Source organism: Quercus suber, unplaced genomic scaffold, assembly GCF_002906115.3.
Source record: "Quercus suber isolate HL8 unplaced genomic scaffold, Cork oak 2.0 scaffold_580, whole genome shotgun sequence".
In the NCBI taxonomy this organism is placed as follows: domain Eukaryota; kingdom Viridiplantae; phylum Streptophyta; class Magnoliopsida; order Fagales; family Fagaceae; genus Quercus; species Quercus suber.
In genome coordinates, this window is record NW_027070025.1 from 32,936 (window position 1) to 105,024 (window position 72,089).

Sequence of the window (72,089 nt, forward strand, 5' to 3'; positions counted from 1 at the left end):
ATTTCACTAACATTATGTATTTTTGTTGTTATTATTTCTGTTATAAATGGTGATTTTATTTAAGTAAATATTATTAACTTTATGCATTATATAACATTTTTATTTCTTGGATTTTATATAATGGACGCAAATTTAAAATTCATGTCCATTTCTATGCGTCAAATTTAGGATTTTTTTGATAGGGCTAATTCCTACCTTTTCAATTGTCTTCGTTGAGACAGAATTGTGCGAGTTTTATTACTTAAGATAGAATTTTGCGTAAGATTTTTATAAGTTCACAAATGAAAATAATTCTATCTAGTTAAATAAACTAAGGGTAATTACATTCTTCTCTCTAGAGGTTTGAAGAAATGATATTTCATCCTAAATTTGAAGGGAAAAATACTTTCCCTCCTTGACATTTGATTAATCTTAAATATTAAGTTACATTTAAAAAATTAAATAAAATACTTCAAAAAAAAAGAAAAAAGAAAAAAGAAAAAAGAGTAAGGTTCTATTAGTATAGACCAAATTTTATTAAATTAATATGCTTAGACAAGTATCTAAATTTCTAACTACAAATTACGATTTGACTGTTTTGTCATAAAAACATCTTCTGCATTTTCTTTTATTGTTTTGGACAGCAAAAACACAAGTTAACTAAAACTAAAATAGCATGGGGGACAATGTTTTCCACCTTTTCAAAGTGGGAAAAAAAGTGAGACATTTTTCTAAATGTTCATACTAAAGTATAAAAAAGAATGAGTGAAAATGATATTTGAGAGAATGGAATTGAAGTAATGGAGTATAAAAAATGGTTCACCATTAGCATTTTTATTTTCCTTTTAGTGAGCTTGTATAGGATTTAAAATAAAATCACAAAAAATAAAATTAAAGACAAAACTTTGGTTTCTGTTACAAAATCGTCCAAAATTAAAAAAGAAAGAGTGTTGATTTGGGTCCAAGAGTTTTGCTTCGGCGGTCCCGCCCGCTGTGACATCGGTGGGGCTCACCCAATCTACGAACTACGTTCAAAATCTTAAATCCCATCTCTAATGTACCATTCAAACGCCGCCGTACCAGGTCCACTAGCGAATGAAAAATGTGGGGCCCTTCTCGACATAAATAAAACGCATCTGATCTGCATGATCTTGCCACGTGGCCACAGCGTCAAATCTAAAAAATCGGGGAAAATTTTTGAATCAAGAGAAAGTCAAGCTCAAGCGCGCAACGCCATGAAACATTAATAAAAGAGAGTAATAATAAATCAAGATTTTTATATTACAAATCGAGGGTCGTGGTGGTGGTGGTGGGCCCCACCATGTGGGACGGTGGTTGATGAACAAAGTAAACATGCTTACCGGACCCAACCCCAAGCCTACGTCCTTTTCTTCTCCTTCAACACTATTTATGGTTACAAAAAAAAATCTAGCACACAACCCAACTTGACACAATTTTGACTTAATAAATTGAAGTATTGGAGGGAAAACTAGTGACAAGTAGCCATTACAACCCGGGAAAAATGGTTGTAGAAAAAATTGTGCTTTTTTTTTTTTCCAATTTTTGAAAGCTTGATAAAGATTAATTCTAGTGTCCAATTGCACTAGATCTATTTTGATAATGCGTAGTATCGTTTCAACAAGTCTAGTATAATTGGACACAAGACTTAATCCAAGTCCTTAATTTTAAACACCACATTGCAAATATTAGTAGTAATTTTCAAATAATCCTAATAACCAACTTTCTATTATGAGTATTTTTTTAAAAAAAATGGTAAACTAATTTATTAATATACTATATTTTAGTTTTATCGAATTTTTATTATATATTTATTTAATTGTTAAAATCAAATATTAATTTCCATTTTTATTAATATACTATCGATATTTTTAATTAGATAGATTAAAAAAAAATGTAAGTAAAACTCATCAAATCTGCTGCATAATGGCTCAAATCAATATTCATGTTTTCATTTGTACACGCCAATGATTTTTTATATAAGAATAACAAATTTCATTTATTTATAATTTTAAAAAAATTAAGAAACATATTTTAAATTATTAAGTTAACTTTGTAAAAAGTTTTGGAAATCCTTGTGATTGGACATAATAACCTTTTATATAGATGTGTTATATCTAGCTAGTTTTTTATTTTTATTTTTATTTGATAATACAATAATTGTAGTGTTGGATTGGAAGCTAAATATTTTTGTTGAAAACAATAAAAGATATCAATTTAGTTACAAAACTCTTAGCACATCTAGCTAATTTATGATAGCACAATCCCCTTCTCTTACATATTTCACCATTTACACAATTTCAATCCTTTTAAATGGTTCTTAAACTTAGGGAAAAATAGACATTTGTCCGTAACTTACAAACTATTCAGTAAATTGCCTTTATTTTGAAACTATTTAGCAAACTGTCCCTAGTTTTGAAATTCGATATCTTCAAAATCAACTTCTATATATATTTTCAAGTTTAAATTGTCAAAAAAATTTAAGTGGCAAAATATGCATAGAACTCGATGTTGAATTCTACATGTAACTCAATTTTATTAAAATCGAGTTCAAAAAACAATGATATTTTGCTAATTAGTTTCAAAACATAAAAATTTTATTACATACTTTATAAATTAGGGACAATTGCCTAAACTTATCAATAATACATCCAGTTGTAAATGAGTTTAGGTTCCCAAAATTACATGGTCCTACAACGAAGAAAGTTGTTTTTAACGAAAATATCCTAATTCAAATCGTTTTAATTTTCAACTCTAACTATCAAATTACAGTAGAAATCAAAAGAAAAGAATGATTACTTGAACGGTTAGAAAGAAAACTGTTCAAAACTCGACCTTTTTTGTTTTATTTTGTTTTATTTTTTTATTTTTTTATTTTTTTTTGTTTTTCATTTCGAGGAGTAACATATTTTGAAAACTTTTTTTTTTATATATTTATTTTCCTTAAATAAGGGAATGATTAATGAAAGATTTTCAAATTTTAAATTACAAAATTTCACACATGTAAAGCCTCTCCCACACGTACCACGCTTGTCCCCCATAGTCCCACCTCACTGAGTCTCAGTCATTTCTTCAAAAATTCAAAAGTTCTCTCTCTCTCTCTCTCTCTCTCTCTCTCTCTCTCTATGCTATATTCTTGGCTTTTACTCTTCCTCACACACCAGCCTCCATTTCAGTTCTCACGTTAACTTCTTACAAAACGCAACAAACAAACCTCACACAACCCTTCTTCTTCTTCTTCTTCTTCTTCTTCTTCTTTTTCTCTCACATTTATCTCAGTAACAAAACTTGGATTTTTTCACACAAACACAAGCACTGACAGAGACAGTTTTTTTTTAGAGAGAGAAAGTAAAGCTCCGATTCAAACTACGATCGGAGGTCTGTTATAGTCAAAAGGGTCATCCCAGAAGTTCAAATCGGAGTTGGGATCGGAGAGATGAACGGAGTTGGGAGACAAGGGCAGAGATCTGGTGCGGCAGGGGTACACCATCAGCGTCAGTACTCAGATAACTTTCTTGAAAGCTCCTCCAATGGCCGCTGGCTCCAATCCACTGGTCTTCAACACCTCTACTCTTCTTCTTCTTCTTCCTCCACCAACCCTTCTCTCCCTCCTCTTCAGGTACTTCAACTTTTTCGCCTTTTTATTTTACTTTAAAGTTTTGTGCTTTGTGTCTTGGATTTGATGCCTGTAACTTTAGATCTCAGCCCTTTGATTGTTTGTGATGAAAAAGCAGGACTATGGATTCTATGGTGGCGGTGGTGGTGGAGGTGGGCAAGGGTCTAGGATGTATAGGAATGCGCAGAGGGGATTCAATGGTGGGAATGAGTTTTTGTTGGAGCCTTCTACGCCGCCTGGGCCGGGTAATTCTCGGTCCAGGAAGAACAATGGCGGCGGCGGTGGTGGTGGTGGTGGTGGCGAAGATTCGCCCGGTGGCGACTTCAGTCCTGGACTCTTGGATCTGCATTCTTTCGATACCGAGCTTCTGCCTGAGGTGTGGGGTCTCTTGACATTTCCACAATCTGCATTTTGATGAATTCGTGTTGTGATTATAGTATGGAATTTGTTTACTTGACTTGGGTGGTTGACCCTTTCCAAATGTCAATATAATAGTTGATTCATGTGAGAAGAGAAAAGGGTTTTCATTGATAACTGGAATTAGAGCTTAAATCTTGTATGAATCTTTGGCTGAGTTGGGTTTGCATTCCAATTGACTGTGAAATATTTTTGGATTGATTCGATCTATGGAATAATGAGAATATAGTAGTGGATATGGAAAAGTTAATGTACAATTTGTTTTTGCTAAATTCGGGCTATTTGAAGTTGATCATTTATGCCATTTGAATTTGGGACCTCATTGTAGAATAAGGAGAGTAGCTTGTGTTTTGAACAAGAATTGAAATAATCTTTGTATGCTTAATTTGGCTGACGCTGCTGTCTATCTCATTGGTAGATGCCAGTCTCTGGTCTGTATGATGGTGCTTCTCTGTATCGTCCTGTTCGTGGCAGAAGCTTTGATGATTCGGAGCCCTACATTAACAACAAACAAACCGGCAGAACTCGTGGCTTGCCGGAAAACAACCTCTTGAAAAGTTTTGCTGCAGATAAAGAGAAATCTAGTTCTGTAGCAAAGATAAAAGTCGTGGTATGTTCTTTTCGTTCTCTTTAACTTTATCTCTTATATGGATTTTTTTTAATGCTAGTTGAGAATTCCATTGTTTCCTCAAATGAAATGTGATGCCCAAACAATGAAATACTGCTCTGTGGACTGTGTCACATTATTGAAGTGGCTTGCTTTGCGCAAAGAGTTATCCTTTCCTTTCCTTTCAAGATTTGGCATGCTTAACTAACATGGCTTGAATATCTACCTTTTAATTTAAGACTTGCTTCCAATGTCTTCATGCAGGTACGCAAGAGACCACTTAATAAGAAGGAATTAGCAAAGAATGAGGAAGATATTATAGATACACATTCTAATTCTGTTACAGTTCATGAGACCAAACTTAAGGTAAGTCAGGATCTGCCTAGTAAAAACTTGATGCATCACACTTCCACACAACATACTCATCCAATCAAATCCACACAATCTGTGGTATCACAATCTTCCCCACTTATCACAAATGTCCTCTTTAGGGCATGCGTTCTTGTGATGCAGTGCCACATGAAGTTACAAAGTTGGCTCTAATACCATTCATCAAAACCCGAGGAAAGCGTTAGCCACATATGCACTATACTTGAAAAAAGATTAATAAAGTTATGCATTGTGCTTTTGAATCACTTATACAGTCAAGATCTACATTGTAAACACCCAATGTGGGTTTTAGCACACCCTCACAATACAAAATCATACAATCCAATCCAATTAAATCTACACAACATGAGGAGGTACCACAAATGCAGGCCTTTTTATTTTAAAAGGGTTCCATGATGTATATTTAAAAGAATAAGAATGAGAAAAATATGTATAAAAAATAAAATCTAATTTGCTCAGGTTTCTAAGTGGAATATGACACATCTGAATCATTTTATCAACTAGAAGGCTATGCTCCTTTTAAAATTCTTTTATTTTACTTGCTTCTTCTGATTTTCTGGTGTTTGGAACTTCTAATTATTTTAATATGTTTATCATTTTTTTTTTTTTGCTTAGGTTGTTGTTCTAGCTTAAAGCCTTGTAAGGCACTTGATATTATAATTTATGTTGTTGCTGTATATTCTTAAAATCTTCTGAATGTTCTGTAGGTTGACCTCACAGAATATGTAGAGAAGCATGAATTTTTTTTTGATGCAGTTCTGAATGAAGAGGTCTCAAATGATGAGGTGAGTGTATTACAATAAAATTGATAGAACAAAAAATAACTGCAGAAAATAGACAAAGCAAGTTATTGAGCATGTAGAAGAAAAATATACAAACATGGCTTCTGATGATTCAATCTGTGATTTTCATTTCATTTCTCTAGGTGTATCGTGAGACCGTTGAGCCCATAGTTCCCATCATTTTTCAACGCACAAAAGCAACTTGCTTTGCATATGGCCAAACAGGTGAATAGCTGTCTACCAAATCTCACTAGATGCTATTACAAAAATTTTGGACAACTCAGTCTCAGAATTATTCTTTGCTTATTTGATTAGTAAGCTAACTTTCTCAGTAGAGTAAATCATTCAATTGTTTTGAAGTTGTTTTGTAATTGTTTTTTCCATTATCATGTAAGTTGTTCATGAGGATACACATGCTTTATACCTCACCTTGAACAACTTTGCACCTTCTTGTGATTAACTGAATGTCAGTGCAAGATCATATTGTAGCCTCCATGATTAAGGCCATTCAAAACATAAACCAGTTTGCTTGGTCAAACAAGATGTACTTTCTAATTGTGTTTTTATTTCAGTCATGTGGTGACTAGTGAGTCACTATCTGCTTGCTTCACATCAAATTAAAAGGTCTTAAATTCTGTAAAATCAAAGGAAACTCATTTCTTTATGCCAATAGAATGATGATTTAATGCCCTCATGTTGGCTTGACCCATTTAAAATAAAAATGCCCTAAATAAGATGATGCTTCTTGTTTCTCTGCTTTTTCAGGGAGTGGAAAAACTTATACAATGAAGCCATTGCCCCTTAAGGCATCACGTGATATCTTGAGGTTGATGCACCATACTTACAGGAATCAAGGGTTTCAGTTGTTTGTCAGCTTCTTTGAAATTTATGGAGGAAAACTTTTTGATCTCCTCAATGATCGGAAGTAAGTTATAGCCTCCCCCATTTGGTTAAAGTTTGCCATCTCAAAATTTGTTCCAAAACTATAGCTATGATATTGCAGAAAACTTTGCATGAGAGAGGATGGGAAGCAGCAAGTTTGCATAGTCGGTTTGCAAGAGTACAGAGTATCAGATGTGGAAACCATTAAGGAACTCATTGAGAAAGGAAGTGCCACAAGAAGTACTGGAACAACAGGTGCAAATGAAGAATCCTCCCGTTCACATGCCATACTTCAGCTTGCTATCAAGAGGTCTGTTGATGGCAATGAATCAAAGCCACCTCGTGGTGTTGGAAAGCTCTCCTTTATAGATCTTGCTGGAAGTGAACGTGGTGCAGACACTACAGATAATGATAAACAGACAAGGTATGGTAATGGTTTGCTTCATTTTTAATCCATGAATAAAGCTAACCTTTCTGCTTTGTAGTCTAATAACATTTCTCACAGTAGGAAAAATATATGATGTGTATTAAGCTCATTGAGTCACTATTGGGTAGGTTAAACCTAGGATATCTTTCTAATTGTACTTTTCCATTGTCTTACTCATTGAGTCACTGCTGCACTCATAAGGATTTAAAAAATGAACGGGCAAACTTATTTGCATCAAAATAAAATAATTCAGTGGAAAATAATAATGTGAGTAGACTTATTAAAATTTTATAATCCAAAAAATGTTTCTAACTATACTACTCTAGGCCCATTATATTGTACATTCTGGTTGTTTATATTGACATAGGGAGATATGCTTGCCAAAGGAGGTTTAAATTTTCATATTTGACCTTTAGGTTTATAGTAGCTAAAGTCAACATCTCTCCATGTTTCTCTCTCTAGCGTTGTCTTGTATGATGGTGATGGTACTAATAAAGTAATTTTAAGTGATGAATGGTAAAATATGCTATTTATGTAATTTTTGCTCTTTCTTTTCTTGATTTGCTTGTTAATTAGCTGTTTCAAAATATGTTTATGCAGAATGGAAGGTGCTGAGATCAATAAGAGCTTACTTGCATTAAAGGAATGCATTAGAGCTCTTGACAATGACCAGGGTCATATTCCTTTCAGAGGCAGCAAATTAACCGAAGTTTTGAGGGATTCATTTGTTGGTGACTCACGCACTGTTATGATATCATGCATATCTCCCAGCTCGGGATCATGTGAACATACTCTGAACACATTAAGATACGCTGACAGGTGAAAATAAGTATTTTTATCAAAATAAATTTTCTAGTCTTGATTGTACTCATTTTTAAACAATCCCTGCCCCTTTCCAATAGAATATCCTAATATAAAAAGAAAAATTACATTTCAGAGTGAAGAGCCTTTCGAAAGGAAACAATCCTAAAAAGGATATGTTATCATCGACCTTCAACCTTAAGGAATCAACAACTGTACCATTGTCTTCAGTGCCTTCATCCAACTTTGAGGATGACATAATTGATTCATGGCCTGAACAAACTGAAAGAGATGACTTTGATGCAACTGAGGAGTCATATGAGCAAGGGAAACCTTTATGGAAGAAGAATGGGAAGCTAGAGCCATTCAATCTCTCTACTTCCGAAGACAAAATAAGGAAACCCAATGGTCAGACTAAATGGGGGGACCTGCCAAAAGTTGAACCCAAGAAGTCCCATTCAGATGATGATCTGAGTGCCCTCTTACAGGTAAAAACACTCAACAAATGATACATTGAATATATGCATAAACCAACATTATTTGACAGGTAAAGCTATTGTTGCTTGTTTTCAGGAGGAGGAAGATCTTGTAAATGCTCATCGGAAACAGGTGGAGGATACTATGAATATTGTTAAAGAGGTGTGCGATTTGGTGAATTCTTCCTTAGAGTTTGTTATTTAGTATCTTGACTGACCATTAAGACTTAACTTTGGAATGTAATCATATGCATGGTCTCTGCCAGAGGGGATAAAATGATATTCATGGCAATGTTTAGTATGCTGTATCCTACACCACGAGAGAGTTCCTTCGGGACTCTCAAATCAGAAATTCATCTAGCTTCTATTTATTGTGTAAACTTGATGTGAGGACTTCAATTGATGACTAGTTTGCATCCATTTTTACATGTTTCATTTGCATTTGCAGGAGATGAACCTACTGGTTGAGGCTGACCAACCTGGGAATCAACTGGATGATTATGTTTCTAGATTGAATACCATTCTATCTCAGAAGGCTGCAGGAATCATGCAACTACAAAATCGTTTGGCTCATTTCCAGAGGCGTTTGAAGGAGCATAATGTTTTAGTATCTGCTTCTGGTTACTGATTTCATTTGGAAGGGCAAATGCTAGTAAAATTCTACTGGGTAATGCTTTAGGAATATAATTGCAAGGTTAGTGGCTTGGTGATGGGTTATGTATTTTTCAAATTCAATTGGAGCATGATTTGACATGGCATCCCAAGTGGCAGTGCTGGATTATCCAATAGTCAATCTGTATCGTTTGTAATCTTTACTGGGTTTGAGGGGTTGGAGATTTCCTTTGATTAAGGTCCGGTTTCTCTTTCACAGTATATCATTGCTATAATTTTTTTCCCCATAAGCAATTTATAGACAAAGTATTGGATTCATGTGCCAACTGGGCATGCCTACTGTAAAGCTTTAAAGCATTGTAATTTGATTAATTGATTGAATATTCCTGTTGGATTCATTTACCGCTTGTTTTCTAGTGGTCGATTCTATAAGACAAACACTCCTTTATGTTGTGCAAGTTACTCATATTTATGAAGCCACGAGCCATATGGCATTCTTCAGCACTGTGATATCAGAAATTTTTAACTCTAAATAAAAGTCATGAAGGACGTCTTTGTCATCGCATTGAAGGAGCCAGCTAAACAATGGCCACCAATAATGTGAAAATATATGTGAAATTAATGAGCCTGATAATATGAGGGGACATTGATCCGTGCAAAAATGGTCATGAATCTTATCCAACGTAACCTGTCCAAAGCCAAAATCCGTGAACAACGAATGTGATACATTATGAAGCATGTGGTACAGCTAAATGTAATGGACCATGGATCTGTTTTTTCCACCTACGCCAAAATTTAACACTTGAGAATCTACCCCCCCCTGAAACATCCAAAGTCATCATCAACGATCTTGACAATGGGTTCTTTTCAATATTAGTTGATGAGTCACGTGATATCTCAGTGAAAGAACAAATGGCCCTCGTTCTTCGTTATGTGAACAAAGAAGGAATTATTATAGAGCGGTTCCTTGGTATTGTACATGTTGCAAGTACCACTGCTTTGTCACTCAAGCATGCTATTGAAGGTTTACTTTGTGAACATAATTTGAGTTTGTCGAACCTACGTGGGCAAGGTTATGACGGGGCTAGTAATATGCAAGGTGATATCAATGGACTCAAAACTTTAATTTTGATAGAGAACAAGTCAGCATTTTATGTCCATTGTTTTGCTCATCAACTTCAATTGACACTTGTTGCTGTTGCTAAAAATCACATTAACATTGCTGAATTTTTTTATGTGGTTAGTAATTTAGTAACTATTGTTGAAGGCTCTTGTAAGAGACGAGATGCTCTTCGAGATGCACAATTTGCCAAAATTAAAGAAGATTTAGAGAATGGTGTACGTAGAAGTGGGCAAGGTTTGAATCAAGAGACAAATCTTAAACGTCCTGGTGATACAAGTTGGGGATCATATTATGGGACTATTCTGAACTTGATTTTGATGTTCTCTGCTGTTGTTGATGTATTAGAGATTATTGAAGAAGATGGCCTCTCCGACCAAAAAGTTGAAGCTCGATCTATTATGAGGTCAATTCTAACTTTTGAATTTGTCTTTGCTCTACACTTGATGAAAAATATTTTAGGGATCACAAATGAGTTGTCAATAGCATTGCAAAAAAAAAAAAATCAAGATATAGTAAATGCTATGGATCTTGTTAAAGTGTCTAAGCAATGGTTGCAAGTGATGAGAGATGATGGATGGGCATCTTTATTGGTTGAAGTATCTTTATTTTGTAACTCACATGTTATTCCTATCTTAGACATGGAAGCAATGTTTGTAGTTAGTGGGAGGTCGAGACGCAACACCCAAAAAAATTCAAATTTACATCATTATCGTGTTGAGCTATTTTGCACAGTCATAGATATGCAACTTCAAGAGCTTAACAACCGCTTTTCTGAGGTGAATACCGATTTGCTACTTTGTATGGCTTGCTTGGATCCAAGTAATTCATTTGTGGCTTTCGATAAGGAAAAATTGATACGTCTAGCTAAGTTCTATCCCTCTAATTTTCTTGGGACAGATATTTTGGCACTTGACTCTCAATTGCAGAATTACATTTTTGATATGCGCAGCAATGACTTCTTTTTAGAGCTTCAAGGAGTTAGTAAACTTGATGAAAAGTTAGTGAGCACAAGGAAGCATGAGACTTATCCATTAGTCTATTTGCTTGTGAAGCTAGCTTTGACCCTTCCAGTTGCTACTGCAACGGTAGAAAGAAGTTTTTCAGCAATGAAATATATAAAGAATAAACTGCGCAATCGAATGGGAGATCAATTGATGAATGATTGCTTAGTTGTGTATATTGAAAAAGATATAGCTTGTAGCATTGATAATGAAACTATTATGCATCGATTTCAAATGATGAAAACTCGTAGAAGGCAATTGTAAATTTTATGTATTTATGTATTTTCTGATTGTTGTTGTTGTCAATATAAATTTTTTTTTTTTATTAGATTGTGTAATTTATACTTGTTGAGGAACACCCTGAAAATTTTTTCTGGAGTCGCCACTGAGTATATGTAGAGAAGAGAGTATGGTACCAGGATAATCAACTTACCATTGAAGCAGGCGAGGGTGTCAGAACACCCATGCCGATCCCAATGAGGCTGTTAAGTTGGAACTGTCAAGGACTTGGAAACCCTTGGATAGTTCGAAACCTTTGCAAACTTGTAAAAGGATCAAGCTCCATGATGTGCTTTCTAATGGAAACGCGGTTAGACAAAAAGGGTTATGCGAAGCATTATAGAGACATAACTTTTCCTAATAAATTTATTGTTAAAAAGCCTGACTCTGGTGGCGGATTAGCACTGTTATGGAAAGCGGGTGTGAAAGTGGAAGTTATTAAATTTACAGATAACCATATATTGGCAAGAGTGGGGGAAGAAGATGGTTCTCACTGGTACCTAACATGCTTTTATAGATGGCCAAAGCATACTCAAAAGTTTAAGTGTTGGGCTCTCCTAGCTCACTTGGCCACCTTTGTTGATGGGCCGTGGCTCTGTATAGGAGACTTTAAGGCCATCTTACACACTACGGAGAAGCTAAGTGCTCAACCTCCTTCATACGTTTAGATGGATGAGTTCACACTGCTTTGGAGAGGTGTAACTTGGCTGATTTGGGTTTCTTTGGCTACCCATTCACATGGAACAATAAGCGTCCTGGACATGCAAACATGAGGCAGCGACTTGACCGAGCTGTGGCGAATGCAGAGTGGCGATCGAAATTCCGAGGCACCATAGTCATGCATCTTTTTTCTCATTCCTTGGACCACCTGCTCATAATTCTTCAAGCCATGATTGATAGACATACGACCATAAGGAGTAAGAAGGGATTTAAGTTTGAAGAAGTCTGGCTAATGTGGGATGACTGTGAGGAGGTGGTGCGTGAGGCATGGAACTCATATGGAGGTGCGGCTTCAGCTTTTGATGATGTTAAAGGAAAAATCAAGAGGTGTGGGGCCGACTTGCAAGCATAGGGGGTTGTTAGAACAACCCGGATACGGAAAGGATCAAAGCACTTGAAAAACAGGTAGAGCTCATCACAAAAATTGAACTGACAGAAGCTATGAAAGCTGATTTGGCTGTGGTCAGTAAGGAGTTAGACGACCTCCCACTTAAACAAGAGATCTTTTAGGCATAACGATCCTGAGTGTCTTGGCTGAAATATAGGGATAGGAACACAAAGTTTTTTCATTCCAAAGCTTCACAAAGACGGTGAAGAAATTTTATTCATGGGATAAGAAACAGTGAAGATGATTGGCTAGAAGAGATAGATGACATAGCTGATGTGGTTGTCAGCTACTTTGAGAATATGTTCAAGTTAGGTGCTTGTGATAGATTGGAAGAATGCCTTGTTGCAGTACCACACAAGGTGACTAGTGATATGTAGACTTTTTTGATGGGGGAGTATAGTGCAGAAGAGATTAAAGTAGCGTTGTTCCAAATGGGACCAACAAAAACTCCTAGACCTGATGGTATGAATGCTCTCTTTTACCAAAAATTTTGGCATATTGTAGGTGATAATGTGGTTAATGCATTTTTGGAATTTTTGAATACTGGTCACATGGAACTTGATTTAAACTATACTCATATTGTGCTTATTCCTAAAATTAAATCACCGGAGAAAATGTTTGATTATAGACCTATAAGCCTATGTAATGTCATATACAAAATTATATCTAAAGTCCTCGCTAACAGGCTTAAACAAATTCTTCCACAGTTGATAGCTCCCTCCTAAAGTGCCTTTGTCCCAGATCGTCTTATTACAGATAATGTACTGGTTGCCTATGAAACTTTGCATGTCATGCATTGCTGAAAAAAAGGAAAAAAAGGAGCTCTAGCTTTGAAATTGGATATTAGTAAGGCATATGACAGAGTTGAGTGGGCTTTTCTAAAAGGTATTATGGTTAAGTTGGGCATTCTTGAAATTTGGATTGGCCGAGTGATGTGTCGTGTATCCTCCCCTTCCTTCTCGGTTTGTATTAATGGTAAAGCATATGGCAACATAAAACCTTCTAAGGGGCTCCGACAAGGAGACCCGTTGTCCCCTTATTTGTTTCTTTTATGTGCAGAAGGGTTCACATCTTTATTGGCTAGAGTGGAGATGGAGGAGTAGTTGCATGGAGTGTCTATTTGTAGAAGAGTACCCAAAGTCTCGCACCTTTTATTTGTAGATGATTCTTTACTCTTTTGCCAAGCAAGTAGAGAGGAAGTGCAAGTGATTAAGGATATCCTGTAGCTTTATGCTACGACATCAGGACAATGTATTAACTTCATGAAGTCATCCATCTACTTTAGTAGTAATACAGGGGCAGATCACAAGGAGTGGATAAAAGATTGTTTGGGAGTTAAGGAGGTGGACAAATTTGAGACTTATTTGGGACTGCCCACATTACTTGGTTGCTCTAAATATCAACCTTCTCTTTTCTCAAAGATAGGGTTTGGAAAAAGTTGCAAGGGTGGAAAGGATCAATGCTATCAAGAGCAGGGAAGGAGCTACTCATTAAAGCGGTGGCCCAATCAATCCCAACCTATAAAATGGGTGTGTTCCAATTACTAGTAAAGCTATGTGATGAACTAGATGAGCTAAATTCAATGTGTGCAAAATTTTGGTAGGGGAAGGTGAGAAATGAAACGAAAATACATTGGAAGAGTTGGAGTTTCTTGACTAGACCAAAGAAACAAGGAGGGATGGGCTTCTGAGATATCCGGAATTTTAATCTTGCAATGTTGGCTAAGCAAGGCTGGTGGTTACTGCAATATGAAGACTCTTTGGTTCACAAATGCCCCAAAGCCAAATATTTTCCAAGGTGTAATTTTTTGGATGCACAAGATGTACCTAATAGCTCATATGTGTGGAAAAGTATTTTGGCAGCTCAACCTATACTAAAACATGGCTGTTGTTAGAGGGTGGGTAATGGGTTAGCAATTTGGGTTTTGAAGGATAGGTGGATTCCCAACCATCCCACTACCAGAGTGCTTCATTCACCATTGGAGGAGGAGTGGGAATGGAGAGTCAATGAGTTGATAGATTGGACTTGTAAAGCTTGGGATCGCCAACTAATTGCTAGAAGTTTTCACAGTGAAGATGCGGAGGCCATTATGTGCATCCCTTTGAGTCATGGCCATTCGATGGATGCTCTGTTTTGGTTATACAGCAAAAATGGGGAGTACTCTGTTAAGCCAGGCTACCAGAAAAATCAGGAGAGTGGAGGAAGGGTGTGGGGAGTGTTCTATGGCAAGAATGTTAAGGAAAGTATTTCTATTCATGATAGAGCTAATCTTGTGGGCAAGACAGCCAACTCATTTCCTAATATAATCCCAACAGCTGTTGCAGAAACTAAGTCAACAAGCACCTCTGTTATGGAAAGCTGAAATAGAGGAAATCAATCAAAGGAGCGTGACCCACGTGCAGACAAACTCCACTAATTTGTCACTGCCTTTCCTGTGCTAATATATTCCTTAATATATGTATATTCCTTGTATATGGTCTATAGTATATATACTCTTCTGGTTGTATCTCATAAACTCAATATAAAGAAATAATTACCTCTTGTATCTTTGAGATTTTACATGGTATTAGAGCCCTCTGGTTCACACCAAACTTCTCCAATGGCCGTCTCAAACTCAAATTCCTCCGCCAATTTTTTCCAAACACCCAATATAACTCCCTTGATTTCCATAAAATTAGATGGAACAAATTACCTGCAATGGGTCTCTCAATTCTTGCCCATCTTGCGAAGCTATGACCTGTTGAGCATTGTTGATGGCTCAGAGGTGTGTCCTGACAAGCGCACAATTGCTGGGGAAAAACAAGTTAAGAACCCAGAATATGTGCTTTGGTACAAAAAGGACCAACTTGCCTTAAGTTGGATAATTGCAACTCTCACTCCTAATGTTCTTTCCACTGTTTATGGACTGAACACATCTTGCCAAGTCTGGAATTCTTTGGCAACTAGATATGCTTCCCAATCAAAATCTCGCATTGCTCACTTAAAACGCCAATTGCAGACTCTGCGACAAGAATCTCGATCTTGCTTGGAGTATCTCCAATTGGCTAAGTCATGGGCAGATCAACTTGCTGCTGCGAGTAAGCCAGTGGATGACGATGATCTGATTTCATACATAGTCAGTGGTCTAAATCCATCATTCAATGCCTTCGTCACAACATTTAGTCTTGCAACCCGAGAAGCCTCCTGGACATATGCTGACTTCGAAGCTGAGTTGTTGAATCATGAAACTCTTCTCAAAAATCAAGGTATCATGACTTCGACAGACTCAAATAGCTTTGCTTTATACTCAAATAAACAACACAACAGAGATCGCAAACCAAGGTTCAACGGAGCACAGAAAACCAATGGCCCATCCAAGTCCCAATTGCCATTTCAAAACCAGAAATTGCATCACACCAATCTTCCAAAGCAGAGGTCAAATCAGCCTTCATCCTCACCCTTCAACTCCTTTCGGTCACCTTGCCAAATATGTGGTAAATCAAATCACCAGGCCCTTGACTGTTATCATCGAATGGACTATTCTTACCAAGGTCGACATCCTCCAACCCAATTGGCTGCTATGGTTGCTCAAAGCAACTCTTTGTTTGCAGAAGAAGAAGAACAACCATGGTATGCAGATAGTGGAGCCAATCAACACATCACTGCAGATTTAGAGAACCTCAATCTATCACAAGAACCATATCAAGGCAGTGCCGACGTGGCTGTGGGCAATGGTTCTGGTCTTCTAATAGCTAATACTGGTTCTACCACTCTCACTGCTCAAAATTCTACCTTTCAATTAAAAACTGTACTTCATTGTCCTGATGTACCTGTTAACTTGCTATCCATACAAAAGTTTTGTGCAGAAAATGATTGCTTCTTTATACTAACAGCAACTCATTTTTTGGTGAAGGAAATTCGGACAGGTCAAGTTCTCTTGCACGGGCCCAGTAGGGATGGACTCTATCCCATTCCCTTGCTCCGCCTCTCCTTCCATAAATTTCGGGGCCTCACTGCCTTCCTTGGAGTTCAAACCTCTACCTTGGTATGGCACCAACAGCTAGGCCATCCCACCATGTATACAGTTCATCAAGTCATTCATAAAAATAAGCTTCCAATAAGTGACTCAAATAATAAACAAACTTTTTGTGACTCATGTCAACTAGCCAAATGCAAACGTCTCCCTTTTTTCAATTCAAATAGAGTGTCTAGTCTTCCCCTTCAATTAGTGCATTCAGATGTATGGCAGTCACCAGTTGTCTCTCTTAGTGGTTGTCGCTATTATGTAATTTTCATTGATGATTATTCAAGATTTTCTTGGTTATTTCCTTTGAAATCCAAATCTGATGTTTTCACTTGCTTCATTAAGTTTAAATGTATGGTGGAAAACTTATTTTCAACAAAAATTAAGAGCCTACAATCTGATGGTGGTGGAGAGTATTCCTCCACTCACTTTAAAATTTTTTTGGCTCAAAGTGGCATTTTACATCGGATTTCCTGCCCACACACCTCTCAACAAAACGGTGTCGCCGAAAGAAAACATAGACATGTAATGGACACAGGTTTGGCCTTACTTGCACATTCGGGACTCCAAACAAAATATTGGGTTGATGCCTTTCTCACTGCCATATATCTTATCAATCGCCTACCCACTCCCACTTTGTCTAATCAAACACCCTATTTTAAATTGTTTAACCATGCCCCTGATTACAATTTCTTGCGCACCTTTGGATGTGCATGCTTCCCTTTGATGAGACCATACAATCCTCACAAACTCACCTTTAGGAGCAAAAAATGTATTTTCTTGGGTTATAGTTCAAATCACCATGGCTATCGATGTCTAGACCCCTCCACAAATAGAGTCTATATCTCTCGTGATGTGGTGTTTAATGAACAAGATTTTCCTGCCAAGAATGCGCCATCTCTCCTTCCTCATGCAGAGAACTCTCGCCTTGATGAATTACCTCTTCTACCTATACCTCCACATCCAGGTATTTCTCCTTTTCCCCTAGACTCTCCTTCCTCCTCATCTCCTATGGACACCTCACCCTCCTCTCCATTACTATCTTCTCCATCTCCTTCTCCTCACCAACACTTGCCTCCACCTCAATCACCTTCTCCAAATTCCTTACTTTCCACATCTGACAACCTTCCCCACCCTAACCCACCTGAGACTTCTCAACCACCTATTCCCTCCACCCGAATGGTAACCCGTTCCATGATTGGTGCTTCCCGCCCTAAAAACTTCCCAGACCATAAGCTCTATTACTCCACATGCCATCCTCTTAAGGCCTTTCATGCCAACTCACTTCATATCGAACCCACCACCTTTAACCAAGCTTTTAAACTACCTGAATGGCGAGCAGCCATGGAGGTAGAATTTGGTGCCTTGTTAGCTAATGGAACCTGGTCCCTTTGCCCTCGACCGCCCAACAGAAAAATTATTCGGAATAAATGGGTTTTTCGTCTTAAACAAAAGGCTGATGGTTCAATTGATCGCTATAAGGCGAGACTTGTTGCTAAAGGGTTTGATCAAGAGGATGGAGTTGATTACACTGAGACATTTAGCCCTGTTATCAAACCCACCACAATTCGTGTTATCCTCGCACTAGCTGTGCATTTTAATTAGTCTATTCGCCAGTTGGATGTCTTAAATGCCTTTTTGCATGGCTCTCTTCTTGAAGAAGTATATATGGAACAGCCAAGGGGATTTGTTGATCCAAAGCTTCCTCATCATGTCTGTCAGTTACACAAAGCTTTATATGGGCTTAAGCAAGCCCCTCGTGCATGGTTCACTCGTCTTCGGCAATCTCTTATCAATTTGGGGTTCCTTGAATCATTGGTTGATGCCTCCTTGTTCACCTTTCATCATTCTACTATTCATATTTATGTCCTTATTTATGTTGATGATATATTGGTCACTGGCACTCATACATCACATATGTTGCACTTGATTAAGCATCTTCAATCTGACTTTCCATTGAAAGACTCGGGTGAGCTATCTTATTTTTTAGGTGTTCATGCAGTCCGAGATTCACATGGTCTCCACTTGTCGCAATCCAAGTACATTTCAGAGCTCCTCCATCGTGCTCGCATGGTTGGTGCTAAACCATCTGCCACCCCCACTGCCTCTGGTTCTAAACTCTCGCATTTTGATGGTGCACCTTTACCCAATGGCACTGAGTATAGGCAAATTGTTGGTGCTCTCTAGTATTGCACTCTTACACGTCCTGACATTGCATTCTCAGTAAATCAGTTATGTCAATTTATGCACTCACCTACATCTGATCACTGGACTGCTGCTAAACGGGTGTTGCGCTACTTAAAAGGGACCATAGATCATGGCTTGTCTTTCCCTAAAAGCTCACTTAAGCTTCATGCCTTTTGTGACTCTGATTGGGCTGACAATCCCGATGACCGACGATCAACCACTGGATTTGGCATCTTTCTTGGCCCTTGTCTTGTTTCCTGGAGTGCCAAGAAGCAACCTGTCGTGGCTCGTTCAAGTACAGAAGCTGAATATCGGGCCATGGCTATCACCACTGCTGACTTATATTGGATACGAATGCTCCTCAAGGATCTCCATGTCCCTTTGGTCTCACCTCCCACTTTGTGGTGTGACAATGTTGGTGCATTGGCTCTTGCTTCAAACCCAGTTTTCCATGCTAGAACCAAACACATCGAGGTCGACTACCACTTCATTCGTGAAAAAGTTGTTAATAAAGATATGGTGATTCGCTTTATTTCGACTGATGATCAAGTTGCTGATATTTTTACAAAGGGTCTATCTACTCCACGCTTCTCAGTGTTACGGTCCAAGCTTCTGGTTACGCCATGTCCCATCAGCTTGCGGGGGGATGTTAAGGAAAGTATTTCTATTCATGATAGAGCTGATCTTGTGGGCAAGACAGCCAACTCATTTCCTAATATAATCCCAACAGCTGTTGCAGAAACTAAGTCAACAAGCACCTCTGTTATGGAAAGCTGAAACAGAAGAAATCAATCAAAGGAGCGTGACCCACGTGCAGACAAACTCCACTAATTTGTCACTGCCTTTCCTGTGCTAATATATTCCTTAATATATGTATATTCCTTGTATATGGTCTATAGTATATATACTCTCCTGGTTGTATCTCATAAACTCAATATAGAGAAATAATTACCTCTTGTATCTTTGAGATTTTACAAAGAAGTGATGGGGCCGTGTGGAGGTTTCTGTGGAAACTACATATTCCAACCAAAATAAAAGTCTTCGCTTGGAGTGCTGTGCATGATATCCTTCCAACCCGTGAGAATCTGGTGCGTAGGAAAATAGTTGATGATGGGACCTGCCAGCTTTGTCAAAGAGAGAATGAAACGGTTCTCCATGCGTTATGGGAGTGTAGTGTGGCAAAGGATGTGTGAGCTAGATGGTCGAGGGAGCTACAGAAGCATGTGGATGGCCAGAATGATCTCACGCTTTTGTTTGAGGAGCTGCAGCTTAAGTTGTCCATGGAGGTTTTTGAACTTTTTGTGGTGCAATTGTGGCTGATCTGGTCACAGCACAATGCAATCATTCATGGAGGCATTATGCAGGATCCAACTAAACTGGGACAACGAGCTAGAGAGTTTGTGGAGGAATATCGACAAGTGGAATTCCAGTTCTCCATTCCAACAGCAACGTCAAGAAGCAGCCATACGTGGAACCCACCACCTCGCAGATCTTTCAAACTCAATTTTGACGCCGTGGTATTTAACGTTATCAAGGCATCAGGTATTGAGGCTGTCATTCGAAATGATTTGGGGGAGGTTGTGGTGTCATTGTCTGCTAGAGGTCCTCAAGTTGCTGACAGCGAGGAAGCGAAGATTTTGGCGTGTCGCAGAGCATTAGAGTTGGCTGTTTACTCGAGGTTCTCAGAGTTGATAATTGAAGGAGATAATGCCTCTGTCATGAAGAACATTGCTGGTTCGTGTCCAAATTTCTCTCGTTTTGGCCATTTGTATGAGGATATTCACTGCCTAGTTTCAGGTCTTCACTCCACACTCATTACCTGTGTACACCGTGAGGCAAATGGGGTGGCACATTCCTTAGCCAAATATGCTAGAAATATAGATGATGACATAATATGGATGGAGGACACCCCTCCACCTGCGCTAGAAGCATTGTAATTGGGCTCTTCTTAAATTATTCAATATATGAGCAGTTCAGATTTTATTTTTTATTTTATTTTATTTTATTTTATTTTATTTTTTTAAGTAGAGATAAAACTAAAGAATAATTAGGTAAAAATACATNGAAGAAAGGATATGGGTAAGGATATTGCACATGTTGTCACAGAGAACAGGGGGAGAAGTAAGAGTAGAAGTTCCAAAGGGCGAGGTAAATCCAGAAGTCGATTAGAGTCGAAAGAAAAATTCAAGTGTTTTTACTGTGATAAAGAAGGTCACATAAAAAGAAATTGCAAGGCTTGGAAGAACAAACAGAAAGAGAATAAAAATCATAAAAAAGTGGATGATGAGAACACTGCTGTTGTTATAGTGTTGGAAGATGAGGTCCTAGCCATAGGACAAGATGATTGTTGTACAATTTCAGATCCTTATGTTGAATGGGTGATTGATTCAGCTGCTTCCTGCCATGTCACTCCAAGAAAGGAGTTATTCACTTCATACAAAGCGGGAAACTTTAGGAGAGTGAAGATGGGCAATGATAGTTATGCCGACATTGTGGGAATTTGTGATATATGTGTTAGGGCTAACACTGGATACACCCTGGTTTTGAAGGATGTGAGACATGTTCCGGATATTCACCTAAATTTGATTTCCACTCATGTTCTTGATAAAGAAGGTTATGACAATTATTTCCATGATGGAAAATGGAGGCTTAGCAAAGGATCATTGGTGTTTGCTAAAGGGAAGATTTGTTGTACACTTTACAAGACACAAGTAAAGTTGTGCAAGAATGTTGTTAGTGCAGCTCAGGAGGATTCTTTGCCTAACTTGTGGCATAGGCGGCTGGCTCATATGAGTGAAAAAGGGTTGCAGATTTTGGCAAAGAAGTCTCTTATTCCCTTTGCCAAAGATATGTCACTAAATCCTTGTGACTTTTGTTTATTTGGTAAACAACATAGAGTTTCATTTAATATACCCTCTACTAGAAAACACAATGTATTAGATCTTGTTTATTCTGATGTATGTGGTCCCATTGATGTTGAGACTTTAGGTGGCAATAAATATTTTGTTACATTTATTGATGATGCTTCACGAAAGGTGTGGGTTTATATTTTGAAAACAAAAGACCAGGTATTTGAGCACTTCAAGAAATTCCATGCCATGGTGGAAAGAGAGAAAGGGAAGCCTTTGAAGTGTCTTCGTAGTGATAACGGAGGTGAATACACATCTAATGAATTCAAGAGTTACTGCTCTGAGAAAGGCATTAGACATGAAAAGACAGTTCTTGGTACCCTACAGCAAAATAGTGTGGTAGAAAGGATGAACCGCACTATTATTGAGAAGATTAGATGTATGTTGAGAATGACTAATTTGCCTAAGTCATTCTAGGGTGAAGCTGTTGTGACTGTGTGCTACCTAATTAATAGATCTCCATCAGTTCCTTTAGGTTTTGATATTCCAGAAAGAGTATGGACAGTAAAAGATGTTTTTTACTCTCACTTGAAGGTATTTGAGTGCAAGGCATTTGTACATGTGCCTAAGGAACAAAGATCAAAGCTTGATGGCAAATACACTCCTTGTATATTTGTTGGATATGGAGATGTAGAATTTGGTTACAAGCTATGGGATCCAAAAGAAAAGAAGATGATTAGAAGTCGAGATGTAGTTTTTCATGAGAATGAAAACTTGGCAGACTTTGAGAAAACTGAGAAGCCTAAAGTTATAGTTGGAGGTGTTCCTGATCTTACACCTACCTCTTCTTCCACAGATAATGCCACAAATAGAGAAGAGGTACAAGATGAGAATTATGGTGATGAACCAATTGAATTTGATGTTGATGAGCTAGCAGGTGTCGATGGTGATGATGTGACAAATACAGATGGTGTTGAGCAGGGGGAGCAACCTTCTCCAATAGAGATGGTAGAACCTCAGGTGAGAAGGTCTATTAGAGAGTGTCGTCTATTGACTAAATACCCCACTTCTGAGTATACTATGATTACTGAAGAGGGGAGCCAGAAAGTTTTTAGGAAATACAGTCTCATAAAGATAAGCAAAGTTGGTTGAAGGTTATGCATGAAGAGATGAATTCTTTGAATAAGAATAAAACTTATGACTTGATGGAACTTTCTAAAGGCAAAAGGGTATTGAGAAACAAATGGGTGTTCAAGTTGAAGAAAGATGGTGACAAGTTAATGAAGTATAAAGCTCGATTGGTGGTCAAGGGTTTTAGTCAGAAACAAGGGATTGACTTTGATGAGATATTCTCTCCAGTAGTCAAGATGAGTTCCATTGGGTAGTTTTGGGATTAGTAGCTAGTTTGGATCTTGAGCTTGAGCAACTTGATGTGAAGACAACTTTTCTTCATAGTGATTTGAAAGAAGAAATCTACATGGATCAGCCAGAGGGATTCAAAGTGAAAGGGAAAGAACAAATGGTTTGCAAGTTAAAGAAGAGTTTGTATAACTTGAAGCAAGCTCCAAGACAATGGTACAAGAAGTTTGACTCATTCATGGTGGGTCACGGGTGCACGAGGATAAATGCAGATCATTGTGTATATGTCAGAAAATTTTCCTATGGTAAATTTGTTATTCTTCTGCTATATGTAGACAATATGTTGATAGTAGGATAAGATGCAGGTGTGATTGGAAATTTGAAGAAAGACTTGTTCAAGTCATTTGATATGAAAGACTTGGGTCTAGCAAGACAAATTTTGGGTATGCAGATTCTACGTGACAGGAAAGCTAAGAAGCTATGGTTATCACAAGAAAAATATATTGAGCGGATTCTTGAAAGGTTCAATATGAAGCATGCCAAGCCAGTCAGAACACCTCTTGGTGCTCATTTCAAGCTAAGAAAGAAATCTTGTTCTTCATCTAAGAAAGAGAAGGGGGACATAGCATCAACTATTTATTCCTCAGTAGCTGGTAGTTTGATATATGCTATGGTTTGCACATGACCAAATATTGCTCATGTAGTTGGTGTTGTTAGCAGGTTCATGGTTAATCCTAGTAAAGATCACTGGGAAGTAGTGAAGTGGATTTTTAGGTATTTGAGAGGTAGCTCTAAATTATGCTTAACTTTTGGTGATTTTAAACCAGTTCTGGAGGGTTATGTAGATGCAGATTGGGCAAGTGACCTTGATGGTAGGAAATCTACATCGGGGTATTTATTTACTTTTGTAGGAGGAGTTGTATCATGGCAGTCAAGATTGCAGAAGTGTGTTGCCTTATCTACAACTGAAGCTGAGTACATTGCAGCTAATGAAGCAGGTAAAGAGATGCTTTGGTTGAAACGGTTTCTCCAAGAATTGGGTTTAAAGCAAGATGGGTATGTAGTTAATTGTGATAGTCAGAGTGCTATAGACTTGAGCAAGAACTCTATGTACTATTCATGTTCGAAGCACATTGAGGTGAGATATAATTGGTTGAGACTAGTTGTTGAACAACAGTTATTTGAATTAGAGAAGATTCACACAGATGAAAATCCAGTTGACATGTTGACCAAGGTTGTGTCTAGAGAAAAGCTAAAGCTTTGTGCCGGGTTGGCCGGCATGAATTCCAATTGAAGAATTGGGTTGAAGATCTCCTCCGTAGTGGGCTAGAGAGGGAGATTGTTGGGGTGTGTGGCACCTAAAGGGTCTAGCCCACTTGCTTGTCACACTAGTCAAAGCTCATTTATGAGCTTGGTTTCAAAAGTCTTCATGTCAGCATTGCCTCTGCATAAGACTTGACTCAAGCATGTTTAACATGCTAAAAGAAGAAAGAAATTAGGTGAAGCAAAGAAAGCAAGTTCTGACTATTGAGAAGTGAAGAAAAAGCATGGTCTAACTTCTCTTATTGAGAAGTGTGGCAAAGCGTGTTAGACACACTGAAGAGAAAACAAGAAAAAGAAAGAAAGGCCATTCGGCCTTGTAGAGTGCTGAAGCAGAAACAAAAGAGCCACATTCGGCCAGTGTGTGTGAGTTCCAGAGAGAGCAAAACACAAAGAGATATTCAGCCATTTTGAGAGGTGCAGTCTATGTGAAGAAATAGGGAGAAACACAGTGAGAGTGTGAGAGAGTGAAAAAGAAAAAGGAGACATTTTTCTTTGCTCAAGTTACACAAAAAGAAGATAAATTGGTGAAGTTCTCATGGAGTTTTTGAGTGCTACAACCATGGAGAGTTGGAGTATTCAGAGGAAGATTTTGCTACTGACTTTGTGGTGAGATTGTATTTACTCCTTGAGATTTATTTGTTGTATATCCAATTTATTGTGAACTCAAGTTTAGCATAAACTTGATAGTTGTAATCTTTATTTCATAGTGGATATTTTTTGGAGTTGCCTTGTGGTTTTTCACTTTACATTAGAGGGTTTTCCACGTAAGATTTGGTATTTTTGTGTGATTGTGTTTACGTGGTGCTTGTTGGAATTTTTTTTTGTTTTCATAATATTGCTATTGCTTGGTAGATATATATTTTTAATTTACACATAGACATAGAGGGGATTAGGATTTTTCCCCAACACCTAGATTACCTTTTGGAACCCTGTACTACCATAGTCTTTTGCAAGGTAGAGGAATCCTTTATGTTGACCAGCAGCTAATGGCAGGGGAAGAGACTGGGAATTGGGTCAGAGCATATGTTTCACATGCCTTCTTGTTCCGCCGAGACTTTGCCCTGGCAATGATGAAGCTCTCAAACCTCCAAGTCTTGACAGCACCGATGGGTCATATCCGCCTCAATTGTTCAAAAGTGGGGTGAGGAAGGTTTTCTTTCCTTTTTTTTTTTGGGGGGGGGGGGGGGGGGGTTTTGGAATGGGCTGTTATACTTGTTCAGGCAACTGTTGCATGTGCTATATGCATTCTATTTTCACCTGCTACAGTTGCAGTCTCTAAAGTGTACAGTGGTTTGAAATGTTTAGATACTAATATACATTAATGGATCTCTGCTGTTTATGATATAGTTTCAGGACCCAAAAAACAGATAATTGCTATTTGTTTTTCTTTATTCAACGAAAAATGGTAGTGGATTTTCTGAACAATTTTGTTGTATTCATTACTTTGTAGCATTTGATTGTTTCATTCCTCTCGCAATAGGGTTTGTAGATGTATGTATAGTTATTCTAGTGGACATGCTTTTGCACCGACCGAGACCAAACGTGTGTGAAAAGGGAATACCCAATACACTCATGATGGTTGAGACTTGAAAGTAAGAATGACATTACTTTAGCTCAATGTACAGTAAACAAGTGTTGTATCCAAGCATCTCCACAGAGAAATTCATGTTAACGAATGAATACATAGACCCCAAGCAATGGGGGTGGAAATAACAACTCTTTAACTTCATGAATAATTTATTTTGTCTATTGGTAACAAGACAGACTCAGGAATTGGGAGACACTTAAGAATGGTCAATAAAGCTGGAAATGAAAATCAAACTCACAAAAACACAAACAAAAGAAAAGGAAATGAAAGAAAGGAAAACAAGATAAAGAAAAAGCAAACCCATATGCACAAAGAAAAACTCACTACTCTGGCCATCTACAACCTAATCGAGCCAAGTCTCTTCGAATTGTTGACGCTGGCCGAGGCCTGTGGAACAGAGAATTCTGTGTACATGTCTGTGAAAAATTTGTCGACAATGTCTAGGTAAACCGGGCTTGTAAGGCGAGAATAGTAGTGAAGAGCCTCTTCTATGTCCAACACTTGTTCCACATCACCTGCACCCATCATTTCCAAATCCTTCATCTTTTGCGCCAAACCTTGGCAAGCTCCATTCATGTTCTTAGAACATGACTCTTCTCCTTTCTCTATTTGGGGACTTTCTTTGTTCTTTTCTTTTACCACCCCTTCTTCTATGCTGTCCACAGGACTTTGCTTTGCAAACTTCATGAAACTTCCACCACATGCATCTTCTTCCTTCTTGGGACCTATTGAGGCCATTATGCTATTATCGTAGCTCTCCTTCGCCTTACATAGATTGGCCTCCCATTCATCACAAAAATTAGTATAGAATTGATCTCTTTGATGATCTTTTCGCTTCCCACTGTGACGAGAGAAGGGACTGAAGGAAGCTGGTTTTGAAAGCTTCTGGTACCCTCCAAAGAAGATATACTTGAGATTTTCAAGAGTTTTCTGAAAAAGGAACTTGGTTCTATATATAGATTTTCTAAGCAGCATTTTGTGGCTCTAGTGTATCGTAGGCTGCTTTATGGTCAGGGTCTACAACTACAAGAACAGACACAGCTCCAGTCTGTTTTGCTGCTTCTTCTCCTGATGTTGCTTCCAATATACAGATAAGGAAGATAGACAATTCAAGTTTCTTAAAGTAACCTAAAGACAAAGGCAATGGAATCCAGAGGGAGCATTTTCTTCTATTTTGGCTTCTTCATCTTTTTGTCCACGCCTTTCTATATTGTCGATGCTTTTTTTTTTTTTTTTATATCTTTTTCTCCAATAATTATCTTATGCATTTTTCCTCTTACATTATATGAGTCCCCTAGTCATTTTAAACTCACATCTTGTAAGAGGGAGGATACATATATTAGATAGATAAGATAATTTTTCTCTCTCTCTCTCTCTCTCTCAAACTTGATAATCGTTTGATTATATGACTACAAATCAGACGGCCAGAACATAGTACATCCAAACTCAAAGTAAAAATAGGTACATTCTATATGTCCCGAAGATATTTTAAATGAGATTATGAGACTGAGAACTTTAGAATCCAAAGATTATGAATGTTTCCTTTTTTTGACTACTTGTTGTGAAAAGTGGTGCTGTGGCATTCATTAATATGCAAAGGTAAAGGCAGTGGCCAGTGGGTTGGTAAAGCTTTTGTAGTATTCCTTGTATTAAACTTAAACCGTCCAACCACTACGTTATTATCTTTATACATTTTCTAGACAATAGGGACCAAAACGGTTACATACTAAAAGTAGTGGTTGAACTATATTTAAACCTCCTCAATCAAATATTCAACTTTTTTTTGTTAACAAATATTAATCCAAGATTATCATGCTCTTTTTCTAAAAAAAAAGAGATCATCATACTTTTCAAGAGCCAATCCGGTTGGTGCATTGGATTTTTAATTGATCATCCATTATAGGTGTTGTTGGTGAAAATTCCTCACTGCATTTACAAAAAGAGCTTTATGGTCTCCAATCTTTAATGAGGCTGGTATTAGAATTTCTTCGATTTCAGGATACGTCATTAAAGTGCATTTCGTTTCCTGTGCTGCAGTTAAGTCACTTTCTCAATGTTTCACTTGCATAGATTTGGCAAGTAACTGTTGAGTTCGCTAAGTTCAATTATAGCCCTGCCTTCTAGGAGCTGCAAGCAAACTCAAAACCAGAAAAGAGTTCATTATATATCTGATGTCAACTGTCATGGTGCTTGGGAAGGGAGCAAAACTTGGGTCCATGGGCATTGGAATGGTGACGTGCACTTTTGGCAACGTGTTGCCATCACAACAGGTTTAGTGCACTAGACTAAAGCCAAGTCCTTTGATATGGGTAAAAACTGAGTCCAATGCTCTAGTGTACTAGACTTAGACATGGCAAAACGGGTCAGAATTTTCTGACCCGACCCAAACCTATTTTTTTGACTCAAAGTAAAAACGGGTTGACCCGAGACCCAACCTGTGTTTTTTGCGAGTCAACCCGACCCGAACCCAAATCATTTTTAAAAATTTTTTTTTTTGGTAAAAAAAAAAAAAGTAAAATTAAGACAATATTGGTTTAATTATTTGTTGTGAACTTTAAGGAAACAATTGATACATTTACATAACTTCATGCAAGTTAATTGAAAAATAAATAGTTGAGCATTCTGTAATGAGTAAAGATTTTTAGATATCAAATAGATAGTATATGCCAAGATAATCTGGTTACAGTAGAGTTAAAAATATATATTTAAAATTGTAGACGTGTGAAAAACATTCACAAGTATGAAAATAGTAAAGCCAAAGTATCAAATTAGCATAAATTATGAATGTTTAGACCTATTTTTTTAACAATTTATGTCCAAAATAAATGACTTTTCAAAATAAATTATAATATTTCCTAGAGTATGTGTTGCTTAACAATGATATGATATTCATAAAAGAGACCATGTATAAATAAATAAGCAATCAAACTTTAATGTATATCTCAATTGAAATAGAGTGCGAACCACAATTAATAATAGATTATAAAATTAATTTTCAAGATTGTAAATTTCTTATATGTTTTTATTTTTTATCAAATGAGTTATCCAATAAGTTATTTGTAATTTTGTTTTATATTTTGGAATGTTTATATTGTATAGAAATAAAACTTGTGTATTTGTTTTACTTATCTTTGTATTATTTTGTTTTAGATAACAATGTTAGGATTTGTATAATTTTAAAATTATTGAATAAGTATTAATAAGTATAACTGAGTTTATTCTTAATATAAGTAGTAAATTCAAAATAATGCATTTTACATCAAGTAATTTGTTGCATAACTTTCCAAATGGCAAATACATGTTGTTTTCTTTATATAAAAATAAAAAATAAAAAATTCATGTGAAAAATACGAGTCAACTTAACCCGACCCGCAACCCGATTGACCCAAACTGAACCTAACCCGACCTGCACGTTTTGCCATGTCTAACTAGACTTGTTGCAACAATGACATATGTTCACTTTTGGCCACATGTTGCCATCACAATGAGTTCAATGCACTGAAGAACTGGACCCAAGCCAAGTCCATTGCGAAGGATAAAACTTGGGTCCAGTGTACTACACTGGACCTGTTATGATGATGACTCATTTGATAATCTACGTTTTATATGTAATAAATTAACAGCCAAATAAACGTCTCTGGTGGTTCAAGAGAAGTGATTGGTATAATCTGTGGATAAAATCGGAACTCCTGTAATCGGTACCAAAAGCGGCCCAATACAGCTTAGTAATCTCTTTACAATGAAAACTAATCAGTGACCAGCACCTATCAGTTCCAAGTTAGCTACTAGCTAGTGAGCAGAGAAATGGAGAAAGAAAACCCAAAAGGAGAAAGAAACACATAGACACACATGTCCAGACCCAGATTTAAGTGTTACAGAACATGAGCATCTGATCCACTAATAATTCTCATTGCTTGGAAAACAATTTTGAAATTGGAAAATTATTCTGTATCAATTCAATTATTAAAATAAAATTGTCATAATTACAAATGAGGGACAAGAAATACAGATCTAAAGTACACTATGAAGTATAACCAAAAATCAACTTCTAAAACAAGATTGGAATTCATCAATGCGAGTATACTATTTTCAATCATTCAGTTTAGCCAAGTGTCCACATCACGGCTGCTCAGCCACTTTATTTTGTGCCTGTCAGCTCTGCCCCACTTTCTTCCAAGAACTGCTCTGGACCCACCCAACTTAAGAGAACATACAGGTAAAAGTAGATGGATCGCTTTAAAAAAAATTTCCAACTTAAGTATAATGCAATGCATTCTCTCTTTTTTTTTTTTTGATAAGTGCAATGCATTCTCTCTTCAGTCCTAGCAACTTAAATAATATTCTACTTACTTCCTCTCTTCTTGTTGAATCTGAAGAACTGATGCAACAGCCTATGAACTTCACCATAGCTATCAGTAGAAGAAACTAGACGATTTTTTATCCATTGTGGGAGCTTGTTAGTTGGGTGAGATAAGCTTCTATTTGATGGATCAGATGAATACCGAGTGTCAACTAACAAAATTGCTGCATAGTCATTTACATGCCGAATTGCTCTACCTGAAACAAAAAATATAAGGTATCAAGGAAAATTCAACATAAAACCCTCTAGACATGTATACATGGGTGACCAAAAAATAAAAACCCTTAATGCACAATATGCATGCACAATGCAGGAAAAAGTCAAAACTCAGAATTGATTCCTGACATCTGGACAGACTATCAAAGTATCTCCATGGACCACAGATAATACACATTGCTAGTTCTATATAGAATCTAAAGACACTAAGGAGAACCACATTTGGAAGTTCTACCATTATGAACCATGAAACCTGAAGCTTGGTTACATCTCACTGGATTTTGGACATTACATAATGTCCCAGTGAACTAACAATATGATTTACCAGGCTTGCATAAGGTCTTTTAAAGATAGCATACGGTAGTTAGCACGCACCAATTGATTGATTTACAGCTTTCATGCAAAGATTTTCATAGTATTCTTTTCCTCTGCGCCTGCAACTTCTTAGGATGTCAAACCCAGCCTTTACATCACCATTGTAAGCTTCCTCAGTGACTGAAAATTTGGGAGGTTTCATGGGATTTGAAGTTCCCAGACCTTCAATATGCTTCACCCTCTCAATCAACTCAATATCAGATGGGCTAGGATAGGGCAGGCCAACCATAACTATACATCGACCCATTCCATCACTTAAGTTGATACCTTCTGATATCTTTCCACCAACAACAGCAAGGAGTATTGCACCACTCTGAGAGGCTGGATTTTCTTTTGAATCCCCAATAGACAATGTATTAATCGTTTCCTTGTATTCCTTAAGAACAGATTCCACATCTGTACTTTTTCTAGGCTCCCTAAATAAACGTTTCTTCTTCATAATCCTTTCCATGATGCCTGAAGCCTTCCATGCATCATAGACCTGTCCTTCATAATCAAACGAAGAGAAGAACACAACGATTCCTTCAGGAACCACTGTTACCAAATTGCAAAGCAAAAGCCCTAGCTCCTGGATCTGTAAATTCAAGCCCATTAACAAAGCATAGTCAATCATCATACACAGTAGCTTCTAGGGAAAATAATTAGTGTTTCTTTCAATTGACTTGAACCAAGCATTTAATTAAGACTGAAAAAGAATGTTAAATATCTCAACACAAAAATATTCAATCCATGAACAGGACTGCACATTCTTCAAGTTAATAGGAAAATTATCAATTAGATCACTAACAGTGATAGAAGACAGAAATTTCTATAAAGAATTATGAATGAATCTTTACACTCACCATGATTGACAAGCTTCTAGAGCTGTAGCTAAAATCAAAAGACTGACCAGAAGGGCCACGGGAAACTGCAACTGGCAAAATACTCTCAGGAGGGACAATGTGACTACATGTAAAGAAATGCAACTGATTTGGTGGTAGCCATGGGAAGAGTCGCTCCCTTGTTTCTTCTATAGGTTGCAAAGTTCCTCCTGCCAGTAGAACAGCACGTGCTTGGTCCACAATCTGCAGGAAGTTCAGATGAAATTATCAATATAGGGGCAATAAATCTAAGCAAAGCATAATCCATGCATGTCAAAATAAGAAATTTCTGGAGAACCTCAGAAAAGATCTTTTCACCAGTGAGCATAACATATTTTATGTATCCTCCTTTTTGTCCTGAGCATGTTGGTTGAGACCTTGAGACAATAATCCTTCCATCACCATTATTGTTTGTAAGTGATTGCAACATATCAGATAATGCCCGGAAACCTGACAGAGTGCTTTCCTCCTCACTAAATTCCCTAGTGTCATAGTGTGCTGAACATTTTTGCAAGCTAGCCATTTTATCCCCATAACTGCTGACCTGGCAAACAAAAGAATATTTTTACCTCAAAAACAGGAAAAGAGCAAGCAAGAAAAAATTATATGGCACATTGTCACTCACATAAATAGAAGAACTCACCTTGTGGATGATGTTGCTTTCCTTTATATACTGGACCAATTTCACCAAGTTGATGTTGTCTATATTGAGTGAAAATAGAAAATCATTAATGGCCATTGAACCGTAGAAGACACCATTTGCTCCAGAAGTTTGAGGAAGATCTACACTTGTACCCTCAAGTAAACTTCGGAGGAAAGCCTGAGTAAGGACCATCAGGGTTTGGATATATCTACGATTACCAGGTCCCAAGAGATTGCGAAATCTCTCAAAGTACCTCCCTATGTGGGAATGTACATTCTCCAACTGTAGAAAATTAACCATTTCAATATACACTTAAAAAATTAATACCCACTATCTACAATACCATCATAAATGCTTAAATTGTTAACACAATAAAAGTTTCTAACCTCAAAGTACACTAAGTGAAGACTAGGAACTCTAAGGTCATCATCAGTCTCCTGTTCTTTTAATAGCTTTTGTAGGTAAGGACCACATAGAACAGTATAGGATTGAACCCATGATATTCCACCCTCTGCCCTTTATCTACTGGTGGGAGGGGGTGGGGCAGATGACATTTGGTAGGCATGTGTTTGCACCTTTCTGGGCTTCAAAATGTGATTTTAAGGTAGAGGCCTACCCATTTAAGTTGAAAGTGAATAACAATTGTAAAAGGCAATTGGTGCCATTTATTATGTGTGTGTGTATCATCTATTGCAATTAGTACCATTTGACATTTTTTCCATACCTTCTGGGACCTAAAATCACTTTTCACTTTAGTGCCAACAAATGGACCCTTGTTCCAAATACATTAGCCAAAGATTGTCATTTGTCTATCATTGGTTCAACTGAATTTGTTCCCAAGGGGATTCAGAACAATGCTCAAGAGCAGCTGAACCACATTCACAAATCCAAATACCAGCTTAAGAAGCACTAATAGCAGTTAGATAAAAATGTGGTAAATGACTTGTTTACCTGTGACAAACTAATTTTTGAGTCATACATGCTGATGAGTGAATCAGCTAGATTGTGAGCCTCATCTATTATAACAATATTATTCTTCAAATTTAAGCCAAGTGATTCGCGAGATGATTTTGATAGAAGAGATTGATAGGGTAGAATCACAAGATCAGCTGCAGGAACCATGCTTCGGGAGCCATAATATGGACAAGTTCCCATATTTCTTCCAAGGTTAACAAGATCTTCAATATCCAAGGCTCCTTGTTGAGATATCTCACCTCTGAATTGTCTTTGTAATTTAGGTTTTCTAAGCATCGGGCATCCAGAACAGGCCTTGGTCCTTCGTATTCTTCCTCCAGCACCTAAGTTCTGAAATCAACACTTCCATCAGTCAAGAGATACACTCTTGGCTCACCAGCACATGTTAGCATCTATTCATTTAAACAGAATGAGGTAAAAATGCTTGTATATGGTCAACTGAGCACAGGGGCATCCCATGAATCAGTCAAGCTATTACCTCCAAAACCACATGAATTGATGAAGTCTAACGACATTTTTCCATTTTACATGGAAACAAAATATGCAACTATTAGAATGCTGTGTCCTCTTATATGGTCAACTATCCCATGAAACAGATCAATTATTATAGATGTATGATAATGTCACCATGATCATATTTTAGTTAGCCAGCTGTGCAGGCTGGGTTCACATTCTCAACACAAAAACTATACCCTGCACTGAAGGGCCAGATCCCAGATAAAAGAGGAAGAATGGTACAGTTAAATTTAATCATGGTAAAATTTTCCTTTGAAAATGGCATGGCATGCAAATAAAATGTCAAATGAGGAACTTAGCTGTTTTAAGGGAAGGAAGTAGTTCCTTACACACAAAAAAGGAGAGACTTCAACTTTAATTATGGAAGTACAGTGAAATAAGTGTGACATATAGAATCAGTAATACTCCACGAACCTATACTATGAGAGCGATTAACATGGAAAAATGATGGGTTCCATGGTATTCATTTCCTCTGGAATCCTTTGCTGTAACATCTGAAAAGTCTACTATTTATGAACATGCCTTAACAACTTAAACAGCTGAAACTGTGAAAGAGTTGCTCTTCAGAAAAAACTAAATAAGTCACTGAAACAAGAACTAAAATGATGGCATAAGCATAGTTATAGAGAAAATGAGCCTCATATTATGCATATATAATATTTCAATCCTCACAATTAGAGAAGTTTCCAGGAAACCAAACCAAAAAATATTAATCAAATTTAAGTAATGGGAATGATATAAGAAATTTTGGTACCTTGATCTTGGAAACCTCTTTTTTGTTGTTCTTTTGAAGCTCCAAGCACCGCTCATTAATTCGATTGGAGTTTCCAAGTTTCAATACCTCTGAAATACATGTCACATTAAAAAATTGTAATCTCTAACACAATTCCCAAAAAGAAACTCAATAAGAATTAACCTAACCTTTATTGATGCAGAAATTTTTCCTAGAACCCAAACACACAACCTGCATCTCATTAGCGAATTCTGTCTTTCTTAACTCCTTTATGAACTGTGAAAGCTGTGAATGTGTTCGACTACAAAAATAAACCTTCAACTTCTCCTCCTCTTCCTCATTGGAGTGATCTTCTTCCTCTTCCCCATCACTTGATAAACTAAGAGACCCCCCACCAGACTTCCTCTTTGACTTCCCACCAGACCCTTCCTCATCACTTTCATAATCTTCCAACAAAAACTCCTCATCACTCAACTCCACTGCATCATTTTTCTTTTGCAAATTTTCTCCTTCTTTCTTTGTAACTAAATCTTCCCCCTCCATCCTCTGCAAGAACAAGTCCCTACAACTTTCCTGATTCCCTCTCTTATCGGGTTTTCCAAATCCAACACCATATTTCTTTGTCTTATTCTTCTTCTCCTGACCTTGGCCATCTTTGTTCACAACAAAGCCTTTCATCCAATCAGGCTCATCATCTGAGCCACGCTCATCGTCCTGATTCTTACCAGAATCACCCTCTTTTTCTGATTTCTGTTGTTGCCTTTGGTCAACCACCCATTGCAAAGCACTGCAGATGATACTTAAAGTTTTACCAGTCCCTATTGCAACAAAAATATTTCATACATAAGCCAAAGAAAGAAATGATTCCTTTAGAATTCTATAATTCAAAATTTAGCACAGCATACAAAATTAACACTTCACTCAACTAACCCAAATGCTACAAAACATCATAGTTTAGTTTTCAACTTCATGGACCAAAACAAAAATGCTTTTACTTGTTTGCTTCTATTTTCTAAACAACATAAGAAAGCTTCTATTTTGAAAGTTTTTCCTTATTATTTTTCAATAAATTATCAAGGGGGTAGCATTATTTTATGTGATTATTAGTGGGGAGCACATAATATCTTTGTGGGTAGCTAATTTCACATTCTCTACACTATGCTAACAAAAAACAACCTAACAAAGATAAAGCAAACAAAACCCAAATCTTATTTTCATTTGCTTTACTAGGTTTTCCCAGCAAACAAACAGATAATACAAATTTGAGTATGCTAAGATAAATGCTTGAACATATATAGAGAGAGAGAGAAAGAGAGACCAGTGGGGCTTTCGAGCATGGAGACGCCGCCTTTGCTGAGAGAATGGTAGAGGGAGTTCATGAAGTCGATCTGGATAGAGTACGGCTTGTACGGAAATGCTGGGAATTTTGATTCCCATTTTCCTTCTTCTTCTACTTGTTCCATTTCTCACTATCTCTCTTACTGTGGATTTTGGTTTTGGTGGAGTAGTGGTTTTTTTGGCTGCTAGGCTTTGTTTGGGTATTGGTACTTAGTAAAACAAGATATTGCGCGCTTTGCTTTGCTTTGCTTTTTCAGAGAGAGAAATAGAGTTCCCGCCGAGGGTCAGGAGCGGGAGAGGATTTATAAAAATACAACGCCAGTGCCGGCTTTTTTTTAAGTTAACCAATGAACCTAAATTTTATTAAATATATATATATATATATAATTAAGAAAAATATTATTTATCTCGGTTTCTGTTCAGTGGCCACTGGCCATTATACCTGTTAGGATGAGGACATATGTTCGCATTACAACGTGTCTAGTGGCACTAGCCACTGGACACAAACTCTACCCATCTATCTCTACTATATATAAGAGGATTACACTCTTTTAAGGACTTTTTTTCTTTTACGTTAAAAAAAATTACAATTATTGTTTATTTCTAAAGTTTATCATTTTTATTTGTTTGAAAAATAAAAAAATATTTCTAAATTATAATAGATACAAATTATTAATTTTTACCAAAAAAATAGAAGAGTTTTTTAGTATGCGCATGAGCACATACTTAGAGAGCTAGTAATAATATAATTATAATTAGAATTAGTACTAATAAAATATTAAATAAAATTGAAAGATGAAAATTTACTTCAAATTACGTGATTAAAGGCACGTGGTGTAAAATTAAATTTTTATTAAACTTTTTGTTTAAATGAAAAATTTTATTAAACTTAAAAAATATATAACCCATTTAAATTTCTTTAAGATTTTGCTATTTACCTTATGTTTGGATGGAAGGAGAGAGAGGGCAAGAAAAGAGTGGTTTAAGCAAATTTTCAAAATTTAGTAATAAAGTTTTAGTTAAATCAATTTATGTTAATAATTTTATTATGACAAAGTTTAAGGCACAACAAAATCTCACTACATTTTATGATACTCTTGTTCTGAATTGTGGTGGGTCTATGTATAATATTTTTATTTTATTTTATTTCATTTTTATATATGGCCTATGGTGGGTTGACACCACAACTTGTGAAAATGTAATAAGAATTTGATGCGTTGGTAGAAAAAGCCCAATGTCAACATACTTGTAGCTCATCAAACTATTTGTAGCATATATATTAATCCATGTGTGATCGATTCAGGGCTTTTGAGGCAACAATGAACAAAAAATTATGAAAATGGGTCTCATTGTCGAATTGAAATCAAGTGCAATATCTATGTGCAGTTACTTCCATTCCACTCACAAATTTTTTTTACTTCTTCACTTTTTTTTTTTTGGAACTTTTTATTGATTTAATTAATAGTTGAGATTAAAAATTACGTTTTCAACTCTCAATCTCAATCATTAAAAGTAATTGGTATTGCAATCTCAATTCCTCCTTGTCTGAGACATCTTAATAGTTTAAATAAATTCCACTAGCCCTTTATTCACAAGGATGGAGAAGAGATTGTGGACATACACTGCCTGATCTAGATAATGAATGTATCCTTAATTCCTAAACTTTCAAGCATAAATAACATTAATAAATTTCCATTCCAACTTATCAAAATCATTCTCCATACATGCTTTTATTCCATTCTATTCAAATACTAGGCAATGTTGAATGTTTTTTAAGGTGGAAATGATAACGTTATTTGTGTTTGATAAGTTAATGTAACAAGGCGTTTGAATTTATCGTAAGTACGTGTTCACATACTATTACATCGAAAATTTCACAATCAAGCTTTTATTTATGTGCTGTGGTGGAACCTAGTAAGCAAAGTGTGTAGAAAAGTAAGCGAACTTTCATGTGAAAAATTTGGTGTCTTTAGCAAGGTCAATAAATTTGATTATAGAACTGCTATATATATATATATATATATATAATTTAATTAGAGAACATAATGTACTTTACCTAAATTTTTTCCAAGTGATTATGTTTCTACAAACTCTTCTTGTTCCTACTGCAATTACAATACGAGCATTTTTCGTCATAAATATTGTTAACACTAGGTTTTGCAACAAAAACGAATCGATTTTCTAAAAGACTATTTGATTTTGTATATTAAAGATGGAATTAGTAATGATGCCAAAACCAAAAGATGTTTCTTTTTTTCCAATTCCTTACGGACATTCCCAAAACAATTTTGGTTCCACCAAGACAACTATTTCCCACACTTCTCAATTTTCATCATAATCTCCCTATCTCCATATCGGCTTTCCATTGAACTCCAAGCTACCTCCACAGTCTCCCCACACCTACTATCTGACAACCACATCTCCTCAAATCTAAAGGTCTTCTTCAAAGGAAGGGGATCAAGACCCAAAAGATTTATGAGAAGAGGAGAATGGTCTAATGAATCACAATGAAGATGGTGGACTCTTGAACCTAGAAATTTTGAAACCCAATTATCTGTTGCCAACCCTCTGTCCAGTCTTTCCCAGATAGAATGTCTATCATCAAAATATCGGCTCCATGTAAAACGTGGACCGATGAAACCTAAGTCTATAAACCCACATTCATCAATAACATCTCTAAACAACTGCATTTGAGAATGACTACAGAGTGCATCGCCTAGTTTTTCCTCTTGTTTTATCAACTCGTTAAAATCCTCTATACAAAGCCACTGGACATTAGGATGGATATTTAAGCTACATGGACTTGCCCAAGCCTCACTTCTCCTTGATGTTATGGGTTCCCCATAAAAGCCCGTGAATCGCCATTCATTCTCAAAGTTTTTGTCAATACAAGCATTTTTGTTATACTTAGAAAAGTTCTCAGCTGTTAGATTAACTGATGCTTTCCAGAAGAGGACAAGATCAACCCCCTATACCTTTTCTAGGAACTACCCATTTGTGTTCAAAATCAATCTCTCTTTGTACTTTAGCAAACATTGCTTCATCTACCCATGTTTTGGCTATAAACACGATAAGGGGGGTCTTTTTCTTGGATGATATCTCCAAGCTCCTTCCATATACGTAGGTTCTCAAGCCTATGATTGTTCCATGCTAAGCAATTCTTTGTTCTTGGTAGGGTTGATCACAAGTTGCCACTAATTCAAAAGATGTTTCTTCATCACTCATCAAAATCTATCATTTCTTACTAAGTAATTCAAAGAGATCATTAACCTATACAAAACTTTGTTTACAGCTACTAGATTAATTTTAGGTTATATGGATTTTCTTTGTACTTTTTTGGCCTACTAAAACAAACCCAATTTTATGTTTGTTTTTTCTCACTAGACTAAGGTATAACTAAAATAGCCCCCTGCCCCTCACATGATCCAGTATCTTTAGTTGGTTGTGTTGCATTAGGAATGCGGTCCGAGTATTGAGGAATATGGGAAGAGTCCTCTTTCAGGTCAAATTTTGTCAACTTAGAATCAATTATGCTAATAGGAGATATAAAAACATCCTCTGAAAAGGCACTACCACGAACAATGGGATTTTGGCCTTCCACAAAATCTAGTACCAATGTGTCCCACGTAGGAAAGGAAACACTTCAATTAAGCAGAAAAATCAGGTTTACATTATTCCCCCACTTCTTTCTTTAGTTGATCTCTAAACACCGAAGTTGGTTGCTCTGGCGTATCTTCTACCACCGATCGTGCCTGAGTGATGTTTTCATTTGGTTCCATTGCTCTGGGATAGTTCACACCATACAAGCTAGACCTGACTGGCAACAAAACTCTTCCACATTTAGATTTTGGAAACTAGGGACATTCACCACATTCTTTTGAAAGAGAATGAATGGTGGAGCTCTTACAAACGACCCAAACTATTTCTGGTTGTTTCAGAGATTACATTCGTTTGCAATCCACATATGGCAATCCTTATCATCATGGTCTAGGCACCCACACCAGTGGCATAAGTTCGGTAGTCATTCATATTTGAAGTTTACCTAGATTTTCCATTATTGAAGAATTAGTAGGGTGGTGGACCATGCCAAGAACTTCCCAAATCTTTTCTGTCACTTGCACATTCATATACCTAATAGGGATGCCATGGACTTGCACCCAAAATGTTGTTTTGTCAAACTTCATGTTAACAATACGAGTATTCTTTTCGTATCGTTGCATGACCACCAAGTATTTATCAAAACTCCACAGCTCGCTCAAAAAGACCCTGTCGGCATTAGGTTTGTTATCAAACACAAAAAGAACTTTGTGATTCCCTAAGGTTTCATTTGAGAGTTTATAAGGGAATGGAATAGAATAATCATTAAAGGAATGGAATGAATTTAGTAAGGAAAAGAATGGATTGGAATGGAACTTAAAAATCTTGTTTGGATGTTATAAAATAAAGAAATGGAACAGAATGAAATGTAAGTAACATTATTTGGAAGTGACATTGGAAGGAATTGAATGAAATTATTTTAGGGCAAGACTTAGGTACAATACTTAGGTGCTATTTTTTAGGTTTCTCTCTTAAGATTCTATCATGTGAATTTTTTCTTATGGGATGGAAGCGTATTTTTTAGTTAAGTAACCACATAGTTCAATCTTAAGTGGGGAACCTAAGGAATAGCACCTAAGGAATATCACCTAAGGTATTGTACCTAAGTTTTGTCCATTATTTTATAATAACATTACTATTATACCCCTCATTTTAAAGAACATAAAAAATGATTCTAGTTTATTGAAAATGAAAAATTTATTGTAGCTAAAAATCAAGTTATGTATATTTCTATATTGTAAAGAAATTCACGCATCATATATTTATTTTCAACAAAATAAACATTGTCTAAAAGTGCAAACAAATATCTTTTAAAAAAACTCCTGTAATGAGTATTGCCAAAACAAAACAAAATAACCAAAAAAAAAAAAAAAATCTAAAGTTGGCCAACAAATTCCATACTTTTTAATCTTTAGGCCTAGACATCAATGTCAATAGGACACATTTGCTCTCATGATTTGGGTAACCAAAGAACATCTCCTTATATGTTGGATTTTCCATAAAAAAATATGTAGGTTTCAGCCTTTGATATTGGATTCAAGTCATTTGATACATTATCAAATGACTAGGAAATTACATTCCCAAGTTCGTCATCTCCTGTCAGTCTTCTTTTCTTACTGTTAGAAGACATTACATCTTGTGATGACATTCGAGAATGTAGAACAGTAATTTCTGGTGACCTCTAATCATCTTCGACTTCAAAGTTCTTCAAAGAAACTTCATTTTGAGATACCAAATTATCAATCTCATCAATAGTGGTCGATGCAACATACCTAGCATGTTTCTCCTTTGCAATTTCAGCATGATCATCTCTTACTCTATCTTTAGCCCAAAGTTGTGCCATCTTAGAGTAGTTAGGTATAGGTGTTGTCATCCACTTCTTGGCTATAGGTTTAGACTCTTACAAATCAAGAAAAATGGTTATACAACAAATATAATTATGTAATACAAAATTAAACTTGCAAAAAATGGTAATTTACCGCTATGAGTGGCCTTTAAACTTTTGGTTCAGCTGTCCATATATATAAAGAATCATTCCATCCAAAACCACTCAATCTATCTTTAAATATGTCATAGCATTCATGAAAATTCTTCTTTAGTGTCTTTTGTCGATTTTTCACCTTATCCTTGTTAATCTTCATGTGAAAATTTTCAACCAACTCTTTCATTATATCATCATATGCCTTAGAGGTAAAAGTTCCATTAACTCTACCACCTATGATCACTTGATGTAAAAAAGCATCTACTAAAGCATCATCCATAACATTACTCCATTGTATTTCTTTACTTGGATCTCTACCATTTTTCTTTAATATCTTACCCATGCTATAATTAATAGGACAAAAAATCCATATAAAATATTGTGTAGATATTAATATTATTTATCAAAAAATAGAAAACAATATCAAAATGAAAAGAGAAATTTGCATAACACTTAGGTCTAAGTAATTGAAACATAACGTAGTCTTAAACGACATAACAACAATGAACCCAAAAGCTTTTACATTTGGACATAGTTTTGCCCCATGGTTAATGCTATAAAATATCTTATAATATCTCCTTGCCTAGCATCCTCACCATCTTCTCTTGGAGTAAGGGCAGCACGTTCATGATGAGAATGTAAAATCTCTTCATCAACTTCAGCAATAAGACTTTCATCAAGGTCGACACCCATTAAATAATTATGAAATATGCAACATGATAAAATGATTTCATTTTGTGTCAACATAATAACTAGGCTCTGTAGTACTTGCTATGATAGGAAATCTCTTTTTCAATAGCATTGCATAATGATGCATGTCGTAAATTAAACAATTCTTTAGCATTTTAAGGGAGACGAATAGAGTACTCTCTTGAATGATAACGCACTCCCCTATAAGGTGCATTCAAACGACTTCTATTCATGTATCCCACATCAACAAAATAATATTTACCTAATAAACAATAACAATTGTTAATTATATACTATAAATTTTTTAAATATAAAGAATACATCCTAATACGTATTTGAATTAAATTTACCTTGTGGGATTTTCAAATTATCGTTTATAATTAAAACACTTTTTATTATTCTCAAATCTAAAGCAATTCCTTCCCAACCCAATAATATGTATGTGAATTTTAAATCAAATGAGCATGCAGCCAACACATTTTGTGTTAACCCTTCCTACCCTGATATCTTGGTGCATCCTCATTAGACACTTTGACACGAACATATGTACCATCAAGTGCCCTAATACAATCCTGAAATTAACAATATCTCTCAAAGATATTTACCTTAAAATATACTTATACTAAACTACTGTCAAATATATATATATATACACACACATGATATACCTTAAAATATGGATTGAACCTACTACTCTATAGTATTTCAACTGGCACTTGGGTTCCATCAGGTTGTCGAAGGGATTGATTCTCTAACATAATTATTGATCTTAACACATTATGAAAATGGCAACTGATGGTCTCACCGAAACGACAAAAAAAGAAGGAAATTGTACTATTCTTCACATTATGCGATAGAATGTGAAGAAACTTGGCAACTTGCTCTTCAACCGTGGCACGTTGTGTGTCTTGAAGATCATCGTCTCTTTGCAAAATGTCATACAAACCTTGAAAAGCTTGTGGACTCATGCGTATTACATCATAGCATTTTTCACTAGTTCTAAGTCGATGCATTATTTCATCATGAACTAATTGTCTTTCTGTGGTTGATTGTGTAGGAATGTGGGGAACAAGTCTTTTCAATTGTTGCCTTTGATGAATAATGTGTTAAGATCAATAATTATGTTAGCTCAAAACTGACAAAACTGCACATTATACATCATACTAAACCGCATCGCACATATGACCACAAATTGAGGCGCAGTGCAGTGATGGTTTTGGTTAAATTGCACCGCAAAGTGTGGTGCTAAAAATGGTCCAAAATCGTACCATGATCACCCCTAAGAGCAATCATTATAGAGTGAATGCCATAAGTTTAAATTTTACCGAGATCTATAAAAAAATTCCCACTACACAAACGACACATCGTTTATAGTGAAACGACTACGGGCTCATTCATCTAACTTCCAGGTTTTCATAAAATCCCAAACCAGGCCCTTCCACAGTCTAGCCCATCTTCGTTCTCAACCAATCATCACAAACCCAACCCAAAAGCCCAATAAAAACGAAGCACACCCAACCCAGTACCATATGAGCCCTCCTCATATTACATTCCGAAATTGCCCTAACAAACCCTAAAAGCAAAACCCCTCGTTCTATTTCTAATATAAAACGTGAACTTCACCGCCGCGTTCAGTCTTCCCTGTTTAGCCTAAGAAGAACCACACCTCTTCCATTCCTCTTAGGGTTTTGCATCTGCATCTGCACCAATGGTAAACAAACACCGCATCTCTCTCTACAGATCTATTCTTCATCTCTGTATCTATATGTGTCTGATGTTTTTATGTCTCTTGTGTGTGTTTGAAAATGGGGTAATAGGGTAAGGGAACAGGGAGTTTCGGTAAGAGGAGGAACAAGACCCACACACTGTGTGTGAGGTGTGGCCGCCGCAGTTTCCATCTTCAGAAGAGTCGCTGTTCTGCCTGTGCCTACCCTGCTGCCCGCAAGAGGACTTGTATGCCTCCTCCTCTCTCTCTCTCTCTCTCTCTTGTATTAATTTATGTAAATATATATATTTGTCTAGTGAATGTGTTAGTAACACTCGTTTGTGCTTCTGGGTTTGCTTCTGTTTCAGTTTTTAGGAACTGGGTTTTTGTTATTGCTTGTGACTTTGCTAAAATCAAAGTCATTTTTAATTTTTTTTAAAATTAATGTAATTGTGATGGGATATTGGTGGATTGTTTTCGTGTTTTGTGGGAGTGATAATGTGTACGTGTTGCTGATGTTTCTGGACTGAAATGCTTTGTGGATTTGTTTGTGTGTGAATTTAAGGTAATGGTCCTTGCCCTTCATGGATGTGATTTATCGATTTTGTTTCTGTTATTCTGTGAATTGCTGTTGTATTTTGGTAATTGATGTTATTGCCTGAATATTTATAATGGGTTTTTTTTTGTATATGAATTTGAGGTATTGGGTTGTTGTTGGTTTTGATTTGATTTGATTGTGTTTATGTCAAGTAATTATATTTTCTGGGTTGTGCTTGGGGCAAATGAGGATTTATTTTATTATTCTTGGTTTTTAGATAACTGGAGTGTGAAGGCAATCAGAAGAAAGACAACCGGAACTGGAAGGATGAGGTACCTCCGCCACGTTCCTCGCAGATTCAAGAGTGGCTTCAGAGAGGGTATAATATTTTTACCCTTATTTGATTTATCTTGGTTGTAATTTTTAAACAAAATTGGTGTGTTATATAGTCTTATCTTGATTTCTTGTTTGCTATTTTTGTTAGGTACTCAAGCTGCACCAAGGAAGAAGGGAGCAGCTGCTACTGCTTAAGGCATCGTTGGAGAGTTGTTTTTGGTGTAATTTGGTACCCAAATTACAAGTTTAGATTGAGCTTAATATGTTGGAACTGGTTTTTGAATGTAATGTTTGATGGGTGTCATAACCTTATAATGATTTTAGTTATTTTTGATTTGGTTCAATATGTAGTTGCTTTAATTTTGGACAAGGATGAATGCGTCTACTATGTTTTCCTCGTTATATTCCAAAATGAATTCTGAATTTTGTTTCTGGTTAACTTTTCTTGAGTACTGAGATAATAGTGAGATTAACCCCACAATGTCAGATTAACAGGGGGGAATTAAAGTTACTGTTTAGACTTTTTGGACATGCAATGGTTAAACTGCATTATAGTTTCTACAATTAATAATCAATATTAGCTCAATTAGCCTGAATTTGTTCCCGAAACTGGATTGGATGTATTTTCTGCCACTCATTTTAATAGAAAAGGAATGCTATAAGAGCTTTGAGTAAGTGGTGTTCAGGACACTTGATTGCATTGTTTTTACTATTGCTTTTACTAGGAAGAGAGAAATTCAGTCAATTTTTTTACAGACTATTGGTGAACGGGTCCAGCAATCTGGAGGAGTTATTGATTGTGAAATAATGACATACATTGCGGTGCATGCATATAATCTGTATATCAGAGTTATTGTTTTAAATTCAATTTCTGGGTCGTTGGCTTTTAGATCAAGAACGTTTCCAGTTAATATTATGCTTGAAAAATGAATGTAATCTATTCCCCATCTACAAGTTAGGGTTGGATGGTGAGTTAAAGATTTGAGGGTTTCAATTCTGCGAGCAGATAGGTGCCCTAGTTGTTTACTTGGTATTTTATGGGCGTTCTTTCGAACCTTGTTTTGCAAAGGGACCTGGGCACTGAATTAATGGCTATGTTTCGATTACAATTTCATTTATTTTACAACCAAGGGATTGTGTCCAAAAAAAAAATTCACCAAGGGATAAAACATGAATTCGAGCCAAGTGCATCTCGCATCAAGCTCGTTTCTACTTTGTATTGTAAATAAATTTCCTGTTTCCAGAGATGCGAGATTTGAGTGTGAAAAAGAATGATACCCGAGTGTGCACTACAACGTCTTGCAATATCATCCTATAGCTTAAACAGTATTCCACTCTTAAGTTCTCATACTGAGGAATTATATTGTAGTCGAAGAGTCCGTATTGCCCATGCGTGCAACAACACCATCCATCTATTTGAATAGCTTGTGAAAATCCTTAACGGCCTTGGTTCATGATAGTGCTCTGTCCTTGCTAGCCTTTATGGACAATGCCATAGTTTCAAATACGAATTCTTCTAGCACCATGAACTGTGCATTGTTCTAGAATAAAATCATTGAAAAACAAGGATGGTTCATATGGAAGATAAATGGGAGAGGGCTTGCAGGACAGGGAAGGCTTTATTCTGCTTGTTGATTAAGATTATTGCAGCATCAATAATTATACAAAATTGGTTATAGTGGCAATCTGACGACAACTGCATCTTCTCTTGCACAATTGCAAAATATCTCACCAAATGTCAAAATTTCCACAAATTTGTATAAAAGAAAGAGCTTTATAAAAGGTATATATTTGCACTATTCTCATGATTTACATACAATTTCCTCAAAGGTGCCAAGTCAAAAAAGCTAATTACAGAATTAAGATCTATGAATGAATTGATGAAGCAAAATCACAAGCCATTAACAAACGTGTGGTAAAATGTGGAGGGAAATAGGCAAACATTATCAAGCGATAACCAAATTTCCACTAATTTTCCTTAAATTCGCCAAATTTATGCTTTTCTTCTTCAAACTGCTTAAACACATAATCTAGCTCTGGAAATGCTGACAAAACCACCAGCTCAAGAAGGTCAAAAGCCAGGAGCTTCAAGCATACAGATGACTGTGTAATAAAAAAAGTCATTACTCTCTGCTAAAAAATATCCTGATAACAAATCAATATCCGTGGAAATAATATGGAGTTTGAAGAATGCTATCTTTAAAAAAAGAAAAAGAAAAAACCAATTGTGAATAATGAATAGGTTTAACACAAGATTTTTTTTTTTTTTGAGAGGTAATCAGAAAAATATTATTAATGCGAAAATAAGGAAAAGTACAAGTTGTTCATGATGATGAACAAAAAGAAAAAATAGAACAAGCAGCACAACAAAAAGAGTAATCAGGAAACTAAGCTGAGGGAAAGTATAAACTCAGAGAGAGAAGAACAATCAGTAAAACTCCAACAATGAGACCACTCCAAAAGACAACGAGACCACTAGGTTTAACACAAGATTCATTGAAAGAAGAAGATAGTTCAATTGTGGCCCTTTTATAGTGAAATGATAGAGATTCTATTTTCCTATTATTCACATGCCTGAAGTAGTTTGTAATTCGTAGGGTTGGTAAGAAAAAAAGAAAAAAAAATACCAATAGATTGAGCTGACTGACTGGCACCAACCGAAAGGCTGTTTTCTCAAAATTTTGGTCAGTTTCAGTTTTGAGAATTAGAAACATTGGTTTTATGTACCGACTGATACATATAGATATTTAGGTGTTTTAAAACGCATCCTTGGTCACAAGTTCGACCCCTTGTGGATATTTTGACAAAATGACATAGTTTATTCCAACCCTAATAATTTCTCCCTGCCTCCATTCAATCTGCTGCTCCATAGTCCCTCTAAGGTCAACACCATCGCTACAATTAACCAATAACCACAATGCCGTTTGTCGATGCCCACACTGCCTTTGCTGTTGCCCACGCTGCCATTCACCGTTTGCCCCCGCCATTGTTTCCCCTAACCTATCGAACATCCAGATTCTCCTCTCTATTCAATCACTGATTCGATCCAAGTTTCTTCACCTTTAAGTCCCTCCCTAGGGCTGTAAAGTTTTTAATTTTTTGTTTGTTTTGTTTTGTTTTTGGGGTTTTGATTCTTTGCCAAAGCAGAGTTGGTATTGTCGAACGTAATTGTTTGGCATTGGCACTGTTTTATTTTTCATTTTTTGACATTCCATTGTAATCACTGCAAAGATATGGTGTGGTTGAAACTTTTATTTTTATTAGTTTTTGTTTGTATTTGCATTTCTGATCCTAATTCTTATCAAATAAAAAGTTTGTTGCAAAAATGTTACAGTTTCACTAATTTTGTTTGTTTGTTTTATCTGTTTAAGATCTATAATTTAGTTTTTTTAAATATAAAAAGGCACATGCCCAAACCAATCACCCTGAACCGAACTGACTGCCCCAAGATCCAATGGTGCAGTTTGCTGGCCTTAATACATTTTATTAGTTTCGGTGCAGGTGTGCACAAAACCAGGGATCTCAATTTGGTGAGAAATTCTCCCCCCTATCCCAACCAAACTGAACCGACCTCACCCCTAGTAATTCGATACCTTTTTACTGACCTAACTCATGATGTCTAAGACAGCTAATCCTTAATATGGCAAGACTTTATCCTTTGATCACAAAATCAACTTTGGAGAAGCAGTATATAAAAAGGACATTGACAATTTTGACAGATCTCCAACACAAAACTCACAATTTCTGACTTCCAGTATCATTAAAACTTAAAATATCTGATGCATCATTCATGTTGTGGTGGAATTACAGAGCATGAGAATGCAATAAATTGTCATAATAGGAGCAACTTTAATTGATCGGGTAATAAAAATAAACAAAGTAGTGGTTAAATTACTTTTGTTCAATTTATTTGCAACAAATTTCCAAGTGAAGATATGCAAATATAAGTGAGCAGTTGATATATTTTATTAATAAATAAGTGAGCAGTTGATATATGATCCTTAGCATAAAATATTAAAGAAAATCAAGGATGTAGACAATCATACAAAATCAAAAGTCAAGTGATGAAGTCAGAAGAAAACTACTACTTTGAAATAGGATAGCAAACAAAGATTCGTTTCTATTAGTCATTTCCTGAGAGAATTATTAACATTCACAGGAATAAAAATTACCTGAATAAAGAAATAGAGATCTTTTGCACATTGTTCATACTCTTTACGGCCTACGAGGCCTACGATGGTAGCTGGTGCATTATCTAAATTAAAAAAGAAAAAAGAAAAAAAAGAGCCATTGGATTCCAAGAGATGAAACTATTTATCAGGAAAAAAAAAAAAAAATCCAAGAGAAGAAACAAGCATCTGTTTGTGGTGTCAAAACTCAAAACAGATCATTAAAACATGTAACATACTGAGCAGAAGATATTACCAATCATTAGCTCATATACAAATTTTGCACGCCGAATTGCCTCCTGCTGTTGCTCATAACTGATTTTAGGTGAAGCTACCCCTGTAGGCGGTTGGCCATGGGGTGAATTCTGTGATGGGTTCGTAGATGGTGGTGATCGTCGCTTCGGATGCTTGCTTATAAATATTCCATCAGGCCAAAGTATCTATTTAAATAAAATAGGATCCAACATCAGTAATAGATCTTCTATCTTAAGAATCTACAAAACAAGCACGGATCACAGTTGGAAACACACAATGATATTAGAATTAAAGCATTCTTAGGCCAATTAGGTTTTGGTGCAGCTACTAGTTCAAAGCAACTGTTGAAAATGACATACACTATCATTCACAGTTTCAGCCTCAGAGGCCCCAAGGTAGAGAAATCACATTTGAAAGGTTCCAATGCTCTTCCCTTTATCCTCTTCAAAGTTCCATCCCATTTGCTTATTAAAAATATTTGTCATCCCATTTCCAATGACAATTTTTCCAGGAAAACAATAAATTTATACTTAAACATAAAATCAGGAAACAATTCAATAATAGAAGCATTTTTACCTGAATCCTACATGTCATGCAACAGTAGACCACAGGAATTTAACCAAGAGCACAGGCTTTTTTCATGCCTCATGTTGGAATTTATGCAATTTATTACTTGGATTACTGCCGGGTGTTTTGATATCCCATGAGATTTAAGTACTTTGTTTATGTATCATTTTAAATTAGCAAGCAACTAAAATGGAGGGATTGCCAAAAAAAATATAAAATTCAGATCATTAAATACAATTACTTTAAGAAACTTCTAAGATGGCTCATCTAAATGCCAAAGAAAACACATCAGGTATATTCAAATCTATCCAAATTCTGTAGAAAGCCCAATTCATTGATAAAATTCCATGTCCAAGGAAGCCCCTCTAAATTTACTCAAAAAAGAGAGTCAGCAGGATGCACAATTTTACTATCACTTGAAATGCGTGTATATGCTATCAAGACTGATCCTGAATAAAACTTGGGTGGTAAAATATGCCATATCAACTCCTCTCACTAACACAGATAGTAGTATTTACAAACTTATATGCAATCAGCAAGAGTAGCACCAACAGATCAAATTTACTGATTGCAAAACTAAATTTCACATGAGCTTGAGCATAAGATCTAAATCTAAAATTTAATTAAAATTAGGTACAGTTTTGAACCTTAAAATTTGTGGTTGTTTTCATTTGATCCTATACGTATTAAAATTTTCATTTTTACCTTTGATGTTTGATTCTTTGTATTGGCCCTACCGTCCTTCTCCATTAGTAATCTGATCGTAAAGTGCCAGATTAAGGGTTAGTAACTAAGAATTCATTTGGCACTTAGCGGATAGATAACCATCGGAGATAGAAGGCAGGGCCAATATGAAAACAAAATCAAACATGAAGGGCTAAAATGAAAGTTTTGAATGAAAAAGGTTCAGATGAAAGCAACCTCAAACTTTAAGGGTCAAAACTATACTTTAGTATAAATTTAAAGACAAGAAACAATAATAAACATAAATACAAATTTTTTTTTTGAAAAAACTCTAGAGAGCAAAGCAGCTTCAAAGGTTACCTGCTCAACCCGCCTGATCCCTGAAGCAATCACTGATCCCTTACGCAGAAGCTGGATTTTCTCTATTAACCAATCATCAAAGGCATCACCCATTCCTAGTTGTAGTATCTGTTTGGCCACCCAAAAAGCCTTCCGTCTTTAAGGCACAGAAGATAAGCATTCAGCAGAAGTAGTTAATCAATTAGATCAAGACGTGATTCTATTAAGCTGAAAATCAATAATATGTTATGCCAAGTTGTAAGGACATTAAATAACAAATATATTTATTTAATACCTGATCCATCCACCATCGTGGACCTGGAGGATGACATCTACCAAATCTAATATGGGGACACTCAAATTTGGTGGTACCCACTGAAAGGAAGAAATGTGCATTATGAACTTAAAATAACAATTCGAAAAATAATAATAAATTTTGTTAAAGAAGGCATAACCCAGCATGTCACTGAATTATGCTCCACATCAGTTCCAAAGCAAAGATTAGGGTTACCTCTGTAGGAAGGGTAGGATCAGTAGCAGCATCAAGATGCGACTCAGATGCCTCTTCCAAACTATCACCATCTCTTCCCCTTGCAGTGTTCCCCAAGTTCGCAAGGGAAGCTGTACAGTTTTGCGTCCTAGAATCTGAATCACAGCGAAAATTGTCAAATGAATTTCTAAATTCTGAACTAAGCTTTTCCAGAGGAGAATAAGAGATACCTTTTTCGTTTGATCTTAACCCATCAGCCACAAAATTATTCTTAATTTGAAATGCAGACTCTTTGCTTTCAGTGCTCAAATGTTCTCTCCTCAAAGATAAGTGATCGGTTACAGGCCCAAGAAAATTTGGAAGATTTTTAGCCTTTCCAGATGGCTTATCCTCAAGGTCAACTAAAAAATTCCAGAGAGATATGGAAAGATAGGATGAGTCATAGGAAGAAAAAACAGTACAATGTAAAAGTCAACATTTAAAATATACCTGACAAAGTTTCGATGACAGAAAAGGAATTCGAGAATAGATAAGTCTGCAAGATATATATATTTTTATAAGTAAACAAAACTAATTAAGAGCACAAAAGGGCACAATCCATGTACATGGGAAGTATACAAGAGATACACCAAAATCAATAAAAATAAAAAAAGATTAAGAAATTTAAACAGTTTAGAAACAAAAGAAAAGAAAAGAAAGAAAAGAAAAAAAAAAAAAAATACAGTCAAAGAGAGAATAAAATAAAGAACCTGAGAGTCAACACTGAGAAAGTCCCAAACTTCAATTGAGCCAGAAATTGTTGGAAGCTGCATAAGGTTCTGAAATACAAGAAGAAATAAGGTTATTGAGTGATATGAAGCAGACAAGGACATTAACAGCCAGCATAGTATGAAAAAATGGTTTATAAAGAATAAACCATTTACATTGCCAGTCCACTCATAACACAATTGAAATCAGGGATACTTAATTAAACACATTGAACTAGAGGAGCTGACAATAAGCATAACCCCAACGAGTGCGTTAAAAAAAAATTATTACATGCTACTGACAACACAAGTAAAATAGATAGTACTTCTAAAGAGGTTGACATTCATATTCCAAATAATGAGAAAAAGTGAGATTCAATCTTTGACCTTTAAATATTTGTCAAGCAATTTACACCGTTCTTGAATGACAGGTACATCTAAACCTGTTGATAGAAAATGCTTTGGTGGCAAATGAAGATCATACTCTGGAAACTCTTTTAGACGCCGATGTAGCTCCTCAAAGTGACGAAACCTATTTAAAAGAAAAGCAATAAATCTCACTTACAGAAGCCATAAGTTATACAAAATATCTTAAACAACAGGTTTGACATGTTGGGAAATCACAGAACACATCAATGAAGGCTAAAAAGAAAGTTTACGGCATAATCCTTGGCACCTTCTTTTGATTGACCAACTATTGTTATTTACATCTGTAACAGATATTGAATAAACAGCAAATTGTTTTGAGCCACTCTTCACAATATTTGCACCCAATACCTGCAACATTAAATGAGCATACATCCTTTAGATATATCAGCAAATCAGAAAAAAAATATTAAGCATATTGAAACAAGAAAAATTCCAGAGCTTTATGGTAAGTACCTCACATCTCAACTTAAAAAATGAATTCACTGCCAATGAATTTTGCAGGGATTTAACAGCCGAATTATGACTCTCTGGTATAGAAAAGAAGGACGCTGATGAAGAAGCAGCTGCTCCACTGTGAATTCTACCCAAATTTTCAATCTCAGATTCCTCACTGGAGTCCTCAACATTTGCATGTTCTTTTGCAGAATTAAGTATATCCTGTCCGTCACCAGACAAGAAGCTTGATCTCTCAATCTCCTGCCAAATTGGTGTCTTCTGACTGCTTGATCTAGATCTTTTACGGCCAGATGGGGGTTTGACTAACCTTCGATAGTTAACATGTCCTTTACTGGTCTTCTTTGCAGTACGGCCTTCAAAATTTTCAAGTGGATGATGAATGTGAGAAATAGCCTGATTTCTTTTACTTCTACCATCCCAAACTTTAGTTCCTGGAGAACCAAGGCCAGTTACATTGTTAATTTCATCATCTTCAGAAGTATAAGAAGTGCTGCTCCCTGTGTCAACCTCCAAACGTGTGAGGTTGTGCTCATCATCTTCTTCATATGAAACAAATGAAGAGTGATTTGATATGTTCCGATTTGTAGGGCGGAATGAGTTCTCAGCAGAAAGTTGATCAGTACATTCAGAGTGAACGGTACTACTCTCAAAGTGATTATTCTTTGTTACAGTGTTTTCTTTGGGCTTGGATATTGCCTTTGAATGATCCACTTTAACTGACTTTCCAGGTGAAGAATTCTGTGGTACTTGCTCAATTACCCGATTTTCACCTTCCTTCTTTCTGTAGTTTCTCCCTTTCGCCCACATGTTCTCAAAATGTTCTGGAGCAAGGGCTTGAGTCTTTCTGCGAGAAATCAGATCTAACATGTCACCCCATTCTCCTCCTGGGCGCTGGCTTTGAATGCCTGTTTCTTCACTAGTTTGGGAGTTGAAGGGCAATGAGTTCCATGAACGGGTTGATCGAGGATCAACAGAAAGCAGTGGATCTTTGGAAAGATTTCCATTCACATGATCTGTTACAGATGTATTGGCAGCAGTTCTAGACTGATTGGTTTTTAACTGCACAAGTTCAACACCAGTAACAGTAGGATCTAAGAACCTAGAAAAATGATCAGATGGAATCCTTGAAGACTCTTCTGGCTTGGATTGAGATGCCCCTTGTGCCATGGAAATCCCTTTATTAGCTTTGGTCATTTTAAGGACTAAGACTTCAATTCTTTCATTAATAAATCTGCAAACAAAGAAATTGAAGAAAAAAAAATGAAAGCTGAAACACATAGCAAAACAAAAAAAGTGAAAAGTAGGGAAGCAATTTTATACTTTGGACTAGCAAGGTTGAAGACAGGTCGCATTACTGCAGAAGCAAGAAGTTCCCTGCCTATATAACGAAAGAAAAGGCACTGCAGATCTTCAGGCTTGAATGTCAAAGGAATAAGACCATCCATTAGATGCTGCAAAACCTGGAAACAAAAGGTACAAAAAGCACTGTAACCACATTTGAAGGCAGATGAAGTCAAGAAACGATACAACCTTTTTAGGTAAGACCTAAAAATTCACTGACTTTTGCATAATTTGAAGACGAAGGAAGAAAGTAAACAACCTTGTGCTCAGCTTCAGCTGAAAATAGAGCAGGGTGCAATTTGTCCTCGTTAGCCAGGATACGTCTTAGATGCACATCTCGTTCCTCAATTGTTAGCGGTCCTGAATGTTGTCTTTCAATCTTTGCTTGATTGGCTCGAAAAAGCTCCAAGTGGGTGCAAATTAGATTAACAAGATCCCTGTATCATACAGAGAAAATTAGTTCCTCAGTTAATCAGCTTCTAAATTAAAGCAGTCGAAAATTAAAAAGAAATGGTGTGGGGCATCTTGGGAACTAAAACCTTGTCAGAAGATCAATTAAATTTATATTTCTCATGCGCCCTGAAATTTCCCCAAGAGCACCATTCATGATGTTCACCAGTTCCTCCGGACCTTCTTTATCAGGTGTCAAGCGAGAGTACCAGAGATCTGTAATCCACTCAGAAACTAGATGTCTTGTAAAGTGATCTATTGCATCCTCAACAACAGGAGAATTCACTTTCCTTCTCCACTCAGACTTTTCAACAATTTTAGGACGTTCAGGAGGTTTCTTATGAGGAGTATTAGAGGATGGTTTGCTGTTGTATGCTGCAGCTTTTCTCCGCATGTCAAAATCTAAAGATAAATAACGAAGGCCGATGATTAAGGAGGCAGCAGCAGGCAAGTTGATCCATACTGAGGAGCTTGTCACTGACAATAGAACAACAACAATAAGTAGCATATTGAGACAAAAGAAAACAAGAACAAGTATGCACACATGAAAGCTTTATCTCCCAAATGACTGATACAATTCAGAAGCATTTTAAGCATACAAATCCCCAGTACTGGTCTAATTCCTCGAGGCTGCAAATCAAGAAATAAACTTCCCAGCATGATGTTGCAGAAAATTTTTCACCAAGCTTGGCACCAAACAAACTTGTTTACTATTGTAAGTTCGATAAATAGAGAAGAAAAAAAAAAAAAAAATTCTCAAACCCAAAAGGACTTGAAGCCCATTTTTTAAAAAAGAAAGTGTCATTTAAACCAATAAGTAATAGCAGAGAAGTGTGAGAAAAGTTTAAAAAAGGAACAAAATGATAACATAAAAACTGAAAAATACTTACTGTTTACTTGGGCTATGCCCCTCATTTCTACTAAGTGAGCGTTTGGATTGCGTCTGGTGCAGACGCATTTTGCGTTTCAGCCATTTTTATTTATTTATTTATTTATTTTTTTAAACCAGCACCTATTGCACTGTTCATAGGACATGAACAGTGCAAATAGGAAAATGAACAGTGTTTTGGTGTGAACAGTAATCCAGAAAATATATATTTTTATTTATTTATTGTTTTCAGTTTTCAATTTTCAGTTTTCAGCAAAATAAGCGGTATCCAAACACATCCTAAATATCAACGAAATATTATTTTACTCTTAATGAAAACTGAACAAAATATTTACATAACCATGAAATTATTATCCCCAAGAAACCTTCAAACACATTCACAAATGTGATGCATTTCTGTCCAGTTGTTATAAACATAAAGTACAAAATTTTGCAAATATATACAAATGAAACATGATAAATCTACCCAACCTTCATGGTGAAACAACCATTAAGACTGATGGAACCATAATGAGAACAGTAAATCAATTTCAACAGTTGTCATTAAAATAATCAGAACCCTTATGGCAATGAGTGAATATTGAAATAAACTTAAAACATAAAATAAAAACAAGAAAAGAAAAGTAAAATCAGACAAGACAACAAAAACCATATAAAATCTGATAAGTTTATATTAGTGTGTGGAAGGAAGCATTGAGTATATGTTTTCTTCAAATGGAAAATGAAATGGGTTCAATCAAAGAAACAAACTGGGATTTTACACAAATATTAGCTAAAAGCCTAATACAATACACATCTATGGAAAGACATCATACAAAAACAACCAATTATCCAATTTAAAATTTTAAAAAGTTCACTATACATAGATCGATTGAATTAAACACCAAAACTTGAAATATCCATTAAGATTTCCCTAATGTGATAACCTATATCACCAACAGTGAAGTTAATACTTGCAGCACAATAGCAAGATTCCTTTGTTCTTCAATGTAGTAAAAGCCATCCTGCTATACAAAGAAGACAAAGAGCTTCTAAGAAGGCCAGTTGGGATTCTAAAGGCTAAGTTGTACTTTTTGGCATAAAAAGAAGAAGAAGATGTTGGTCCGAATTAGACGAGGGAATAAGAAAGTAAACTAATGGATCTTAAGATATCCATCCTCATCCACAGATCCACATTTCTATTCAAAGACAAATTGTGTGGTTACCAACAGGGCTGAACCTCACAACATAAAATTATTTCTTACAGAAATTCTCAGAAAAAATAAACAAATAAAAATTTGGGTGTCCCATAGAAAGAAGATGATTGCATAGCAAGGATTGAAAGATGGTGAACTTTTGGAGGGGCAATAGGCTGTCCCTAATAAAGACTGTAAACCCTCACCCAAAACCCTATCACAAGCAAATCCATCTCTAATTGCTATTAATGATATTCACAACTCATGAACCTGAACCTGTAAATCATTAGTTAGAGCAGACTAAAGTCCACTAACTGCTTTGTCACTTGGACCCTTACAACATAAAAATGTTTTCTTACTGAAATTCTTAAGAAAAAATAAACAAAGCAAAATTTCAGTGTCCCATAGAGAAGGCCTTTTTGAAGATGATTGAATAATAAGGACTGAAAGATAGTGAACTTTTGGAGAGGCAAAAGGCTATCCCTAAAGACCATAACCCCTCACCCAAAACCCTATCACATGCAAATCCATCTCTAATTGCAATTAACAATAGTCACTACACACAACCCTGTAAATCATTAGTTAGAGCAGACTAAAGTCCACTAACTGCTTAGTCACTTGGACCTCAAATTGATAAACATTGACGAAATGAGTATAAATGTCAGCGTGCCAACAACACATATCAGGCACACAATAACGCTAACAATGAGTTCCTCGCAACTTGAAGATATTTTTTTGGGTATTTAGGCATGTGAAGTACACATGATGCTGATGATTTCAAAGGCAAGACAGATTAAATGGACTCCTAACCAAGATGCATCCATAACCCCACACCTTACACTGTCTGTTCCTTATTTGATAGAATGTGTCCATAGCTCCACAAATTACATTTCAAAACTTCAATACCATGTCCGACTAAATGAACTCAAAAGATACATCAATAAAAACTTCAAACCGACAGACTCCTTATCATGGGTTCTCTATACCTCCAAAGCCGTATCAGAAATTACATAGATTAACGGCCATGCTTCAGCACCTCAACACAACATCATAAATAAACACAACAGAAATGGTAGAAAGCAATCCTTCAAACAGTTATAACTAATGAGTCTAGAGCAGTAGTGAATTCTATGGCTTTTTCTGTGCCTTTCTTCATGTGCAAACAAGCCGGCATTGACGGGTTCTAATGAAGAAAAGTAATTCATCTAGAACAAACCAAATAATGTGATGTTTCCACACATTAAGCAAACCAAAAGACAATACCCAAAAAACCCATTATCACACTGATCAAAGACCGTTCAAAACAATTGTCTAGAGCTAAAACCAACAACTACCCAAGTAACCAATTACAATCAAAACAACAAACCAATCTAAATTCTCACTAGATAAACATAAACAAGTAACTATGATTGAACTTAAAAACATATAGAATCAATAAATAAATAGATAAATAACAAAAACGTAAATCACAAGTAAAATCAAAATTTATATTAAAAAAAAAAAAAAAAAAACATACACGACATGAGGTAGGACAATCCGACAACGCATATGATGAGAACGACAATTCGCTTCTTGGCTTCCTCGGCGAGGTCACGAACATTCACATGTTGCCTCTGCTGCGTGCTCATTTTCTTCGCAGCGTTTTCCAATTCCAATCTCACTTATTCACAATCGCACAAACCCTCAAAAGACTCATATATCCAACAACAAAAACAAATGTATTTTGTTTTTAATTGACCCAAGAAAAAAATATTGGGAAATCAAATCCAAAGATGAATCATGTAATGCTAGGGAAAACAATTTCCCGAGAATTGTGGGAAAATGTAGAGTTCAACGAACACGATCAGAGAAAGGGGTAGAAATGGAAAGAAAAAAAAGAAGGGGAATTACAAATCCAATAGAGATTCAACGCAAGGACCGTTAGGTTTTGGTATTGGGTGTGTGCGCTTGCGTTGCGTTTTGCGTGTGAGTGCTTTGCTCAGCTCTCTCTCTTTCTCTCTCGTGCGCACACATACCCTCACTTTCTGTCACTTTCACTTATAACACTTCTCTTTCTTTCTTTTTTCTTTCTGGGTGTGTTGGATTATTTGGGGGTTGTGGGATTTCAGCTGCCAAGTCATTGCAGGTTGTAATATGTTGCAGAAAATTTTGCTTTTATTTTTATTTTTGCTTTTGTTTTTTTTTTAATACTTATTTTACATTTTGTTTCGTGAATGCAATTAATACATATATTGAACAAATTATTATAAATATTAATTTTTTTTTAAGATTAGATAATTTGTATATGTATAATGTAATTTGAATTTTTTTATAACCTAATTAGATTTGTTAGAGAAGCTCAACTCTAATTTAATCATAATTTATTTAGAGTTGGGTTGTTGTATGAACAAAACGATGAATTCTAATCACCTTTTTTTTAGCATTATTTATAACTCTAAAAATTAAAGTAAAAAATATATAAGGATGAAAATGTAGGTTTGAGGATTCGAACTCTAAACATCTCTATTCGAAACATTAGAAAGTACGAATTGAGATACAAGACTCTAGACTCATTTTATATTAGTATTGATTAGTCACTAAACCATGAAATGCATGGGAAAGTTCCAAAAATATATTTATATATGATACCTAGTTAATATGTAGTGATAAATAAGAAGTTAAATTAAAGAAGCTGTAGAAAAGGACATACCTAATTTAAGTAGTCATAAACCCACGCAATGTTTGAAAAATTTTGCAATGTCATAGTGAAAAATTAAAGAATCACATTTTTGTCTGATACAAACATTTGATTAGTCAATCAGGCTCTTATCATTTGCGTCACTTATATAGGGAGGAAAACTGTTGTGCGGATCTCTTTGCAAAAGAAGGTTATCATGTAGTTGGTTCATTTGTTTGTTTGTTTTTCTTTCTCCTAGTTTTGTTCTAAGCCAATTTAAGGCTATTGCATGCATAGTTTTTAAAAATCGGATTGAACCAACTGGTACCTTTAACTAGTCTGATAAAAATCATAAAAATCGATGGTTCAATCGTAAAAACCTTTAGTTCAACCGGTAAAACCGGGAACTTAATAATTTTTTCCAATTTTTTTGACCATTTTGGTTTTTAAAACCATAAATGCATTGATGTAACTCACCCTTATACTTTTTTGTACATGTAGAGAGGAAAAATTATTGACCTATCACAAGTTAACACATCATACTACCAAGTCTACAAAGTAAGGCTAATTACAAAGCGCCATGTACTACAACTAGTTTCTACGATCACCATTCAGGGACCGATAGAAATTTGCCAAGTGTCATGAAATAAAAACATAAAAAAAGCAAGCAAAATGCCAATCACACATCAGCGTGTGTAAGCAACGACACATGCCACACATCAGCACGGGTAAGCAATGACATTTGGCACTTGTAAGCAATGATATAAGCGATCCAATCAATTGCTAACATGGGCACTTGTAAGCAATGATATAAGTGATCCAATCAATTGCTAACATGTGTCACCTTGAAAATCAAGACATTCCAGCCAATCAAATGATGCCACGTGTCTTAGAGAAAAAGTTTTAAAGCTCCTCCAATTAGACTGCGACACATGTTACCAATTAGACTTTGCCACATGTCACTCACCCACCTCCAAAGTCCTATAAATAGAAGCCTTACTAAGACATTTCTACACACACCAAGACATCTTGGGAGAGATCTTGGAAGACACCAAGGCATCCATGCCACAAGTAGCATCAAAGAAGATTCAGAAGTACAAAAACTCTGCTGGAAACAAGCCCTAAAGCCTCCAAGAACTTCAAGAACTTCAACCTCGAATATGAAGAACATTCGAAGTAGAATCATCCAAACTACTTGCCTAGATCTTAAAGTTTGCTAGAATTAAGCCCAAAAACCTTCAAAAACTTCAAAAAACCATATATCAACGAAGTTCTACGGATTCAAGCCCCAAAAGCTCTGAAGAACTTCTACCACAAATCTTCGAATACGAAGAACATTTGAAGAGAAATCATCCAAATTATCTTCCTAGATTTGAAAATTCATTGGAATTAAACTTAAATGCCTTCAGAAACTCCAAGAAACCACAAATTGGTGAAGCTTTACGGATTCAAGCCTCCAAAGCCTTGAAGAATTTCCACCACAAACTTTTGAAGACGAAGAATGCACGGAGAACTCATAGAATGTGAAGAACAAAGGATTTTTGACAAGCTCATACCTAGAGATTCATTGTAATTCTGTTTCAAAGATCTTCGATCCATTCCTCAAACAAATTGAAGGATATTTGATGTTTGAGTCAAAATCACATTACCACAATTCCAATCAACAAGTCTTTCAAGGAGATCGAATTAGAGAATCACTCATTTGTAATCGCCCCCACACATTCATCAATACAAATTCATATTTGGAAACTATTTTACTTGTTTGATTTATTTCAAACTCAAAATTTAGTTGTCCATAGTACAATTGTTTAATCAATGTTAGGGTTAATTACATAAATTCACCCTAAACTTTGGTTGTATATGCAATTTCAACTACAAACTACAAAATTTCGAATAATTATCATCCTAATTATGGCAATCCTTGCAAATATCACCCCCATTGTCCTATTTGTGGGTTAACTTTAATAGTTATTGCATGCATGTGATCATAAACTGTGCAAATGAGGGGAAAAAAAAACACTCATTTACAATTAAATTTACTTAAATGATCCTCCCTCTCCCCTAAGGGTCATCAAATAGCTCATGGCCCACAGTCCGACCCAGAAACCCGACGGCCCATCAAGCTAATGGGCGGCCCGACCCGTTGTTATTGAGGCCCATGGGTAGCCCACTAGCCCAATGGATCAGACCATGGGCTAGTTTTTATGCCCATGGGTACCCGGTGGGCTAGCCCAGTAACCCAACCCATTGCCCAACTCATTGGCCTAACTCATTGACCCAGCCTAATAACTCATAATTCATAACAAAAATATATAAAAAGTGTATGAAGGATTGATCTTGAGATATCATAGAGGAATTTCTTAAGAGAACTCCCTCAACCACTAAGATATCCAAAGTAATTATGCTAAACTTAGTTTACTAAATATATATTTTTCTAGTAGTCTATCAAATTTGAATTAACCATTTGACATTTTTTTATTAAAGATAAAAAAAAAAAAAAAAAAAAACTATTTAAAGACTTAATAAATAAAAAATTAAATAGGTTTCCATCAACAAAACAAAAATTAAATAGATTTGATTGTAAAAAAAATTGTAATTAAGTATTAAATTCTTTAATTCTTTCCTTTTAAAAAAAATAGATTGATTATTTCCTTATAAAAAATTGATTCTTTCCTTAACAAAATAATAAAATAATATGCTAACACAAGCCCATGGATGACCCATTAGGCCCAACCCGATAGCCCAACCCGATAGCCCAACTCACTAAAGACAAAATGGGCATTACCCATGGGCAGAGTCATGGGCTAAGGTTTCCTCTTTCGGCCCAGCCCATCCCAGCCCATTAGCTAGTTAATAGCCCATTATGCCCATGGACCAAGTAAAAAAGGGTCGGGCCGGCCCGACCCGGCCCATTGACGACCCTTACTCTCCCCTCTCCCCAATATGAAATTATACCCAAAATCCTTCAAAAAATTTCTCCAAAAAACCCCACACTCACAAATGATCAACACATTGACGAAATGAAATTTGAAGGAGCACCCGATTCAAAATAAAATTGCTACGGTTTTTAATGGGAGATTTTTTGAGGCTTAATCCATGGAGTAGAGGCTTGAGCCGCATCTTGTATTTTTCTTTGTGAATAGTAAAATTCCTGCAACTCAATGGACGCAGGCAAATTACCAAACCACGTAAATAATATCTTGTGTGATTGTTTTCTTTGATGTATATCTTTTCTCTATTTTTACATCTCACAGATTTGAGAATTTTGTGTATATTTCCTAGAATAACCAACCGAGCATCTTTGCACGATAACAAATTATTAGATTGCAATAGCAAAATAAATAGAGCATTACACTTCAATAAAAAATAGAGGTATGAAATGATTTTTTATTTTATTTTTTATTTTTATATTGTGTTTTCAAAATATAAGAGTGGGTTTGTTACATCCTGTTACATAAGTAGTACATCATGGTTAGCAAATTGAGATCATTACATTTTTATGCAATAGTGTTCGTTAATTAAACATGCTTGTGTTGTTTGTAGTAGGGATTTCATGTTTCCAATGGTGAAACATTACACTGTTCTCGCCTCTAGATTTTGTGTTTGCCTCTGGATTTCGTCTTGTGTTTGTGTGACATCTCATTTGGTGTGTGGATCGGTTATTGGTATGGTGTTTATCGGAGAAAAAAATTTGAGGGGACTATATTTTCATACTGGGGAGAGGGGAGGCAAGAATGGGGTCATTTAAGTAAATTTAATTGCGAATTAAGTATTTTTCTCATTTAAGGGTCTATGATCACAAATACTATTCAAGTTAACCCCGAAATAAAGATTGGTTTCTATTCGAAAAGATTGTTATAATTGGCACAAAATTGGCAAATGCATTTTCGGACAAAATAAGCAACATTTTGGAACTCGAGCTCCATGAACTCGAGTTATAGGCAAATTTTTTTTTTTTTTTTTTTTTATTTTATATATATATATATATATATCTATAACTCGAGTTCATAGAGCCTAAGTTCTAAAACGCTATTATAAATCCTTAAAACGTCACTATAGGCTCCTTAAAAACGTCATTATAGGCTTAACTTGATTTTGAGAAAATCGAGTTTTAAAAGAGGGATATTTCCCTAATTAGTTTGGAAAATGGGACAAAATGCTGCTTATTTTTCTCGAAAAGGGCATTTGCCCATTTTCTCCATTATATTGGGTTGGTAATTGCAAGATTTTATAGTTTAAGTACAAAGTGCAAATAATCTCAAATTTTGGGTTGAATTTCTATGATTAGCCCTTTGTTATTTTGTTTCCTTTGAGCAAGAAAAAAGATTAGGATGACACTGGAAAGCCTCTAGTGAGTACAACAGGCATTACACATGTGAATGATAGTGAAAGATATGTTAATGCATTCTTCCAACCTACATTGACTTTGTAACATAGGTTCTCTACACCTCTAAAGATATAGTAGGCATTACACATTTCATTAGTTAGGTGGCAAACAATGGAGAAAATGGGCTTTTGCCCTTTCTTTTTAAAATATCTAGTAAAATGCCCAATGTCTGAAACTAATTAGGAAAATGCCCCTGTTTTGAAACTCGATTTTCTAAAAATGAGTTTTAAATGTATAACTCGGTTTTTGAAACATCGAGTAATAGAGAACGTGGAATTAGGAATTTTTTTTGGGAACTCGAGTTCCATGTAAAGTACTCAAGTTCATGGAACTCGAGTTCCACTTGAATTTTTTCAAGGAACTCGAGTACTTCACATGGAACTCAAGTTCATGGAACTCGAGTTCTAGAATTTTTTTAATTTTTCAATTCTCTATAACTTGATTGTCCAAAAATCGAGTTTTAAATTGAAACTCAATTTTTAGAAAATCGAGTTTCAAAACAAGGACATTTCCCTAAATAGTTTCAGATATAGGGCATTTTGCTGGATATTTTTTTAAAAAAGGGCAAAAGTCCATTTTCACTGGCAAACAATGCCATGTCTTGGGAACTAACTACAACATATCTTTTTTATTTATTTTTTTGAAAAAACCACAATTGAAATTTCTCGTACAAATATAATTATTTATTTTTTTTTTTTTTTTCACTAAACCTCTATTGGTCCTTCTTAGTCATACCTCCAAAAGTTTCTCTAAAAAGATCTGTTCGAGTAGGCTTGGGCTACAAGAGATGAGAATAAGATTTATTTATATTTTTTAAAAAAGGGCATGGACTAGATATTGCTTATTGCTTAGATTATTTTGTTAACTAAGATACCAAGGGGACCTTTGCAAAAAAAAAAAAAAATGGTCCTCACAAAATCCAATCATTCCCTAAAATTAGAAAAAAAAAAAAAAAATCCAATCAGACATGTATGATAATCCTAAAACTAATACATTATTATATTACTAGCCTCATCACATGCGCTTCGCACATGCAATAAGTCTTTTTTTTTTTTTTTTTTTTTTTTTTTTCTGTTAGTGGTCCTATTTTGTAGAAAAAAAACTGTGTTTTATTATTATTATTATTATATATATATATATATATATAATTTTTATTTTGAAAATCTAATTTATAAGTGAATAAATCAATTTGAAAATTAATAGGAGAATGGTCCTATTTTTTAGACAATATTTTAGTGAGAGTTAAAGTTGTATTTTTACCGGATTATATTTTAGTTTTGTCTCTACTTAAACATAAAGGTGTAGGGGCATTTTTGAACTAAAAAAATGAGGAATCTAAATAGAAAAAACTCCTTAAATAATAGTATAGATAAAAACCATGGCAGTCTATAACATTATACAAAACCATAATATTCAATATCTATTCTATAAAAAGAAAAATTCTTATGTATCCTGACATATTCCTTACATCAATTTTGTGCCAAAGCACTAGCCATTCAATCGAAGTAAAGAAACAAAGATATATATATATATATATATCATTAGAGAAGCTCATATACCAATTTTTGTTTGTTAATGTAATTGTATCTATCCCCATGAAATGGAGAAACTAGAGGAGAAATCAAATTGAATAATTTCTCATTCTGCTTTTTTGCTTTCAAAGAATTGAATTATTTATCTTTAATTGAGCTGGTTGACTGACTTCCATGCTAACATTTTAGTTGTTAAAGCAGGGATTGATGACATTGAAAACTAACTTCAACCGCAAGGGCCACTAGCTTGATGACATTAAAACAAGTGGGCCAGTCTCCAATGTTACCAAATGAAATTATGTTTCTCTTGAGAGTAGTGACTCTTTTTTCGGTCTATTTACAGTGAGGAACAGGGGACCCTTCTCTACTCTTTTGTATTTCCTTGTGAAAAGTATTACATTTACAATATTTTTATAATAAATTTTAAATGATAAATTATTATTGGTGAATAAAAAATAAATAAATTTATATTATAATTAGTAATAATTAATTTGTCACTTAAAATTTATTGTGATAATGTCGTAAATGTATCATTACTTCTCACGGTTATATCAAGATAATTTGTCAAGTACTATATTATAGGGATGGCCTTTGGCTGGCTTTAGCCAACCCTCTTAAAAAATGATAAAACTTATATGAATTATGTAGTTCTATTATGTTGTATGAATTATGTGGTTCTCTTATATTTAACTAAAAAAAATGTGGTTCTTTTATGTTGGCAAGGACTTAAAGTTAGCAAGTACTTGTGGGTTTCAGTTAACTCAATTAGTAGAATCTCTGATAGTTGTATAAGAGGTTTGATGTTTTATTTCTACCTATATTAAAAACTAATTGGTCTTGATCTGATGATAAAGTGCTATTATTAAAAACAAACGTCATACAATGAAATTCTTAAAAAAAAAAAAAAAAAAAAGGGCTAACAAGGACTTGAAGATAATTAATTAAAAGTTTCAAATAATGAGTCTTTCATTTTCATATGTATATGGTTGGTAGGTGGAACTGAGACTGACATGTATGTCACATTTATCATATATTCATTAGATGGTTCTCCATATCTAACGAATTATTTTTCCGTAAGGGCTATAGCGTTAATTATGATCATTACTGGGGAGATTTTCATCTTCACGCAAGCATAAACATCTGATTTTTTTAATAGTAATTATGGTGTATAAAAACACATATAGTGGGCTCACAAATTGTGAATGGTTGTGATTGATTACCACTCACATTTTGTAAGTTTGAAATTTCGAAAGAATTGAATTGAGACGAAGTTTTCAACAGCAATTGACTCAAGAACTTAGAAGTATAGAAATGATATATGCAGGGGATGGATGACAATTCGTGGTAGTAGGTCATGTATGCGTTGGGTCGAGAGAAAGATAATCAGTTATATAGCTAAATCCTAATTTGACTCATTTACTAATCATATCAAAAGCCAAAATCTCAATCCTAATGATCAGTTTATCAAACGAGTTAATAACTTAACACGACTCATGTAACACCTCAATATATATACAAGTTGTGTTGGGGTTGATATAGGCATGACTCATTTTAAGTTGATTAATAAACTTAGTGTCATTTGGAAACAACATATTTAGCTTAAATTGAAAATTTTTTGCTGAAAATATGGTAGATAAGTCAAAGTTAGCTAAATAGTAATAATATGACCTATAAATAGTACTAAAAAATGCAGTGAGATCCATGAATAGTAGTACAATATAGCTGAAATTGCAAATAAGTTGAAATTTTCAACTTGTCCAAACAGACACTTATATTGCGTGAACATGAACATGATTTATTTCAACCTATTTTAAAAATGACTTGAAATGAAGAGTTGATCAATATAACTAATATTTTATTTTATATCAATTCTATATTTAAAATTCAAATTTACATTGGGTAAAATGATATTTATTTATTTTATATATATATATATATATTTTTTAATAACAATCCATCTGGATGCATTATTCAAGAAGCTGGTAAATGAGCATTAACAAAGTTAACTATATTTGGGGAACAGACTCCAACCAGATAGAAAGTGGAAAAGAAAATTTAGCTCTTCTAGCTAAGCATTTGCTATAGCATTGCCTAGTCTAAGTGTATGAGAGAGCGACAACTCTTCAAAGAGTTTAAAAGATACAAGGTGTCTATGAGAAGATGTCATATATTGAGTTGAACATATCACCATTTTTGAGAGCATTGATAATGATTTCAGAGTCACCTTCTAGAATAGAATTATCCAAAATAGTTCAAAACAACAATATAGTAACGATTTGGGATTTTTTTAGAGATGGAAGCCAAGACCTAACCCGTGAGTTCCTGATGACACCCAATCCTACTCTCTTGAATCTACAAAGACTGCGCCATTGAAGTTTGTCTTATAACAGCTACTGTTCGGAGGCTTCCATTTCACAATTCTGAGGAATGAATTATTTGGGTTGATTACGTGTTAAGTAGGTTAATATAGAATAGACTTACTTATTAATTGTGTCAAAACGGATGCACTCATTTAGATGAATCTATTTATCCTAGCTATAAAAATTGTAATATGTTTGTGTTGCAGTCATATGTTGCTATTGTTACTGTGCATGATATGTAGTAAGTAGTTCCGTGTTAAATTACTAATTGTCCCAAAAGTTTAACTCTTAAGAAATGATAAATTTAATCATTTAACAATATATTTATAATACTTCCCCTCACGTGTGGGCTCAAACTCTCCTTTAATAGGTGAGGGCCTAGTATGTGAATTTTAAATAAAGTAGAGTGAGGAGACGGTGATTGAACTCAGANGAGCCGCATCTTGTATTTTTCCCTGTGAATAGAGAAATCATTACAATTTCGTGGATGTTGGCAAATTGTCAAACCACGTAAATACTGTTTTATGTTAACCTCGAAATAAAGATTGTGATCTATTCGAAAGGATTGCCACAATTGGGTTGTTAATTGCAATTTTTTATAGTTTAAGATACAAAATGCAAGTACCCTCGAAATTTGGAGTGAATTTCTACAATTAGCCCTTTGTTATTATGTTTCCTATGAACAAGAAAAAAGAAAATGGTTAGGATTACATTGGAAAGCCTCTAGTGAGTACAACAGACATTACACATGTGAATGGTTGTGAAAGATATGTCAATGCATTCTTCCAACCTACATTGACTTTGTAACATAGGCTCTCTACACCTCTAAAGATATAGTAGGCATTACAAATTTCATTAGTTAGGTGGCAAACAATGCCATGTCCTTGCAACTTGCTGCAACATATTTTTTATAAAAAAAACCACAATTGAAATTTCTCCTACAAATATAATTTTTTCCCCCCCAAATAAACCTCTATTGGGCCTTCTAAATCACACCTCCAAAAATTCCTCTAAAGAGATCCGTGCAAGTAAGCTTGGACTACAAGAGATGAGAATAAGATTTATTTATATTTTTTTAAAAAGGGCATGGATTAGATATTGCTTAGATTATTTTGTTAACTAGGATACCAAGGGGACCTTTGCCAAAAAAAGAAAAAAAAAAAAATTCCAATCAGACATATATGGTAATCCTAAAACTAATACATTATTATATTATAAAAGCCATGGCAGTCTATAACATTATACAAAACCCTATATAAAAAAAAAAAAACATTATACAAAACCATAATATTCAATATCTATTCTATAAAAAGAAAAATTCTTATGTATCCTGACATATTCCTTACATCAATTTTGTGCCAAATCACTAGTCATTCAATTGAAGTAAAGAAACTTAGAGAAGCTCATATACCAATTTTTGTTTGTTAATGTAATTGTATCCCCATGAAATGGAGAAACTAGAGGAGAAACAAAATTGATTAATTTCTTATTCTGCTTTTTTTCTTTTTTGCTTTCAAAGGATTGAATTATTTATCTTTAATTAAGCTGGTTGACTGACTTCCATGCTGCTAACATTTTAGTTGTAAAAACAGGGATTGATGATATACTCGTGCTACTTAACATTGGAAACTAACTTCAACCACAAGGGCCACTAGCTTGTTGACATTAAAACATGTGGGCCAATCTCCAGTGTTACCGAATGAAATTATGTCTCTCGTGAGTAGTGACTTTTTTTGGGGGTATCCTACTCTAAAAGTCTGTTTCGGGTGTATACTTTTTTGGTTTTTTCTATTTATAGTTGAGTGCGTCACATAGTTGGTGGGTCTCACTAACTGTGAGTATGAGAAAATATACACCCGAAACAGGGTGTATTTTTTCCTACTCTACACTTTTGCATTTGCATGTGAAAAATGCTACATTATTTATAATATTTTCATAACAAATTTTAAGTGATAAACTATTATTGGTAGATCTATATTAAAATTTGTAACAATTTATCATTTAAAAATTGTTGTAAAAATGTCATGAATGTATCATTATTTATCATGGTTATATCAAGATAATTTGTGGAGTACTGTATTATAGGGATGACCGCTGGCTGGCTTTAGCCGACCCTCTTAAAAAAGATAAATCTTATATGAATTATGTGGTTCTATTATGTTATATGAATTATGTGGTTCTTTTATGTTTATTAAAAAAAATGTGGTTCTCTTATGTTGGCAGGACTTAATGCTAACAAGGACTTGAAGATAATTAATTAAAAGTTTCAAATAATGAGTCTTTCATTTTCATATGTATATGGTTGGTAGGTGGAACTGAGACTGACATGTATGTCACATTTATCATATATTCATTAGATGGTTCTCCATATCTAACGAATTACTTTTTCCGTAAGGGCTATAGCGTTAATTATGATCATTACTGGGGAGATTTTCATCTTCACGCAAGCATAAACATCTGATTTTTTTAATAGTAATTATGGTGTATAAAAACACATATAGTGGGCTCACAAATTGTGAATGGCTGTGATTGATTACCACTCACATTTTGTAAGTTTGAAATTTCGAAAGAATTGAATGCTCACTTGGTGTGTAAAATACTAGTGAATGTTTAAATCTCTAATTTCAAACTAACCAACACAAGTTTTTACCTAAACAATATATGTGTGGAACGATAAGTACAAGCTATATCCAAATAAACAAACTACTCTACACAATAATTAACACTACAAAAAATGGGGGCTATAGCCGTGTTTTAAAAACGCAGCTATAGACCCCAAAAACGCAGCTATAGGATATAGCCGCATTTTCTATAGCTGCGTTTACAAACCAGGCCTAAACTGCGCAGCAATAGCCCCCTGCGGGTCTATAGCCGCGTTTTTATAACTATTGCTAAGGGTTAAACCTATAGTCGTGTTTTTTAACCGCGGCTATACACTGAGACCTATAGCCACGTTTTTAAAAAACGTGGCTATAGACCCACTTTGAGCTGCTTCTATAACGGCGGTGAAAGCTTGAAAATGTGTTGAAAACACAAGAGCTGTTTAGACCCCCAAATAAAAGTTACGGCTCGATTGATTTTACACTAACTTAATACTAAGTGCGGAATTGTGTAAAAGTGAACGGACAAACAAACAAGCTACTCTAATCCATAATCAAAGCAACACAGTAGTAAAAAGGAAAGTAAAAGAGTACGGAAGAAAGATGCAAACACAAGATAACACGCCGATATGTTATCGAAGAGGAAACTGAAGAACTCGACGAAAAACCTCTCCGTCGCCCTCCAAGCAGTAATCGATCCACTAGAAAATCAGTTGGGATACATGGGTTAGCAAGAGACCCTCCAAGCCTAATTTATCCGATATACCTAAGCCCTCCAAGCTTCTACTCCAACAAGACTTCTCGAAACCGTGTCTTGTCTAGTTCTCTGGATCTCGCAACAAGCTCCATGTTGCATCTGCCATTCTTGGCTTCTTTCAATACTTCCCAGCAGTACCAAAACTTCACTTGACACTCTTAAAGGGTGTGGTAAGTGTTTGAGCAATCAACCTCTTAATGGTATGGAAATGGAGAGGTAGGAGTTGAGGAAATTTCATAAGCAAATGTGTAGAAGATTGTGGGTATAACAATTTCTAACTCTTAAGGTGTTTGGCTAGGGTTTTCTCTCAAAAGTACTCATCAACATTTGTGGGTAATGTGGGTATATATAGTGTAGGCACATAAAATGTGTATCAGAATGGACAGGCTGGCAGAATAGAATGTCTTGTGGGTGTCTCGCGGGAAGGCCTTACCCGCGAGATATTTGCGAGACATAGTTGTCTCCATCTTGCTCTGACTCTTCGCATTCCAGTATGTGCAAGACATATGAGTCACTTCGCGGGATGCTTAGTCGCGAGCTACCCACGAAAACTCTTCAGTCTTCAATTGCTTGAATCTTCATACATACACACACACTCTCTCTCTCTCTCTCTCTTTCTCTCTCTATCACACAACCTTTACAATCAAATCCCACAATAAATACAGGGTACAAAAGATTGAATAAATTTCAATAAAATTTGGCATGGAATAAAAACCAACAAAAATATATAGTTGTAAATAACAACTTTACAGGCGGTTATAGGCTGCGGACCTATAGCTGCGTTTTTAAAAACGCGGCTATAGGTTTTTTTTAAAACAAAAATAAAAAATTTGGGTTTTTTTCCCCAAAAAATTCAAAATTCAAACCAAAAGAATTAAAAATTAAACACAAACCCAGAAAATTCAAAATCAAACATAACATATTGTCAATACAAACACAATGTGCTTCAAAATATAATTACACAAATCCATGAATCTCTTCTCATTCAACAAAATCAACCCAAATTTAACACTAAATTCATTCAAGGAACACAAAAGCACAAGCTCAAGAACACAAACCCATTTAAACATAAGCACAATATCAGCAACATAGTAGCACAAATTCAAGCACAGATCCA

At 35.5% G+C, this 72,089-nt stretch overlaps 5 protein-coding genes across 7 annotated transcripts; 3 read left to right on the forward strand and 2 right to left on the reverse strand.

The window, feature by feature from the left end:
* The first annotated feature begins 3,069 nt into the window (after positions 1-3,069).
* LOC112017429 (kinesin-like protein KIN-13B) lies at positions 3,070-9,465 on the forward strand. 2 transcript variants are annotated; one of them, XM_024049878.2, is made up of 12 exons: positions 3,070-3,616; positions 3,729-3,989; positions 4,449-4,640; positions 4,902-5,003; positions 5,735-5,812; positions 5,953-6,034; positions 6,575-6,734; positions 6,813-7,115; positions 7,719-7,937; positions 8,056-8,407; positions 8,493-8,558; positions 8,844-9,465. In XM_024049878.2, exons 1-12 carry the CDS (start codon positions 3,434-3,436, stop codon positions 9,021-9,023), a joined length of 2,178 nt encoding a protein of 725 aa, XP_023905646.2. In that variant the 5' UTR covers positions 3,070-3,433; the 3' UTR covers positions 9,024-9,465. The 2 variants fall into 2 exon arrangements, with proteins under 2 accessions (XP_023905646.2, XP_023905647.2); XM_024049879.2 differs by having other exon boundaries at positions 3,071-3,616; positions 3,732-3,989.
* Positions 9,466-9,919: 454 nt separating this feature from the next.
* On the forward strand, positions 9,920-11,395 carry LOC112028487 (uncharacterized). Its single transcript, XM_065764728.1, has one exon. It carries the CDS (start codon positions 9,920-9,922, stop codon positions 11,393-11,395), a length of 1,476 nt encoding a protein of 491 aa, XP_065620800.1.
* Positions 11,396-29,760: 18,365 nt separating this feature from the next.
* Positions 29,761-36,164, reverse strand: LOC112017437 (uncharacterized). The gene is made up of 9 exons (XM_024049886.2): positions 35,824-36,164; positions 34,694-35,323; positions 34,527-34,615; positions 33,233-33,586; positions 32,282-32,563; positions 31,937-32,182; positions 31,621-31,842; positions 30,779-31,352; positions 29,761-30,384 (listed from the first exon to the last, which is right to left on the reverse strand). The coding sequence occupies exons 1-9, from the start codon at positions 35,966-35,968 to the stop codon at positions 30,170-30,172; spliced, it is 2,757 nt and encodes a 918-aa protein (XP_023905654.2). The 5' UTR covers positions 35,969-36,164; the 3' UTR covers positions 29,761-30,169.
* A 5,787-nt stretch (positions 36,165-41,951) lies between these two features.
* LOC112017436 (uncharacterized) lies at positions 41,952-58,750 on the reverse strand. 2 transcript variants are annotated; one of them, XM_065764726.1, is made up of 16 exons: positions 58,197-58,750; positions 54,706-55,093; positions 54,426-54,603; positions 54,146-54,285; positions 52,823-54,056; positions 52,617-52,717; positions 52,328-52,472; positions 51,944-52,012; positions 51,684-51,729; positions 51,425-51,595; positions 51,216-51,349; positions 51,000-51,079; positions 50,726-50,861; positions 49,116-49,299; positions 48,863-48,945; positions 41,952-42,077 (listed from the first exon to the last, which is right to left on the reverse strand). In XM_065764726.1, the coding sequence occupies exons 1-16, from the start codon at positions 58,306-58,308 to the stop codon at positions 41,988-41,990; spliced, it is 3,291 nt and encodes a 1,096-aa protein (XP_065620798.1). In that variant the 5' UTR covers positions 58,309-58,750; the 3' UTR covers positions 41,952-41,987. The 2 variants fall into 2 exon arrangements, with proteins under 2 accessions (XP_065620798.1, XP_023905653.1); XM_024049885.2 differs by lacking the exon at positions 41,952-42,077 and adding an exon at positions 46,445-46,793 and having other exon boundaries at positions 58,197-58,748.
* LOC112017435 (large ribosomal subunit protein eL37x) lies at positions 43,708-45,129 on the forward strand. The gene is made up of 4 exons (XM_024049884.2): positions 43,708-43,822; positions 43,929-44,064; positions 44,632-44,733; positions 44,839-45,129. Exons 1-4 carry the CDS (start codon positions 43,820-43,822, stop codon positions 44,883-44,885), a joined length of 288 nt encoding a protein of 95 aa, XP_023905652.1. The 5' UTR covers positions 43,708-43,819; the 3' UTR covers positions 44,886-45,129.
* Positions 58,751-72,089: the final 13,339 nt, after the last annotated feature.

Bases quoted from the DNA above. Each gene is read 5' to 3' on its own strand.
- LOC112017429 (XM_024049878.2), top strand. From the start codon at position 3,434: ATGAACGGAGTTGGGAGACAAGGGCAGAGATCTGGTGCGGCAGGGGTA. The intron at 3,990-4,448 runs GTGTGGGGTCTC...TCTCATTGGTAG, and splicing joins ATACCGAGCTTCTGCCTGAG to ATGCCAGTCTCTGGTCTGTA. The intron at 7,938-8,055 runs GTGAAAATAAGT...ATTACATTTCAG, and splicing joins ACATTAAGATACGCTGACAG to AGTGAAGAGCCTTTCGAAAG.
- LOC112028487 (XM_065764728.1), top strand. From the start codon at position 9,920: ATGGCCCTCGTTCTTCGTTATGTGAACAAAGAAGGAATTATTATAGAG.
- LOC112017437 (XM_024049886.2), bottom strand. From the start codon at position 35,968: ATGGAACAAGTAGAAGAAGAAGGAAAATGGGAATCAAAATTCCCAGCA. The intron at 33,587-34,526 runs GTACCAAAATTT...TGTTGATTTCAG, and splicing joins AAGAGGTTTCCAAGATCAAG to AACTTAGGTGCTGGAGGAAG. The intron at 32,564-33,232 runs GTAAACAAGTCA...AATTTTCTACAG, and splicing joins CAAAAATTAGTTTGTCACAG to TTGGAGAATGTACATTCCCA.
- LOC112017435 (XM_024049884.2), top strand. The intron at 44,065-44,631 runs GTATGCCTCCTC...CTTGGTTTTTAG, and splicing joins TGCTGCCCGCAAGAGGACTT to ATAACTGGAGTGTGAAGGCA. The intron at 44,734-44,838 runs GTATAATATTTT...TATTTTTGTTAG, and splicing joins CAAGAGTGGCTTCAGAGAGG to GTACTCAAGCTGCACCAAGG.
- LOC112017436 (XM_024049885.2), bottom strand. From the start codon at position 58,308: ATGAGCACGCAGCAGAGGCAACATGTGAATGTTCGTGACCTCGCCGAG. The intron at 51,596-51,683 runs GTATATTTTAAA...GGAATTTTTTAG, and splicing joins TGTCATCGAAACTTTGTCAG to TTGACCTTGAGGATAAGCCA. The intron at 51,080-51,215 runs GTAACCCTAATC...TCTTCCTTTCAG, and splicing joins ATCCTACCCTTCCTACAGAG to TGGGTACCACCAAATTTGAG.